At 42.1% G+C, this 72,089-nt stretch overlaps 2 protein-coding genes across 3 annotated transcripts in view; both read right to left on the minus strand.

Moving 5' to 3' along the window:
• Positions 1-11,482: 11,482 nt before the first annotated feature.
• On the minus strand, positions 11,483-56,489 carry mapkapk2a (MAPK activated protein kinase 2a). 2 transcript variants are annotated; one of them, XM_080729155.1, is made up of 10 exons: positions 55,697-56,489; positions 22,973-23,112; positions 16,362-16,426; positions 15,620-15,699; positions 15,044-15,170; positions 14,210-14,285; positions 13,600-13,724; positions 12,990-13,075; positions 12,774-12,854; positions 11,483-12,133 (listed from the first exon to the last, which is right to left on the minus strand). In XM_080729155.1, exons 1-10 carry the CDS (start codon positions 55,985-55,987, stop codon positions 11,984-11,986), a joined length of 1,221 nt encoding a protein of 406 aa, XP_080585281.1. In that variant the 5' UTR covers positions 55,988-56,489; the 3' UTR covers positions 11,483-11,983. The 2 variants fall into 2 exon arrangements, with proteins under 2 accessions (XP_080585281.1, XP_080585282.1); XM_080729156.1 differs by lacking the exon at positions 55,697-56,489 and adding an exon at positions 29,439-29,522.
• Positions 56,490-67,611: 11,122 nt separating this feature from the next.
• LOC308287004 (syntaxin-binding protein 3-like) overlaps positions 67,612-72,089 on the minus strand; it is a gene marked incomplete at both ends in the record, with an annotated part of 12,310 nt that continues 7,832 nt past the window's right edge. The window contains 2 exons of the mRNA XM_080728125.1: positions 67,612-67,721; positions 68,733-69,521. Coding sequence (XP_080584251.1) covers positions 67,612-67,721; positions 68,733-69,521 — 899 coding nt within the window. The remainder of the gene's footprint in view (positions 67,722-68,732; positions 69,522-72,089) is intronic.

Here is a 72,089-nt window from a genome sequence, read left to right on the forward strand (position 1 = left end):
AGATGACCGCAGGTGATATTTCCTGTTTTCCACTTTTGGGCAGGGATGCAGAAAGAAGATGCTCAGCACAGAGGAAGATGAATCCATCAAGTATATGTATAATATAGGGCCAAGACACTTTACATGTAGAGCAGTTCGAGAGTTCAGTCTACAGACACCAAACATGCCCCCATGAGCTCATTGGCGATGAAAAACCCCTCTTTAATGGGAAGAAACAAGGTTATGTGTGTCCATCTGCCTTGCCCAGTTGGGGTGTCCATTTGCTTAAATGTGTACCCTCTCAAAGTTTAAAATGGATTAATTAACACAAAGACTGCCCCCTCACGAGTTTCCCGAGTTATTCCCGTTGTCTGACGCAGTCAAGCCCGAGTTTCCCAAGTTTTTGTCTTTTTTTTGTAAATGTTTTTTTCTTCTATCTACTAGGCATGATCTCGATCGTGAAATTGCATGTTTGACCCCCATACCAACCCCATCTTTCAAACATGGCAGCCATGTTTGTTTACATTTGAAGAAAACATAATGGCTTCTATCTTATACTGAATGGATTTCCAAGCTGATTTCTTTTGTTTAAAAGCTGTGAACGGCGTGCACACACGTGGTGCATGATGTGTGCATGGACATGCATTATTATTATTATTGTTATTATGCGTGAATTCGGCAGTTAAGCCTGAAAGCAGCCATTTTTAAAGTACATTGATATGATGTTATGATATCCTAGAACGATCAGTACATTTTTTATATATTGTTTCATCTCGAGTCCTCGGATTGGGATTTTACGCTAAACCGCTTTTTTTTCCCTAAAATATTCATTTGTTGAGTTATCACAGAGTAGTTACAAATAATACATATATTCTGTTAGTAATTGTCCTAAATAGTATTATATGTTGTGTTGTTTGATAGACCTTTTAGTTAGGCCTATTTCTCTTTCTTTTATTGTTTTGATACATACAAGCAAAAAGACATGTAACATGACCAACAAAAATGTATACACGTATTTGAAAATGGGTCTAGTTTGACAGTGTTGTATCGCACGACAATGCATTTGTCTTGTTTACATAATGTCCTTCATAGTGGCGGAGATGTATTCCCGAGTTTTGTCAATAATGGGCGAACGGCCACTTGATCCCACCGCCTCCAGGCAGAGCTAACATGCGCTAGAAATGTTTTCCCGCCTCTACGACTGGTTAATGGATGGAATAACATCAGATTACAGTAAAAAAAAAGGCAATCTTTCGGAATTTTACTTTAAGGTTGGAGATTTTGTGTATTACATCATTATATTATCATATCATAACAAGTGTTTGCTTGCCATTAACTCATTGTCACTGTCACATCCTGCTTTGCATAAGGGAAGCTTCCAACCGCACTGTGTAATGTTGATGCCAATTCAGCTTAGGCAAGGTCCATGACATGTCTTGTCAAAACAAAATTACAGACTGAATGTCAGTGCACAACCAGGAAACGGCGTAATGCAGAGGTGTATGACGTAGATGTACATAGCCTCAATGCATGGCAAAACACTTCTGCATCATCACCACTCGTCACTTCATTTACATCCCTGCGTGCTACGCCAACGGTGATGGAACACTTGTTCCATCACTGGTGCCAGTACCCTATTTTAGAAATAGTTTGTTACAAGTGCAAGTTCGGTATTCACATTTTACTTGAGTAAAAGTACAAAATTATTGACATCAAAATACTTAACATACCGAATATAAAAGTACTCATTATGCAGAAGGTCCCATTTGACAAGTTCCTAAATCTATAAAATGTATAAAAATCCTTTGAAAATAGCAAGTCTACAAGCTCACAACGTGTTGCAAAGCGACGTGTTGTGAGCTTGTAGATCTGTAAACTGTGAGCTTGTTAAACTTAAGTAGAGGTGTGGTGGTCTCGTTAATGAAAAGAGTTTTAAAAGTGGCCAGTCAGGCAGCCGGTCTAACTAAGGAAGTTTATTCCACAAATGAGGAGCCCTTACACTACAGCAAATCTACTTCTGTTACATGCCTTGACATGGGGACCGTGAGCTGATCTGAATGAATGAATTTGTTTATTTAGAACATTAAAAAAAGATAGAACAAAATACAAAACAGAATAAAAACAACATTAAAGCTATACTGTGTAAGTTGCTAAACTAGTGGTCAGTAGCGGTATTGCTTTTTTCGTCCGTTTTTCGCCCAGAGTCGTCGCGGACCACCGCCGCGAACCACCGGAGCGGCGCTGCAAACCACCGCGACCGATACAAATCCGTGGAGGGGTAGAACGCATGGTAGAACGTAATTTTCTGGCCAGGATTTGGGGATTAAGAGGTTAAGAATCCTTCACCATGGTAAACACTGTAGCTGAGCGAGGCTACTTCCTGAAGACCATGGCAGATAAGCTGTGATTGGCCGGTAGTGTATCATGTGTGTATGATCCGCGATGTGATTGGCCAACGTATACAGATGATGCAGATGACGCTATTTTTCCGCGAAAACCGGACCCCGGCCAGGATCATAGAAAACATATAAAGAGAAGGCTTTAGAAGCTGAAAATAACGGAGTGGGTGTTCTAAAACCTTAGCGACAATTTTAAGATTTGTTTTATAAAAAAAGTTACATGGTATAACTTTAACAATGTCAGAAAAGGAGTAGGATGAAGTGTAAAACGTATTAAGCTCCTACCTACTCCCCTTTTGTCAATGCAAATACTTTCACAGCATATTCAAAGAAAAGAAAAGCCTGTTTAAAATTAAAGAAAAAAATTATAAAAAATAAAACATTGATACTAACTGAAAACAAAACAAGGCTGTGTTGACTCAATAGGTCAACACAGCCCCTCCTCATCCGAATAACTCTTAAATATGATTTTTTTATATACCTTCTTGAAATGATTCATGTTTGGACTTCGCTGCACTGTCATACTTAGTCCATTCCACAAACCCACTCCACGAGTATCTGCCGATACTAAGTTTGCAGGGGGGATGTAAGGGGACAGAACGTCAGAAGAAATATAGGCAGTCTATTTCTATCATTGGAAATAATGTCTGCAAAGTCCAAGGATGTGATGACAAGGACTTTTACTAGAAGGCAAAATCAAAAGTAACCACACTGATTGATGCAATCAGAAATGATGCAACAACAAGTCATATCCTCATCATAACGATATTTGGGATGTGCTGATGTGTGATGTAGGTTTTATCCCTACACTTCTGTGTTGTTAATTCAGAGAGTATTCAGAGGACACTATACTGTATGAACTCTATAGTATTATAATATAATCCTGTACAGTAACTATTGTTATTATTATTGACTTTCCAGGAAGAAAAGAATGTATTTGCCATTGACTTGGAATCCCAGCCGATCATGTCTGCCATTGGCCACATTCCAGAGTCTGGACGAACAACATCTCACTTCTTCACTGAAGTTATTCCTCACAAAAACATAGATAGATTAGGATAAGATTGAAAATGGGTGAAGTGCTTCTTTAATGATCTTATACGTCACAATGCTCACAACAAAGCATTATTGCACTCCGTTGTTGTGTATGAAACGCGGCATACAAATAAATCCGCAATGGAGGAAGTCGAGGAAATCGGGAGGAAATCGAGATAGCATCTTTGTTTTGATGTAGTGTGATATCTCGGTATTACTATGTAGCTGTCTGGGGTCAAGTCTAGGTGGCACCTCTTCCTAGATCTGAGAGGATATGAGGTGTGTGTTTGATGGTAAGTCTGGCATGCCACTTCAAAAGAATCATGCATCAGCATTTGGAGAATCGTACACCCCTACGCGTGCGCACACAGCGCACACGCACGCACGCACACACGCACACACGCACACACACACACACACACACACACACACACACACACACACTATATATTTACATCACTTGTAAGGACATTACATAGACTTCCATTCATTTTTATGCAAGTCCTGTGGCCTTACCCTAACCTCTATCCCTAAACCTAACCCCTAACCCTAAACCTAACCCTAACCCTAAAGCTAACCGTTGTGGGGACCTACTATTTTGTCCCCACACTGTCAGAGGTCCCCTGCAGGTGACTGTGTGAACATGCGTTTAGTCCCCATAAGTATACTGTAGCTAGACAAACTCTCTCACACACACACACACACACACACACACACACACACACACACACACACACACACACACACACACACACACACACACACACACACACACACACCCCTCTGGATCAAGTAATCAGTAATCAACATCAACAGGGACTCCCTGCGGTATCTCCCTTTTCCCCTCCTCTTTCACACATACAAACACACAAAAGACACGGTACGAAGATATGACTATAGGTTTCACCATACTAAGAGCTGGAATGTCTGTGCACCTGTAGAGAAATACTCCCACTCTGCACGTGTAGGAAACAACGGTTTGGGGGAAACCAATATTCACAAATAATTGTGATGACTCAATGCTTTTGTCTGGTAGCGTGTATATGTAGTCCCTAATACATGTAGCCCAATACCCTAATGTCTCAAAGAGAGGATTCCCCTTTGCCTAAGAGGTACATGCTTGTTTTCCCCTGGGGAAGCCACAAATCCTGTACCTCTGACAAGTACTGTACCAGTTAAACCAATTCAAAAGTGCACAGTAGCACCCAGTAATGTACTGTAGCTGTGGTTATTAGTGGCTGTCTGAGGAGACTTCCCAGCATGGTCCGGGGGGGCCAAGGAAATGTTTGGGGGGAAATTATGTTTTATTGTGATTAATCTATTGCGTGTGTATTTGGGGAGAGACCGTGAGTGGTAGGAGTAGTTGTAATAAGGAGCAGAGAGTATGAGAAATCAGAAAATGGCCAGACCAATCAGTGACTGTGTTTCAACTGCTGTCCATACAACAGAAAGCAGCCCCTGATAGGTCCAGCCATTTTCTGAGAAACGTGCGAGTGAATCTACGTCATCAGTCATCTACGTCATCTATTCCCCTCTCTGGTCAAGCTTTGAGTAAGCTGGAGTTTTGCTTGTCCATTGGCACAAGCTAAAGAAAACTATATCATCAGCAGTCGTTGTTCCTTATTCTATTGAGCCCAATGCTGTGTCGTCAATCGATGGAATCACCACCGTCAACCAACCAGTGTCATGAGGAAGGGGCAAAGGGGAAGTCAGACTCTGGATTTTACCCCTGAAGATGTTGGCCTCTCACTGCCTATAGAAGGTGACAGCGCACCGCCATGCGCATCCAAAAGACCGCGATGACTGTTGGAATGTTGGGAATGGGAACCACACGCCTTGACTATTGCTCAATTTCAACAGTTTCTGGCTTTTCCCGAGCCTCGCCTCTCAGCTTCACCGCTGCCAGCCTGGGATCGCTAGCATTTTTATCGGGTTTTCTGATCTGGTCGGGAGCGGAAATAACTTGTGTCATATTGTAGTCATCAGACGGACTACGCTTTGGCTGGAGCTACCAAACCAGAACCAGTTTTAACCCAAAATAATTCCCTGCGTTCAAGGGTCAGCCAGTATGACCTACCTTACATCCAACTGACAGGGCCAACAGGAAGATCCCTGAACATCTGTGCCATGTTTGTTGAGGATTGGAACAAAGATGTGCCTGTGTGGTCCCCGGTGGACCCGGACGTGGTCCCATATTCTGATGGCAGACCCCTGACCAGTGTTGGTGCCAAGTTTGGTGTGGATCGGATCAACCAACGGTGCGCCTCTGCCTCGCAGGTCTGCATGTCTGCACCCTCTAGGCAATAATAAATATAGGATATAATCACAGTTACAGTAGCCCAGAGCAGTATAATCAGAGAGTGGTGTCACCGCGGGGTCAGAAACAGCGCTGGTCACGTGGTTCATTGTCACTTTACACCTCATAGACTTCAATGCATTTTGTAAACTTCCGGTTCGCCGTTTGTCACTATACGCCAATAGATGTGTGCGTAGAAGACCTGGCCCCATGAAGTGAACGGGAGTGACGCAACTCTCCATTCTAGGGCTCTGCAGTAGCCTAATAGCAGGTGTATGGTAAAGCCTAATTGAAACTTCTATTTGCAACTTTGCAAGATTGGTATTGGCCGATTTGACCATGTATACTTGATTATTGGATAGGCTATCACCCAAAATGTCAATAGTGTGCATTAGTGGTATCCCTACTCCTCTATTGAGGAGTGAGTTGCAGTTTTGTTTGTTGATTGCCACAATTAAGAGTTTCTATCGTCAGCAGTTCTTGTTCCTTATTATTGACCCACAGTCTATCCTTGGAGGAGGAAGGAGCTACATGTACTGTATGCAGGAGGTCCACATACATATCCATCTTGCATAAACCAGTGGTTCTCAACCTGTGGGTCGGGACCCTAAATTATTTATTTTTTTTGGGGGGGGGGGGTCCCCAGATGATTAACTTAATGTGCAACAAAGACATATAAAAAATATGGTGAAGCAGCTTTCTGCTTCTACGGACCGGCAGCTTGGAATAAACTCCCACTACACCTAAGACAGGCAGCCTCTGTGGATAGCTTTAAAGCACAGCTCAAGACCTATTTCTTTACTCTTGCTTTTAGCTAAATGTTTAAATCCCTGTGCTGCTATTTTTTATTTTTATTTTACTTTTTCTCTGTTAAGCACTTGTGCTTCATTTTCTGCTCTGTAAAGCGCTTTGAGCTGCATTTCATGTCATGAAAGGTGCTATACAAATAAAGTTTTATTATTATTATTATTATTATTATTATTAACAGTTTTCTCTCTCAACAGTAAACAAACCGACATAAAGTTTAAGTGTATATGAGATAGAGGGTATCTGCACATTTCTAAAGTGACAATTTAAGGACTTTTTAATACCTCTAGATATGCTATTTTCACAATACTAGAACCGTGTTATACAAAATGCAATGCCTCAACTCTTAGTGCTCGTAGGGTGGGGGGGATCCCCAGTTAAAATATGATTATTTTGGGGGTCGCGGCCTGAAAAGGTTGAGAAACAGGAACCACTGGCATAAATGACTAACATCTGACCATTTTAATGTTTTACTTTACTGTAAAACAATTAAGCCTGTGTTGACAGGAATGTGTCTCAGTCCTAATTGTCCACACTCTCAATAAAACACCAACCTGGCAGCTAAACAATATGTATCAAGTGATTTGCAGGGATTAATGGACCCCATTGTAAACACAATGATGCAATATACTACTGTCTCAAAGTAAAACAAATATACAATATGTACCAGTAAGACGCCCAAGGGCTACATGTCTTGGCCATCTGGCCAGTGATGTATACAGTATCGGACCCATTACCCAAATATGGAGACCCCTGGTACCCATATATGGAGATCCATGTGCTGTATATGGAGATATGCTGTGACACCCCAAAAATGCTTACTCAGTTATTCTTTTTGTGAAAGGCCTGACGTCTATAACATCTGACATCAAACATACATTCCCTTTTATGCCCATATATGGAGATCCTGTCTGTAGAACCAGCCCAGATTTTTACACTTGGTCGCATGCTGAAATAGCAGATCTATAAGCTCACGACACGTTGTGAGCATGTAGATCTGCTATTTTCAGAGCAACAAACATAAAATGACTTAGTTCTACTGGATCTCTTCTCCACTAGTCCCTCCCAAACATGTTTGTCTAGTTTTTATTTGTTGACGAAATGTTCAGTATAATTTAGTCATAATTTTACTTTTCATTTTCGTCAGTGAAAAAAAAGGTAGTTGACAAACATTTTTCGTAATAGTTTTAGTGGACGAAATCAACACTGCTACACAATCAGCTTAGGAGCTTCACCAAGTTTAGTATTGCTTCTTCAATGAAAATTACAGTGTACAGAGGAAAAGAAATGGACTCCAACACAAGATGTGTTTTACACGTTGTTTTAATCCAAAGCTGAAGCAGACAAAAAAAGTACAGCTGTTGGACTTCAAACTAATGAAAGAACAGAAAAAATAAAATAAAACATATTCAGCAGAATCTGCAGTGTTAAATGTAACTCTACTCAAGAGTTAAATTAACAGTCCGGATGTTTGCTGTGTAAAGGAGTGAACCGTGCTTCTCCTCTGAATAGGAAACAATATAAAAAATAACATGTGTCACAGAAACATTCCATGAACATTCTCTTTATGGTGAGAGATTTGATGGGGAACATAGGACAAACAAAATGCGTGATTTCTTACAAAACTGTGTGGAATTAAAACTAAAATTCAATGAGAGAGAAAAAAAAAAGAACAAGACAAAGAATCATTTCCTGTGATTTCCCAGGTTGGAGCTGGGCGGGTTTCCCGTTTGCTTGAAGGTGTCGACGGAAAAGGACAAGAACTATAAACATTTACAACCGTTCAGAATGTAATACAGTAGTAGCGTGCTGGTGGTATGTCAGAACTGGCTCCCGAGATTAGAGAGAGCCGTTCTTGAGTACTTGTTTTCGAACGTCCTGTTGCAGTCTCCAGGAAGTGTTGGAGAGCACAGTTCTCGAGTACTCACTACTTCCTAGAAATCCCACCAGTACGTGTGTGGAGCTGCCTACTCACTGCTTCCTATAATAAATCCCCCAGGAGGACATGTGTGGAGTTTGCTATACTCTACAAAAAGGCTGGAGAACAGAAAGTTATCAGAACCACATTGGTTTACAGTCCCTTTGAGCTCTGAGCTTCTTTTTGAGTTGCAGGTTTGTGCTGCCGTGCAACTAAACAGTAACCAGGGTGGGGTCATCGTTAGGGTTGGGATCTGGAAGTGGAGGAATCGGGAGGATCCAGATCCACCATTTTGGGGCCTTTTCCTCCAAAAGAACCTTAGTTCAAGAACCAGTGCCGTTCAACTTTCTTGGAACCTTGGTTCGTTCTTGCAAACCGGCCGTGAACTGGCTTGCGTTTCCACCAGATTGAACCAGAGGAACCAAGGATTTTGTGGTTCCCGACCCTTCCGAACCAACTTTTACGGTTCGGAACTGGCTTTTTGATTGATTGAACGGACCCGTACCGGTCCTTTTGGTTCCATTTGTACACACTCAGAGTTACAGGCCTGTAAGCGTCCATTTGGGTCTAAAAGGGAACCGTTAAGGAATCGGACCGCTGGGAGATAATCGTTAAAACCCTTAAGGATCCCAACCCTAATAATCATGTCACCCAGGTGCTGCTACAGACACACACACACACACACACACACACACACACACACACACACACACACACACACACACACACACACACACACACACACACACACACACACACACACACACACACACACACACACACACACACACACACACACACACACACACACACACACACACACACACAATTGTTTTTGCTACACAGTATCTCTCCCAACACATTTGCTAACAGAAAAGCATAAAAAAGGTTCCCAATAGTAATTGATTGCTGATGAAGGCGATATGCATAGCATTAACCTGAAACACTGTGGAGACGATTCTAAAGCATCAAATTGGTAAAAGCTCGAACCGAAGTAGGAACAGTACAAATCCTCAGTGTTAATGTATCGATATATTGATATAACACTATCAAAGTTAAAGTAAAGGGAAATGTCACCTATTTTTAATTTAATTGTCCTGATGTGAGATCATAATACAGTATAAAGTGTTGGAAAATTTTCCCTAATGTCTTTTATGTGTATATATATAATTTTTTTCTTTGTGAAATTCAGAGAGAAAAATCAGGATTTAGGTTCAAAAAGTTTCCCTTTAAAATCACTTGGAACACTTCTGGCGTCCCTATTCTGGCGCGAACATGCAGAAATACCAGATCTACAAAAATCTACAAGCTCACAATGCGTCGCAGCGCTGTTTTCAATTAAGTACGTATATAGGATTTAAGTGGTTAACACTCAGGATTTTACTGTGTGGAGAAGGTTAAAAGTCCACCGTTGCTTTGCATCACGGCAACAATGAACAAAGGTCTATAATATTGTCGTTTGTCAGGCAGAAACCTTCCATCTCAATATGTTAACTTTTGGTTTTTCATAAATTAAAGCCCTATACTTGATCATACTAAGGCGTCACACAAAAGCATCAAAAGTAGCAGATCCGGAAGATAGAAACGCAGCGAGTTTCGAGCTTGTAGATCTACTACTTTCCTTTTGTTTTAATCCTGAAAAGTATACAGTTTATATGAGGTGTCCACCCGACAAAGACGATATGCTACAATGCTAAAGAAATCTCTCTCTCTCCCCTGCTACCTGCAGGAGGTTTTTGGCCAGGTTCTGTTTTGCTGCATGGCTCCTTTCTCTCTGCTCTTACAACTTGTACTTGGACCACTGAGTGACCATTACGTAGGGCTGGACAATTAAACCAAAATATATCAAAAGTTCGACATTTCCAATCAATGATCAACTTACTCTTGCTCACATAGGTTAATCAAATAATCAAGAAGCATTTATGTATATGTGTGTGTGTATATATACACACACACACAAGTATACATTTTTTCTTATATATCAACGAATCAAAATAGATTTTCCAATCAACTATATTGATTAGTCTGATTAAGCCACTTAATCCTGTATTATACATCATTGTACATTCATTGGTGTGTAACAGAGAAAATAGCCGATCTACATGCTCACGATAAGTCTCAATGCGTTGTGACATTAGATCTGCTATTTCCACCTTTCTTTTTTATGTAGCCTATTTAAACAATCATTCGTTAATTGAATACCTGAGACGAATAACAGTCTAATGCCATATTATTATTTTTTTGAATATATATATTTTTTGATTTACCAGACTGTAAACCACAAACTAGTCATTTTTAATCTGTTAAAATGTTAATGCACTCCCCCCTCATTTTGTTTAATAGTGTTGCTTGTACGGACTTATACTGTTGTTCCACAAACTGCTCGAGATATACTGTTTTTCCACTTTCCATAAGTATTATGTCTTCTAATTCCTAATAGTTAGGCAAAAAAAAAATCTAATTCAACAAAATGAGGGGAGAGTGCATTAAGAATTTAAGAGATTAAAAACTTCCAGTTTGTGGTTTACAATCTGGTAAATCAAAAAAATATCTATACTCAAAATTTTAAAATATGGACTTCTGTTATTCGTCTCAGGTACTCAATTGTAATCGAGGCAAGTTAGAAATAATCATGATGATGATTTTCAAGTCGTTTTGCCCAGCCCTAGTACTACTGCAGAGAGAGAGACGGTGAGACTAAGGCGCTCAGCCAATGAGGCGTGGTCATCGAGAGGCTGCATAACAAGGCCCCGGCTTTACATTCAACCTTTACAGGCCCTCCTGTCCTGACCAGCCCTGGAACAAAGAATGAGCTCAGGAAGTCTCCACCTTCCTGCTCCGGAGCCAGAGACAGAGCGCGCCGCTTACATTCCACTTGTCATTTCAAAAATACTCTGCACTCATAGGTAGAAGAAACATTTTCCCATAGCCTGCTAAACCATCCCGGTCGCGTGAATTCACATTTTTATGTGTCTTAGAAGACGCATGAATGAATCATGTGAATTCACGCGACCGGGATGGTTTAGCAGGCTAATTTTCCCTTGCATTATTCGTGTTTTTCTTTCTTTTTTTTTAGGGGGTGGGCCATCAGATTCCAATAAAACAATCACAGGTTTCCGGGTCTAGAGCTAAAAGTGAGGGGTTGAAAGACAAAAAACTATTTGCGAATGCAAAGGCTTTTTGTTCCATCTCGTCCTCCTACAATGTGAGAGCTGGGAAAAGAGAGGAGAGGAGATCTAATTCTCTCTCTCTCCTCCCCTCCCCTTTTCTGTAATCTCTTCACTGGTTTACGACAAAACACAAATTAGACATCCCCCTCAATCATAGCAGAGTGGTTGGCTTGTTAAAATGGTTCAGTGATAATTATATATATATATATATATATAAAAAATAAAACACTCCTACAAAAACATTAGAACTTGCCAAGGACAATAAAACAATAAGAAAATACATGCAATGTGCCTCCCAATCCCCACGTGTCGACAATATTATTGCTTCTTCCTTTACAACCTGTGTGTTTGTGTGTGCATGCGAGAGAGCGCACATCTTTCAGTGGTCAGGCGACTGTGCATCTGCAATGGCGTTGGTGGCTTTCTTTCTCCTCTTCATTAGCAGTGGATTGGTCGAGTCCTCGATGGTCTTAATCTTGATTTGCTCATAGTCCACCCTCATCGTCGCCAGGGCACTGGTCATTTCCTCCTGCGGGGGGCGCAAAACAGCTGGTTAAGACCTCCTGAAGTAGAAACTACTGAAGTTTCTCTGTGTCAGTCATAATATTTCACTGTGCTCTTCCAGGGTTTTGGGTTAGACAAATCATTAGTGGTTCTTCAACCTTTTCAGGCCGCGACCCCCAAAATAATCGACCCCCACCCTGATGAGCACTAAGACTTGAGGCATTACATTTTGAATAACACGGTTCTATTGTGAAAATAGCTAATTTCTGCCTCTAATCTTTGACAATTTGGCCAATGCTTAATTTGTAATTTTAGAGGTGTTAAAAAGTCCTTCAATTGTCACTTTACAAATGTGCAGATACCCTCTATACACTTAAACCTAAACTTATGTTGGTTGTTTACTGTTGAGTGAGAAAACAATGTTGCACATTAAGTTAATCATTTGGGGACCCCACAACATAATTTGGGGACACCCCTGGGGGTCCCGAGCAACAGGTTGAGAACCACTGGTCTAACCCAAATCTGAACAACAATACAATTTGGACACAATACATTTGGCAGCCTGATCGGTCCAAATGTTTGCAAGATTAGTGGCGGACAGACAGACACTTTTACGGTGTGGCCCCTAGGAGCTACATAGGGAAATAGGGAAAGGGGAATCTAACCTTGACGTCCTCCCAGGCATCCTTCTCTTCTTTCAGCACACGACTGGTGTGGAGCGGAGTCTGAGGAACCTCCATCGACTGCTGTAAGGAAGCATAAATGAACAAAAAACTTGTTTAAATCATGTCAAGCACTACTATAATTCACAATAAATTATCAGAGAGCGAGAGAGAGAGAGATCAGACAGAGAGACAAGAGAGGGAGGGTAATGTTCTCACATTGATCCATGGGTGGTTCATGAACTCTGTAATGGTCATTCTCTGGGTGGGCTCGGTCTTCAGGAGGGTCCTTATTAGCTGCTTCGCTGTAAAGGCACAATCACACGTATTATTACATTATTATTATTGACATCTGCAATAAGAACATCTATATGAGTAACTGCAATGAACCAGCAACAAAACAAAATGTGGAGAAATGGACAATATGAAATCTTTCTATCAATTGCCCAAGATTCAAGGTGGAAATAAACTCTATCAATTGCCCAAGATTCAAGGTGGAAATAAACTCTTCCCTTTGATCGAATAAAGGCCACCAGAGATTAATTTGACTAAGGGTTGCTTAATTGATTGAAGATATGGGAATGTACAGGCGCAAGGTGATGAGTCCCCCGGTTCACTGATTTCTCAGTAAATCAGTTGCATCACTTGAAGCGAATGCTAACAAGGTAACGAGATTGCATTGGCGATGAAACACTTTGGGTGGTTTCATTTCTCGATTAGAAAGTTAAGTAGCTCTTCCTTCAGAGCTGCTGGCCTAAATTTCACTTTGTGAAAACATACGTCACAAAACATTATTGATAGAATACTACAGTATGTAAGTAATCCTTACCCTCCTCTGACACATCGGACCACTCTGGGTTGGGAAACTCATACTGTCCCATCCGAATCCTCTTCTTCATCCCAGGAGAGATGGCGAGACCGTGGTTAGAATAGAATGGAGGGTAGCCACACAACCTGTGGAGGATTAGATAACATTAACATACCACATAACTACAGATTCAAAAGGCCATGTTTACACTGTAACAATCAGAACAGAAAACGACAAAGTGTCATTGCATTCTCACTTTTTATGCTGAGTTTACACGGAGGCACAATAGTGATTTAAAACGCAGTAGTGTGCATGCCATGTGGCTATTTTCTCCCATTCCCATAACTCTACTGCTTATTTCCCGGTTATTGTGCTCCGTAAATGTCCCAACTTTCTACTTTGATTGATTTCCTTAACATTTCTCCTTCAGCTATGATCTGATCTGACAACAAAGGTGTTGCTGTAAGAACAAACTGCTTTGTGGTGACGTAACAAAGAATGTTTTTTTTTGTTTTGTTTGCCTGCACAGTTCATCAACAATAGCCATTCATTTCCCAAATGACTTTCACTTTGTTTCACAGTGATGAACACAGTATGAACATGGCAGAAGCACTAAGTAAGATGGACTTACAGGATATACATGATGACTCCTAATGACCACATGTCACAGGATTTGTCATATTTCTCTGGACCCAGAACCTCTGGAGCTGTAGAGAGGAAGAAGAGAGGAAGGGATTGGGACACAGTAATAAATCACTGTTCTTGTGCTAGTGCAGTGGTTCCCAAACTTTTCAGGTCGAGACCCAAAAGAGAGATTAGGTGTTTGCCCGGGAGTCGGGACGCAACTAGTGAAAAAAGCACATCTATAAGCAGACAACGTGTCGTGTCGCAATCGCGTTGTGAGCTTGTAGATCAGCTATTTTCACTACTTCTTAATTATATATTATTTATATTTATGGAATTTCTTAGATTTGTTTGTTTTTACATTTCTTTTTGTGAGGGAAAAAAAGTCTAAAAGAAAAAAATATTTTAGCCTAGTGTATTACAGGCATTATTACTTTATATGACTATCTATCAATACACTCCATTGCTACTGCTGGCACTATGACTTAAGCATACACTTACAAGTGCGATATCTCTTACTTGTACAAGAGGCTGTGACATTCGTTTTCATAGCATGCACTTCATGTATATCTGATGTGTTTTCTTACTATCCAAAGTTTGTGTAACAAAAAACAAAAAAAAGAAGAAATTACCCACTCCTTTACACCTGTAAACATGTGATAACTAACTTGAAATGTCTTGAAATGGTCTCATATGGCCCTCGGCACACAGGACAGGAGTGCCGAGGGCACAGGAGGGGTTTTATTACGCACAATGTAATAAAAACTCTCCTGCGATAGTGTTTTTCACAGAACGATCAGGCTAGAGAGTGTGTGCGTGTGTGTGTTTTGCAGATCCTTACCAACATAGTAGGGTGTGTAGCATGGAGTAGCTAGGGAGTTGTGTGTGGTGGTCTCCTTAGCAAACCCAAAGTCTGTGAGTTTGAGCACCGCGTTGGGCCTCTTGGAGGTATACAGTAGGTTCTCTGGCTGCAGTGTCGGGGCCACCAGGAAAAGGACCAGAGGAGCATGGTGTCAGTATATTGAAGGCATATCTACAACATCACTTACATTCTACAAGGTTTTCAGTGTACAAATATTGACGCTAATAAAGCGCTGAAGTCTGACGTAATTCATGCATCTTAACTGGGTCAAGTCCCCCCCCCCATCCAGATTTTTTAATAACATTTTCAACAGAAACAGACTGTATCAACTTTGAGTGACTGATTATCGTAAACGATATAGAGCTACAACTCCCTGGTAATATTGCTGGGAGAGTTGTTTTTGGACCGCGATTCTGATATGAGATGATTCTAAGACAACCCGATGTTATTCTCCATAGAGAAAATACTTCCGTGACGCAGCAGGGGATGAGCGGGTGACGTCAGGACTTCGGTGCTCTATGTAAATTGTGTGTGATTCTTTGATGCAACACCAACCTTCACGTCTCTGTGTGCAATGTTGATGGCGTGCAAGAACTGGATGGCTTCTCCTATGTTCTTCATGATATCAGACGCTTCTAAAATAATAAAAAGACAAAATACCAAGTTGATAAATCTGCAGAGCACATGTAGTATGATTAGGAAGGACATTCTTTTACGTTAAAAAAGGTTTAAATATGGAGATAAGAGGTTTATGCTCAACACAGCAACTATACAATAGCAACTAGTATACAGTAGCATACTGCTTCAAAACATCTTGAGGCTGTTGCTTTCAAAGGGTATTGTACATTTGGGACCTGTCTATTTTTGGGATTATGTCTGAGTTTATGTGTTGGGGAAATATAATGAAGTTCAAGTTTCAAGTTTATTTCGCCATTTGCATTAAGATATACATTAAAATGCATTGGAATTCTTGGCTTGGTGCATCAATTGTAAAAAGGTAATAAAAAGTATGCAACAACTTTAAACAAAAATAAGATAAAGTGCATTAGTGCTACTTATTTAAGAATCTAACTGCTTCTGGAAAGACGTTTACCAGAACCTTATGCTTTGATTTCCTGTCAGGACAGCGATTCTCTGCCTGAAGGTAGCAAGGTAATGAGACCAATGCCAGGATGGCTGGGGTCCTGGCAACGGTCTCATTACCTTGCTACATTATCATTACCTTGATGAGCATGTTTGTCTGTGTGCAAATCAATAGAAAGGCGTAGCCTACTGGATAAGAGGCCTGAGTGTTTACCTCTCTCTGTGAAGGCCTGATCGCCTCTGTCCTGGATTCGACTGAACAGCTCTCCTCCGTCCATGCTGGAACACACACACGATATTCAGTAGGGCATTCATCGAATATTCGAATATCAAAAGTCACTATTCGATGTTGTTCACCGAAGTCGAATATTCGCTTATTTTAATTTGTATTGTTTTCTCTTAAAAGAATAAAATAAAATAAAAATTAGGCTGTGACCCCCAAAATAAACATATTTGAACAGGGGACCCCCACCCAGACAAGCACTTAGAATTGTAGGTATTACATTTAATGTGACTCGGTTCCGCAGATAAATATTGTGAAAATAGCAGATCTACATGCTCGAGGCGTTGTGAGCATGTAGATCGGCTATTTTCACAATGTTCGCCTCTTGCTTACTTAATATTTGACAAGTTTGGCCAGTCCTGTCGAATATTCGACTATTCGAATACTTTGAGGTCGAATAATTCGAATACTAAAAATCACTATTCGTGAATGCCCTAATATTCAGGAGTCAGCACTCACTCAGTAACAGAAGAAATTTAAAGCTGTGATCCGTAACTTCTGCATGTTCGAACTACGGCAAAGAGTGTGCACTAAATGTTCACATGTTTCACTTACCGTAGGCCTCTAATCAGAGGTCACTCAGTTTCAGATTTGGTGTGTGGCTTTGAATTATTCAAGGGAGTATATGTTCAAGCGAGTGGTATGCTTTCAACATATTCTATGAAAGGGTTTTAATGTATCTGTCTTTAGAGCCATTACGTTTTTAGTTTTTGTTGCATTCCAGAGCCGATAGTTTGATGACCGGTGGAGTCTATACGGTAGGAGTCTTGACCGATGACCCGGTCATATTATTGGAAAGCGGTGGAAAAAAATTAAGAAAAACTCAAAGAATTCAAGTAATTTTTTGGGTGAACTAACTACTCCTAGTTAAGGCTTGTTTCTCACGGACAAAGGCACAATATGACAGCATGCAGCAGCAACTGAATGCTCTCTGCATATGAAATGATCAGCCATCAGGGTTTTGTAGGGAGGGAGAGTTTATTCTCTGATGCTGGGCGGGAGAAACAGAATCAAGTTAATAAATTGCGGAGGCAGAAAGAGAGAACATAAGAGTACAGTGAATCATAACTGGATTACTATACAAGCTACTGTGTGGTTACTGACTAACACAGACACAAGTCAGCCGTACGACCAAAGAAATTGAACAACGTTGCTGAAAGTGTGTGAACACGGGAGTTTAAGCCCAATAAACCGCTGCTGTACGACAAGCCGAGCTCCGGCTTATAGGAGTGCAGTAACAGTTAGTATCACAACTGAAATGAGTAAGAAAGGCAACCTATTAGAAACGCCAGAGTCTCCTCAGCCATGAATTAGATCAAAACATCTGCCACAGCTGTGTCAGGAGGCAGAGTTCTTTTTTGTTTTTGTTTTTTCTCATGTTCGACATTAGCGTGTTCCTCCAGCCCATAAAGACCTGGAACACATTATCACACATAATTACTTCAACCAACTATTTTATGCTTTAACTATTAAAAAATAGCAGATATACCGGTACGAGCTCACATCGTGGCAACAAGTGCCATGCGGCGAGCTTGTAGATCTGCTTTTTTGACAAATCTTGGTATATATATTTTTTAAATCACAAATTTGTAGCTCAAATATTTGCTTCTGGGGGTCCCTGGTACATAATATTTAGAGATGGGTTCGGCAGCCAAATACATATAATTCTAGGGGTCTTTGACATGAAAACGTTTGAGAACACTGACGTATAATTTCTTTTTTTCTATTTGTCGCATTCCAATAAAGAATTTGATTGTACTAAATTTACCCCATTGATTTCGGATGGGGAACCGAATGCATGGACCTGGATGGGGACCCAAATGCATGGTACTGGATGGGGAAACCATCAGGGTACTTTTTTTTTTTTAAACAAAAAATACTATGGAACTCAAGTCTCTATGGCATGAGTAATCAATAGAAGTCATTTTGGGGGTGAACTACTCCTTTAAAACCCAGCATCTGTATTGTGGAGAATGTTTTGCTGGAAAATAGCAGATTGACATGACCATACATCTGATGATTTTTAATCTGCAAATATGTGCATGCAAGCCAGGGTATGTATTCAAATAAGCACTTAAATAATAATATACTAAATTGACCGGGGTCCTCCAGGGCTCTATACTTCCGCTTTTTCCCCCTTTAAACCAAAACTCTTCGCCGAAAATACTTATGATGCTTCTTCGTGGAAGCATCACTTACATTGTTACGCATACAGTTCTTCGCTTCCATTCTTGAGAACCCATTTCAAATGTCGTGTAGGCCTGGGATACTGCCATCAACTGCAGTACATTTCAGATGACGGAGAGCTTATGTCGAATTCACAGCAGCAGAATTCACAGCAGCAGCAGCGGTATTCTGATTGATATCATGAAGAACATAGTATTCCATTCCGGATGGAGGACGTGGAGGCAGTGAAAAGCGGTGCCAAGAGGTTGAGGAAACGTTTACGTTTCGATGCCCTTGGCTTTCGGGGCGTACATAACACAAGAAGTTTCCGATGTTGTGTAAAGTACATAAGCCATTTAGCGGAAAGTATCACAGACTAGAGAGGAAAACCATCCCTGTTGGTGTGAATTGGGCTTTAGCAGAATATGCACCATATCCTTTATTCAATTACAGAAATGTACCAATTTAGACCGGGAACCCCTAAACGTAACTATTCCTTTGAATCCGGGAACCCCTTTTGGGGTTGTTGTTGCTATGTACAGTTTTGCCTTTCTAATTTGTATGAAGAATGGAGCGTATTTTTGCAGAAAATCGCAAATGGCAAGAAACCACTCCGTTCTCATTGAGAAGCAGAATCCACCTTCATTGGCAGATTTAAACTTTGAAGTCAGAGAAGGTCATAAAAATAGCTGATCTACAAGCTCTATGTTCAGCAAATCCCCTGAAAATCTACTGTCTTGACAATGGCAGGACGTGTGAAGTTTTGATATGGCACATGTGTATATAGCAACATCATTTTTGTGTAGTGGCTTCTGAACTGGCAGTATTATAGCCACGATGCATTCTGTGAACAGTCAGCGTCGAACAGAGCCAACCTTAAAATCAGGTCGTTAAAATTGTTGCTTACTTGCATCACTTTAAGAGATAGTTATGTCAAATATGGGTTTGGTGTTGGGGTGCAACAGTGGGAGTACAATAATCGATTCTCAAAAAAGAATTACACATTTAACTCCAAACATACATTAGGATGGGGCTCTACGTCTTCCCGGTGGGGGCTCCTCACTGGCAGGTGAGCCAGTAGTATAGAATAGCAGTGACACCCAGAAATGTGTTTGAGGAATCTATTAGCATAATTACTAAATTGGGGAGAACAAAGGGTAAACAAATAAATAAACAAAACAAAAAAAACGTGTGGTTATCGTCAGGGAAAGGATACAGGAGCGGTTAACCTCCGTGACCTCAAACTCCCAAGCTCTTTGAGCTTGTAGAAATGATGTATCCGTACGACGGTAGCTTTTCAGAAGACAGCCTTTTCTCAACAATCCATATCCAAAATGGCAATCTGCAAGAGTTCTGATAATCTGATATAGGCGTGTATCTTTCTTGCAGCTAAAGGGGTCAATTTGGCTTTTCTGTTGTTGTTTGAGACAAGCGTGTGATTTCTGCAGCCGTACATGACGCGCTAATGTACAACTGCAGTGTGAAATCTCTGTTACCACCAAACAGAACAAGATAGACGACCTATGATAACACTCGAAACCTCATCTGTCAGCAATAACTTCACCAGGAGAAAGGGTGACAAGCTTAAAATCTATCCGCAATCTCAGAAGATGAGTAAGCTTGCCTTGAACACTAAAGCTAGTATTTCTCCAGGTGTGATATTCTTGGAAATACTCTCATTTCATCTGAATGACTATTTTCTTCTATTTTGTTTTTGCAAGGCAGTCTATCTATATGCAGATTATGCACACAGCTATACGTGCTCAAGACACTCATGGAAATGTGTCATGAGCGGTGGCACCACAAGCAGAAAGTGCAGTGCACGTGTGAAAAGCTGCTGGGGTGGCTTTGGTGGTTTTTTATGTCAAAGAAGAAAGAAAAAGAAAAAGACAAAGTAGAGGAAACACTTCACACCTGATTTAGAAGAAATGGGTCAAGTGTGTACGGTCACGCACACACAAATGATTTACAATAACTAATGAGACTGAATATGTTTACAATAACTGAGAATGCATGATGTTGAGTCGAGACTTATAGAAAGGCGTTGGAAGATAAAACTGAAGAGGGTCTAATCAAGAAAGGTGTGCGTGCGGCAGACCCTTAAGACACGTTTGTTTCTAATTTGTGCTGGTCTCTTAACAGAAGAATGTGGAATGGGAACCATTCCTATATATATATATATAGTATAGCACATTGGTTGGCTATTAAAAAACAGCAGATATACAAGCTCATAGTGTGCAAATCTTAGAATATACATTATACACTATTATATTGTAATGCATACAATGTCCAAACAGAAAGGTGCTGCAACAACTGTGCAGCAATGGCAAAGAAAGGGACCTTGGAATGACACTCTCTGACACACCACATGTCTTTTCCAGTCATTGTGAACATAGAAAAAGAAAGTTGAACGAACAACATAAGTCTATTTTCACAAATTTCGTTGTGCAAATGATCAGCCATTGATCATTTGCACAATGAGGAATTGCTCACAAATCTGCCACTGAAAGGAAAAGGACAGACATGCAAGAGAAGAGCTGAGCACATTTTCAGTTGGTTCATGGCCACACTGTCTGGATCACCAACACTAGACTTCCCCTATTTCGTTTCCTTAACAGACAGACAGCCATGCCCACGAACCTGATGCCCTCCTTGTTTCTCCCCTGTTATATTCACCAGCAAGCACTGTGCAGAAACATACTGAATATTAAAGACTTGACAAGTCTGTTTTCTCACATGAAGGCTTTCATAGAAGTACAGATCACCAGTGACAGATGGCCACCTTGTGGCCTCTTTGAGAATTGCATCCAGCCTGATGAAAAGTTATCTGTGCCCACACTCACACACTCGAGTGAGACACCACAGAAGATAGTTTTGTGTTGTGGTTAGATTAGATGTCCCATGAATTATTGCTTTGTTGTTTGATGTGCGTAACCTTTGATTTTTTCATACTATATAGAGCAGGGGTGCCCAAAAGGTAGATTGTGATCTACCAGTAGATCACCAAGGGTGTGCAGGTAGACCACATGACATGCATCTAAAAATATATAATGAACATATAAAAAGAATGTCAATATGACATCAAGAAGGGCCTGTCAGCTCCCTTCATGGCTTCTAAAGTAGGCAAACTTTGTTCAAGACTCAAGAGTCAGTAGCATTACAAAGAAACCCAAAACCTACCACCTCCATACAGAATGGGATGAAGACATTTCCCCCAGTATTTCCCATTTATTTCCCCCTTACATTAAGTGTGTTTGTCTAAAATGTAACACCAGTGCTGCTATTCCAAAGCCCCCCTCAGGCCCTCAGCTAAAACATTTTGGATGGGTAGATGATGTTGAGCTAGTCATTTTAAAAGTAGATCACACATGAAAAAGGTGTGGGCACCCCTGATATCATTTCATACTATTTATGGCCTTCCTTTATTGTTCATATTGAACTACTGAGTTATTCTACATTAGGTATTTTATTATTGAAGCAAACATGAAAAAAACATTTTCATGGACAAAATCCTACACACTGCTCTTCCTTAGCAGCCTCTGCTTTTATTCAAAATGACAGACGTTTCGAAGTTCCCACTGGACCTTCAAGAGTGATGAAGGTGGTGGTTTTCAATGTCTGGTGATGGTAGACCTCACCAACCTTAGGACTAAGTAGATCTTGTGCCTGAAAAGGTTCCCCACCCCTGTATGCGTGTAGTGCATGTGCACCAGCAGCGAGCATTATAATAGTGCATGTGTACAGTAATGTCCATGTGCACTCAGAAGGGTTCATAGTAGGGCATCTGTATGTATAGTGCATTTGCATGTACAGATCGCTCTCAGAACATTGAATATTGTGTAAAGAAGCATGCAGATGCCATAGCACCCCAAATCATCATCACTGACCATGGAAACTCACTCATCAGAAGGTTGACATTTCTGCATTATAAATCCTCAATTATTTTGGGGGGTCCCCAGATGATTAACTTAATGTGCAACATTGTTTTCTCACTGAACAGTAAACAAACCAACATAAAGTGACAATTTAAGGACTTTTTACTACCTAGAAAAAGACAAATTAAACATTGGCCAAATTGTCAAATATTAGAGGCAGAAATTGTGAAAATAGCCGATCTACATGCTCGTTGCGAGGCGTTGTGAGCATGTAGATCTGCTATTTACACAATATAGAACCATGTTTTACAAAATGTAATGCCTCAACTCATAGTGCTCGTCAGGGTGGAGGGTGGGGGGGTCCCCAGTTAAAATATGATTATTTTGGGGGTCGCGGCCTGAAAAGGGTGTGTGTGTGTGTGTGTGTGTGTGTGTGTGTGTGTGTGTGTGTGTGTGTGTGTGTGTGTGTGTGTGTGTATAAAGTAGCTGTATGGGACTCACCACTCCATGACAATGAGCAGACACTTCCTGCCCTGGTAGAGGTTCTCGTAGACGTCGATGATGCGTACGATGTTGGAGCAGGGCGACGCCCTCCAGTGGAGCTCCACTTCCCTGCGAGCTTTGGCACAGTCCTGAAGCATCTGCAGAGGAGGACACACAGGGGAGGACATGAGATAAAACCCTATGGCCACAGGAGGCTGCCCTTCAGCACTTTGATATGGTGATAATTATCGTTGAGACGATACAAATGAAAAGGGTCCATTTGGTTTCATTTGTATACTGTCAGAGTTACATACTTGTCAAGTTCAATTTAGACCTCCCAAAAGGAACCCAGAGAGTCTAGTTTTTGTCAAGTAACTTGAAAAATAACCATAGAAACCAACATGAAAAATAATCGTGATAAAATCGTGTATCGTGATACAGCTTGGGAAAATATTGTGATATTGTATTTTTCAATATCGCCCACCCCTACTTCAAATGTGTGCAGAGCGGCAGTGGCTCAGGGGTAGAGCGGTCGGTAGAGCGGGCCGGATGGAGAACCGCAAGGTTCTCTCAGTTCGATCCCGGGCTCCCCCAGAGTTAGTGTCGAAGTGTCCTTGAGCAAGACACTGAACCCCTAATTGCTACAACTGTGGCCTCTTTACCTACAATATGCACATTTCACAAAGAAAGGCCATGTTTACTGACTCCAACAACAGTGAGGTTGACATGATCACTAGAAATCATAGCTTGTACAAAACATTCCAAGGTATTTTTTAATTCACAGCACAGTGCAACACACACACACACACACACACACACACACACACACACACACACACACACACACACACACACACACACACACACACACACACACACACACACACACACACACACACACACACACACACACACACACACACACACACACACAGTGTAGAAAGAAGTGCAGTGCTGCCATCAGCAGACAGACTGACAGCATGACAGAATGTAACAATCTTCCCAGTCCAGAATTGTGTGAATGTAGCGCCCTCTGTGTGCAACAATGAGCCATAACACAACAAAGAAAAGTTAACTAAAACACTACTGGAATACACAGTGGCCTGCTGTTGGAATATATAAATTACTTTTTAAGCTGTGTATGCCATGCTGTAGTGTTCAACAACAACTCAACTAATGTCATTTCATATCAGTAATTACTAATTACGTAAAATGTGTTACTTGGGTCAGCAAAAATAGATAGTGTTGGGTGTTGTAAATACGACAGGGACAGGAGCAATAATGTGGAGATAGTCACAGAGCTGGCTAAAGGAATTGAAAGAGCCCCTTCAAAAGCTTGTCCACCACAACATGTAAAACAATCAGGGCAGGTTGGTTCTTGTCAACTCCAAAAACGGGAAAGCTACAACTAGTATTTACATGAACAAGTCTAATGAAAACAACAACACCACTTCCCCGCCCCAAAAGATATACACTATTCTATTATAATTATTATAAACTACCGGTATCATACTTACTGCACTGCTAACAAAGTATTAACTAATGAATTCCAGGAACCAGTAAAACAATAAATAAATATGTGGTAAATGTCAGGCAAATGTCAAATGTAAACAGGATAACTAACTAAACAAACCAACAATGTACAGCATACATGGGCAACTGGCGGCCACATGCGGCCCTCACCTTGACTTAATGCGGCCCGCAGGTTAATAACGGAATACTGATATATTATTTATTTCAGCTGTTACAATTCCAAACATTACCTGCTGTCTATATTAGTAGCTTAATGACTAGTATAGTAGTATTAAAATGTATTTTTTTTATGTCCAATGTATTTGTATTTAGGTTCATAAAGTTAACATGATTATATAACTAAATGCATTTGAAATTAGATAAAAATGTAACATTTCAGGATTCCAATTCAAAAACAAAAAGAAATTATTCAGGATTCCAATTCAAAAGAAGCAAAAATAGCCTATCTACAAGCTCAAAACGCATCGCAGCGCGATGCGTTTTGAGCTTGTAGATCTGCTATTTTTGCTTCTTTTGTATGAGATACTAGAATGACAAAGTAGGACGTAGCAATATGCAATGTGGCCCTCTGGAATGAAGGTGGAAATATAGTGGCCCTCGCCATCATCAAAGTTGCCCACCCCTGATGTACAGAATAATTCTTGTCTGCACGCTGTGCCTTCAAAATGAGCTGGGCTTCGTCTGTCCCATGTTGTTTGTCTGGCATTCCAGTACTGCCCACTGACACTCAGTCAACACTGGGACAGGTTCCAGTGGACACTGAGAGCTGTCAGAGCCAAGAGAATCCAGTCTGTCTGTCTGTCTGTTTCTGTCTGTCTGTCTGTCTGTCTGTCTGTCTGTCTGGGTGGACAGACGGGCAGCAGGTTCTACCCATAGAGTATATATATAATAGAGAGCGGACCAGCCCCGGCGGGGCTGCCCCGCCCCCAGCTATCATTTCAATGCAAGTTGCTCAGTGGCGTTTGAAGCACCCGGAAGACTACAGGAGGAGCATTTTTGGAACCTAAATACGGCACCCTGATTGGTAGGTGCGGATCACGTGCGGTTCTAAGAACCAAATGTTTGACTGGCCGAGGCCTGAGCAGGCGCACTAGGGTAAACAGTAGCCTTAACGTTAACATACGCACGCGCAGTAGCCTTTAACTCGGTCTAACTGCAGTTCCATGTTTGACCACTAGGCTAATGGCTGCTTCAATGCTCTACCGTGGTTCTGGGGGCTTGCTTCTACCCCAGGCAGAGTTCAACCGGGGTATAATGAATGACCTTTCATCCAGTTCCTCTTTAACTCAACTGGCAGTGAAACCAGTCAATGTCCCCTGTAGTCTATCTATATGCAAAGGAAATATTCACACATCCACTTCTTTCAGATGCAGGTGCGTTGGACAGTGACAACTGAAGCCATCATAAAAAATAAAAAATAAAGTCTCACTGCTCTTTGCTCAGCAGCATCAGCTTGTATTCAATGTCCCCTGTAAATGTCCCATATCACGTTGCCGGACTATTAAGTTAAACATACCTGTAACGATATTTACAAAAATAAATCGAAATATTGTATTTGTATTTATCCATTTATTTCCTCAGGTGCATCTTGTTTTTTTTAACTGACATGCTGTTCTTAGCTGCCACTGGTTGTTAGCCCTATTCCTTAGCCAGGCATTGACACTAAGGCTTGCCCACCTGCCCCTGACAGGAAAATAAAACCTTCGGGCAGGTGAAGTTTGCTTTCAGGTTTGCCCGACCGGGCAAGTGCTCATTTGAGAGGGGACGCAACCGTCTATAAAGACAACACGAGATATCTGTCTAAATACCTGAATGTGGCCAGCGCGTCTTCTGGTCTGTGGAATGTAATAGCCTAGCACGACATTATACTGTTTACCTATAATGTGCTGTTTTTACTGTTGCTACACTACACTTAAAAATATAAAATAACAAGTGTGAAACCATATTCAATCATAGCAATGTCGGTATCTGGGATTTGGAGGTATTGATGTATGACATTTTTTATTGCACAACCCCAGTCGGTACCTGGGATTTGGAGGTATTGAGGTATGACATTTTTTTCTCGCACAACCCCAGTGTTAAATTGAGCTGTAATTAAAATCTTATCATTTTATAATGGACGATTTACTTTTCGGGCAAGTGGAAATTACCTTCGGACAAGTAGAATATGACCTGTACTTGCCCGACGGGCAAGTGCCTCTGAGACCTTAGTGTCAACCCCTGCCTTAGCTGACTACCATGATTGGCTTAGTGGACTCTCACAATGACAGCACAAAGGGCCCTGGATGGAGTGAGTCTACACGAGACTGCTAGGAATGGCACTTGGTGTCACATTGACATCCTCTACTACAGGGACCTACCACGGGTCACAGACAAAGTCAGAGAGAGAAGGATGAGGCTGGCAGGGCACTGCGTCAGGCACCCGGAACTAGAGGCAAGCAAACTGACTCTATGGCCAGGAAAGGCAAGATTAGAAGCAACACCTATGTAGATGCACTGTGGTGCGACAGCTTAGCTAACAACACTATAGCACTCAAGACCCTGATGTTTGATAGGAGAGTGTGGAGGGCAGCAATTCAGGAGTACACACAGTCCATGTAAAATCAATAAATGAACATTGAAGCTAGTAACTTATAGTACAGGGTAGGTGATACCTGTAACTTGTATGCAACTTACAGACGTCTTACTCTTATCTCCAAAAACTCTTCTCTCTCTGTGTGCGCACACACCTTGTGAGATAAGATTGCGGTCTTGCAATAATAGTATAGTAAGTTACTCATTTATGGCACATGCTTGCTTGGGTCCTGGATGAATTATATTGATCCCTTTTTCTTCCCAAATTATTTTTGTTTCAACTCCAGTAATGCATTGATTGTATAGTCCCAAGTTTAAGTTGTTAATTGCACAATCAATACTGCTGGCAGCAACACTGCAGACAGCTACAGTATACTATTGTACTCCCAACATTGTCAGCTCTAATTGGACAGCTCTCAATTAGACAGCACTCGTGCACATCCAGAATGGTGCTGGTTATAGCAAGAAAAATGTCAGTCAGACAGGCCTTAAGCAGTTTTTTGGGGTCTTATATAATAGATGCAGCCAGATCCTAAGAAGACCATTTAACCTTAGATTTTACTTTTTTTTCACTACATTAGGACACTAAGGTACAGTATCAGAGGCACTTGCCCGTAGTACAGGCCATGTTCTACTTGCCCAAAGGTGAAGCCCACTTGCCCGAAAAGTAAGTCGTCCAATATAAAAGGATAGGTAAAATTTGAATTACTGTTCAATTTAACACACATTTATTTTACTTTCTAGGGATGTGCGATAAAAAATGACATAAATAAAATGTTTATGCCAAATCGCTAGTCGCAGTACATAGCTATGAATAATAGAATATGGGTTCAGACTTGTTAAGTGTAGCAACAGTGATTGTCAGTGAAAACAGCACATTATAGATAAACTGTGCTCTTCTTTTACATTCCACAGACCAGAAGACAGAGCGCTCTGGCCACAATCAGGTGTTTAGACAGATATCTGGTGTTGTGTTTATAGACGGTTGCGTCCCCTCTCAAACAAGCACTTGCCCTGTCGGGCAACCTAAAAGCAAACTCCACCTGCCTGAATGTTTTATTTACCCTTGGTGTCAACGCCTGCTACTTGATTATCCAACAGTGTGTTACACAAAAGCATCAAAAGTAGCAGGTGTACAAGCTTCAAACGTGCCGCTCAAAAGGTTTTGAGCTTGTAGATCTGTTACTTTTGCCATTTCTTTATTTGAATCCTGAAAAAGGAACAGTTTCGGACACCGACAGACAAAATATTATATTATATAGAGAAAATCTAAAATGACAGAGATGCTTTCCCGTTTTAATGGGTTAAACTGACACAGGGAGGCTTTATTGGGGTGATGTATTAAAGTGCACGGCATGCGCTTCCAGAAGGAGGACGAGTGCTTATTTTGTATTTATTCCTACGTTTATAAACTCAGAAAGAATCGTCCAAGTAGGCTAGTTTCATATTAAACAGTAGGAAGCGAATAATCAGAAAGTAAAAAAAAAAAGAATTACAGCTTTATGGAAAGGCTACTACTGTCATATTCAATATTTTCTTTCTTCACCAACAGCTGGGCTTTTATGTTTTTTGTTTACATAAATACTGTCAAATAACGTATATTCCAGAGGAATGTCAATAAAGTATGAAAGAAGCTGCCTATAAGACTAGCTGAGATTTCAGAGAGCAGTCACATTCTGCTGTTTAAGTCGCACACCCTCCTACATGTTGGGACCTGTTGATTCCCACAATCTTTGAAAGGCATGTTTGAAAACTATAGGCTGATTATCAGTCTGTACACCAAGTCATCTGGCTAATGTCTTGCTCTTGGCAGTGTCCGACAAGATGCAAGTCAAGTAATCTGTGAGAGAGAGAGAGAGAGAGAGAGAGAGAGAGAGAGAGAGAGAGTGTGTGTGTGTGTGTGTGTGTGTGTGTGTGTGTGTGTGTGTGTGTGTGTGTGTGTGTGTGTGTGTGTGTGTGTGTGTGTGTGTGTGTGTGTGTGTGTGTGTGTGTGTGTGTGTGTGTGTGTGTGTGTGTTTGCGCGCACGTGCGTGTGTGTGTTTGTGTGTGTCCATGAACGTAGAGTCAAATATGCCCTATGACTTATTGGACAATCACATCAAAGTAATAAGCAGCAGGTTGCACTGTGCATTATACATGTATCTTGAATGCAGTAACAACAATAATACCCTCATACTAATTCTACTTTCATGCATTGCACAGTACACAAAAACTGCTTTTGGTGAGAAAATGACTTGACCAAAAGTAAGACTAGACCACTAGCAAACGTCCGATCATCACTCTTTATAGTGTGATCAATGTAAATGAGCAGAACAAATCTGAAATTCTACTTGCGATCACACTGGCAAGTTGTAAACTGGGTGAGTGAGTTTGTTACCAGAAGGAGTTGGCATGGGTTGGCACTGCTCTGGCGTCCCTGCTTGGGGCACATCTTTATACGCGAAGGTTTTCACAAATTTCCACACACACACAGATAATAATAATCTAATATAGCGAAAACAGCCAATCTAAATGGTCACATCACATTTTGATCCAACGCAATGCGAGATATTGGCTATTTCCGTTATATATGCCATAGGCATAGAATGATGAGTATGTTGTTACACACTGGAGTTCAAGCACCTCAGAGAACAAACAGGACTGCCTGCGTCAACGCTGACGGATGAGGGAAAAACACACAGCTACAAACGCACACATGAATTTAGATAGGTAGGTAAGACCTTTATTGATCCCTGTGCCATTCAAGCGTCATAGCAGCAACTGCAGCATGCAGAATGAAAAACCGGATAGTTAAGAGAAAGAGATGGGATTTATTGAGCAGATTTATTGAGCGGTGCTAACCGCTCCTACGTCTGGCTTACCTCTATCTATTTGTATGTACGTTGGTACGTCCGTCCCACACTAGGCTCATAGGCCAAGCTTCGCAGGGACGCAAGCACCACTCACTTCACACTAGGTGTAATTATTATTATTTTTTTATGTATACAGGAAAGCCTCACGTCGTATAATAATGATACTTTTGTCCACAATGTGGTACAAACGTATTAAATAACTAAATTCTAGGGCTGGGATATTTGTATAGAAACAAACATTTAGAACCTCTCAAAGGCTACTTAAAGGAGTAGTTCACCCCCAAAATGACTTTTTCTATTGATTACTCACACCATGCAGATTGAATTCATGGATATGTTTAGTTTTTGTTGTATTCCTAAGACATTAATTTGATTACAATAAATGTACCCCAATTGATTCCCATCCAGAATCAATAGGAGTACATTTACTACAATCAATTGTTTGTCTTAGGAATGCAACAAATACAAAAAAATATTATTGAACTCAAGTCTTCATGGTGTGAGTAATCATTAGAAAAAAATGTCATTTTGGGGGTGAACTACTCCTTTAATATTGTTCATGTAGGCTAATTCAGTTCATGATTTTCCCAAATGCGTGCATTCATTAACTGTCCCAACGTGTCAAGAGTTATGTCATTTAATCAAATCACTGGTTAACAGACAAGACATGGAGCATCTAATAAAGTTGTTGAATTCAGTTTATTTGCCTGGCAAGTTAACCAGTTCAATTGAAGTGAACGAGTCGCCGCCACTCGCCATTCTCTCTTTGTGTAAACAGCACTCTGGTACAAAGCCGTGTCGCATGCCAAAATAAAACAGATTTACAAGCTGTCAATGTGTGGCATCATTCTATGTTACAATTAATCGACTTGATGTATTTAGCACAAATTGTAAAATAAAAACAGTACAAAAAACTGTAAGGAAATATACAGTAGATGGGAAAAGTGCCAGGAGGATGCAAGGAGCCCAAAGGGCTAATATACAAGGCCTCTACATATTTATAACAATAAAAAACATTCGTAGAACATGTTATACTACACTGTGCTCACTCACACCAAATGCATTGACAACGCATCAAAACTCACCAGACTCCCTTATGCTGTACGCCAGGGTTCTCCAAATAGTTTTCCCCAAGGTCCGAATTATGTCTAGGGTACCAAACAGAAGGCCACAACATTGCAGAGGGCGACGGTGGCGTTTCCGCTACTCCAGCAACAGGACATACAAGGTTTCCACCCAACAACGACGATATACTAGTGTTGTTGCTGCTCTTATACCACCATTATTACTGGGGTTGGTGGCCAGACAGTAGCCCCCCGCGGGCCGCAAATGGCCCGCGGGCCGCCTATTGGGGAACCCTGCTGTACGCTCTAGCCACAGGGCGGAAATACACCCTGCTAGGAAATAATAAACCCAGTGTAATTTAATAAAATGTTCTGTAAAGTCTAGGGGATGCTATTTGCTTCAATTAAACAAAATAAATAAATGTGTGCTGCCTATTGCTGCACTGAATCACTATTTCGTATACTAGTCTGTACTAATCATCAACCCATTAAAACGGGTATCATTTTCTATAATATATTATTTAGCAACATACGTTTTTCAAAAACTCGTAGGGTTTAGAACAGTGGTTCTCAAAAATAGCAGATCTACAAGCTCACAACACGCCACTTCGTGCCGCGCCGCAAGCTTTTACATCTGCTAGTTGTGAACCTTTTTGAAAAATCTTGAAAGTGTTGAGTAACAAGTGTTGGATAACAAATAATGTCTTTTGGGGGCGTCCGCCTGGCACAAAAAAAGAAAGCAGCCACATACAGTACATATCCTGTATGAGCCATTTCATTTGTAGAATCTGCCTCAGGTCTAGGCCTAGAATTATTGAATGCTTTAACCAGTGAAAAATAGCAGATATACAAGCTCATAGCGCTGCACCGAGTGCCGTGCTGCGAGCTTGTAGATCTGCTATTTTTGAAAAAGTCGTGAAAATGTGTGCAAATCTTTGAATATACTGTATGTATTTTCAAAGCGAACGTTTGTAACTCAAATTTTGCTTCTGGGTGGTCCCTGGAACTAAATATTTTGAGATGCGGGTCCGTGGCCAAATAAATATCATTTTGGGGGTCCTTCACATTAAAAGGTTTGAGAACCACTGACATAGTAGTCTCTCGAGAACAGACTAACTGAGCTCCAGTTAAGTGAAAAGGACCTTTTCTTTGACGATGGCTGGCCAGATTGCTGACATAGAAACATAGGTTTTTCAAAAAACCTCAGAAGGATTCAAAAGACACTTATAGGATCGGGCCAAAATTCTAATTTTCACGATTTTTCAAAAATAGCAGATCTACAAGCTCGCAGTGCGGCACTCGGTGCCGCGCTGTGAGCTTGTATATCTGCTATTTTTCAATAGTTAAAGCATAAAATAATGATACACAATAATGTGTACCCGTTCTAAATGGTTAAAAACAATATCCACATACTGTGCACATATAGGCTAAAGCCAGGACACTCTTGGCCATTCCCGGGGCTGCACTACACTACACTGCCCAGCCTAGAGACCTACTTTCCCTGTCCTGACCTGGATGTTGCATAATGTCAATAAGGGCCTGGCTGAGCCTGTCCTCCTCCTAGGTGTTAACTCCCAGCGGAGCCATAGAACAGCCAAGTGGAAGTGCAAAATAAAGCAATATATAAGCCACAAGAGGCCGTGGTTGACAAAATCTTAGATGGCCAAGTAAGCACAGTTTTTATGATATGATATGTTATGTTATCTATGTTTCCTAAGCAACAACGGGGTCAGCCTGACACTAGGAAGTTCACAAAGCCCGGAACGAACATCCAGGACATCATTTTGTTTGACCGTTTACAGCCTGAGACAGTTACCAAAACCACAAACAAATGAAATATGACACATGGATGGACCTTAACCGTCATATAAATGCCACGCGGCCACGGGGACATCAATCAGACTAGGGCGACCATGTCCAAGTTGGCCAATGGCTGCCCATGAATCCCAAACCCTGAACAACAACAGGCCTCCGCAACACTGACCACAGTGACCCCCGCCGCTGAGCACCAAACACGGACCCGTTGGTTCAGTAGTTACACATTGGGAAGTAGTTTAAATAAAAAAAGGTGAATATTTGACCAGCATTACCCCTGCTTTCCATCTGTCAAAGAGAGGAACTGAGATGGGGAGATGCTCTGAAACTGATAGCAACCCTTCCGAATATAACAACCTGGCTACGCAAACAAAGACACACACACACACACACACATATATACATTCTGTCACCTCTCCGCTAGTGCCGTGTGCGGCGGCATAGGCCAACATCTGCTGTGGTCCCTTTGAGGCTAAGCAGTGAGCCTTGTGGAGGAGGAGTCGTGGGGGGGGGGCAGATGGACATACAATAAACCCCTCCAGCCCGACACAAAAGCCCCCCCTGAGCCCGAGGCGTGAGGACAGAGGGTGGCTTGGGGGGGGTTTGAAGGATCAATCTTCCACCTGCCTCTGTGTGGGACACGCATGGAAGGGGTTAAAGACTGCTTCCGTCACTGCAGGAAGAGGGTTTAAGATAGATAGAGATGGACTGACAAGAGGGTGGCAGGGGATACGGTTCCCTGTAGGGGTTAGAACAACCCATTTTCCTGTGACCCATGGGGGTTAAATCCGCAGTGGGGATGAGGCTTTGTGTGTTATTGAGGGTAGTCATTGTGCTCTGGCTTATACAGTAAGTGAGACATCAAACATGTTTGTGTGTTATTTTTGGCAACGCTGGGTCAAATATCCATATGGGGTGTGAGTCTGACTGTCTCTCTCTCTGTGTGTGTGTGTGTGTGTGTGTGTGTGTGTGTGTGTGTGTGTGTGTGTGTGTGTGTGTGTGTGTGTGTGTGTGTGTGTGTGTGTGTGTGTGTGTGTCTGTCTCATAATGACATGCACAGGCACCTTGATGGGGCTTGTTTTGAGAGGTTGTCCTTGGCAGGGTTTCTGACGTTGCAGTGACGTGTCGTGGAGCTTTTGTGCCCTGACCTCCATTCATCGCGTGTCAAGAGTTCCAGCAATCACGTAACAAGGCATGATTTATGTTTCATCGTACGACGGTGACACACACCAAAACAAAGCAGATCTACAGGCTCACAACAAGCTTGTAGATGGCTGGTTTTGGCACGTGAGACGTGACATCATTGTATGAATCCGACTGAGCAAAAACTTGAGCCCAACATTATCAAAGCAGCCCTGAGCTTAACATAAACAAAGTGGTCAGTGACTGCTTAACCCATTCAGGACTGAGGCCGATTCTAAAAACGCTTTTATGAAAAACTTCAAATATTTAATAAAAAATGTCAAAAGAATTATTGTTGCTATGTACTGTACATAGCATTAGCAACAAGAACCCAAAAATGGGTTCCCGTCTTGAAAGGTAACAAGATATATTCTTCAAATGCCTTCTAAATCAGAGGTTCTCAAACTTTTTCGTGCCAAGGACCCCCAAAATGACATGTATTTGGCAGCGGACCCCATCTGAAAATGTTTTGTGCCGGGGACAAAACATCGAAATTATAAAAGAACAAATTCAAACATTCAAGCCCACAGTGTGGCATGAAGTGACACGCTGTGAGGCCAAGTAATCAGGTGTTTGTTTGTATGTTAGTAGGGCTTGAGGAATGTAAATCAAACCATGAATTAGAAAAACAACGGCTAAAGCTCAGTACAGGTGGGTGGGTGTGAGTCAAGTAGGCGGGCTTGCATCCAACGTAAAGGCAGCCAGACAGACACACGCTCAAGGCATCTTTCTGTCTGGCTAACAGGTGTTCCGTTGCGCAACACAGCCGTCATCATTAAAAGATAGAAATCACATCAGTCAAAAACAGCCAAAATTCAAACGAACGTGGCATTGAGTGACTGCATCTACAGTACAGCACACATAATAGAAAAAAACAGCTGTCTCACTTCCTCACGCAGACGGACGGAGGGGGGTGGAGCGGTGAGGTGGCCGACCGAGGTGGAGGAGGTTCTGATGAGGACGATAAGGATTGGGAAATCAGACGAGGTGAGAGAGAGGAGGGGACGAAGAGACACATACCGTACCTAGATGCTGCTGAGTTGAGTGACTAACTTAAGATGAGAGAGTAGGAGTGGGCGATACATATCACAATATTTTCCCAAGCTGTATCATGATACACGATCTTATCACGATTCTTTTTCATGTTCGTTTTTATGGTTATTTTTCAAGTTATTTAACAGCAAGAAAAAGGGAGTAACAGACCATTTAGAATAGTGGTCCTCCAGGGACTCCTTTTGGGAGGTCTACATTGATCCTTACAAGTATGTAACTCTTGACAATATACAGATGAAACCAAATGGACCATTAAGGGGAGACCATGACAAGTTTGAGAACTACGGATTTAGACAAAAATGCAGGTTTAAATGAATTATGCAACAAATCTCTGTATTAACAATTCAACAGGACTTTTTATAAGGCTACATCATTGTATCACAACATATATGATATCTCTGAAAAGGCATATCGTGGAGACATTGTATCATCTCAATGATATTTATCACCATATGGGCTCTTTTCCACCGGCAGCGATAACGATGACGATAACGATTTAAAAAAGTGGGTTTTCAATTGAAGTGGATTGGCAGCATCCACCCAACACCGATAAAGACAACGATAGCCGACAACTACATCGTTAGGATCAACAACGATGTGGTTAAGATCACAGTGATATGGAACTGGGTCTCTGACAAACAGCTGGATGTGCGCTGTTAATTGGCACCTCTTCACATTGATGTCCGATAACTTTATCGGACATCAATGTGAAGGCATAATTATCGCTTTGATATTTTATGGCTATCGTCATCGTTATCGCTGCCGGTGGAAAAGGGCCCACCCCTATGAGAGAGTTGGGAATTTCAGCTTTTTAATCTTAGTTCCACCTCACCAGAAAGGCTGAAACTCCCCCCCTCTTTATCAGATCATCACGTCTCTACAGAAAAATGCAAAGAATGATGCGTTATTTACCTAATTATTCCACTGTCCTACGGGTTTCTGTAGGATGTGACTCTGTGTGTGTGTGTGTGTGTGTGTGTGTGCGTGTGTGTGTGTGTGTGTGTGTGTGTGTCTGTGTGTGTGTGTGTGTGTGTGTGTGTGTGTGTGTGTGTGTGTGAGCGAGACTGTGTGTGTGTGTGTGTAATGTGGGGGAGATCAGAGCAAGGGAAAGTCCACTGACTAATAGTAATAGTCAATAATAGTATTCTCTGTTCCGTTCTGGGCCGTTCCCACAGAGAAAAGCCTTTTGAGCCGAGGGGTGCTTTGGATCAAGTCCATAGCGCTCACACACAGCGTGATGCACGCACCATCATCTATATAAATGCAATCTGACGCACGTCCACAAAGACTCGTGGACGTGTTTTGGTGTCAAGCCTCGCACGTCCGTGTAAGCTGACCGTGCCTTAAATTAATTCAAAGGTACCAGATGGACTTCGGAGGGCTTATTTTTGTGAGCAGCCTCAATCACCGGGACCCTCAGTGATGTGAACGATGACTTGTCTGTGCAGAGCTGCCAGACATATTTCTTACCCCTGATATAAAATAAATCCGTGTTTGTTCCATTCAGACATACATGAGCAGTGCTGTATGAATCACCTCCTGGCAGTTTGTTTCTGAATGATGCCACAGAAAAAAACACAATCATATTCACTTCCCTTTTCTGATAAGACCATTCAGCAGCACTCAACCACTTCACTTCCTTATTCGGGACGCATCACGAGGCCGACGCAGGCAGAGAGAGAGGAGATGTAGACAAAGACAAAAATAGATCCAGAAAATGTTAGGCTGAGCTGACATACAATAGATCAGACATTAGCATGAGACCAACCCGCAGAAAAGAATACGTTCACACTTTCAGAGGCAAAGAGTATCAGATATAACCACGGCCTCATGTTCAATCATTCATAAAAAAAAATTAAAAAAAGAGTGAGGCTGAAATATATTTCTACCATGTACAGCACTTAGGTCAGCTTTGGGCTGTTGTAAATGTGCCCTTGATTAATCAAATAACCTTAAAGCATGTTTTTAATTTATTTTTTATGTATCAACGAATCAACATGAAAATGTTTTAATGTACTGTATGTTTATATTCATATAGCCATTGCCCGTGGTTGTGTTGTGTACTGAGGTGAAAGTATCAGCTCGTAGAATATTTAAGACGTATCAGTGATTAAATGTTTCTCCAAATTTGGGCACTGTTTCACCCGTTTATGCCCATGGTGTTCCGTGATGTCAGTCAGTGATGTCAGTCATCTCCAAATTTGGTCACTGTTTCAGCATGTGGGTACATCAGATTTGGGCACTGTTTAGTATCAGTGATGTCAGTCATGAAGTCATCTCCAAATGTGGGCACTGTTTAGTGATGTCGGTCATCTTCAAATGTGGGTTGACGGACGTCAGTCAGTGATGTCAGTCATCTCCAAATTTGGGCGGCTGTTACCTTTGTGGCAACACTGTTTAGCATCAGTGATGTCAGCATACAGACAGACGCCAGACGGCGGACAGACAGACATTATGTAAAATAATAGTTAGATTAGATACATCGATTAGTCATTAACCAGCTGCACTAATGTAACTTTTCTCTTCTACCCCGGATTAGAACCCGGGTTTCCAGCGCAAGTGCTGACACTTTTAGCATTGAGCTAATAGAGCCTGCCAGCCCTGCCTGCTATCAGGGGATACATTTAATTTTGGCAATTCAAACCAGAAACAGGTCAGGATCGTGTCAAAGTCATGTCATCGATTAATGGATTTGTTTGATTAACAGTTGAACCACTATAGGAGACCAGCCAGCAGAAAAGAGGCAAAGAGTCAATCATTAGGCTATGATTCTCATTCATTAAGAAAAAGTGTGAGTCCCGTTCCCAACAATCTCAATGTCTCTCCCTGTTTCCGGTCCATCTCCACTGTAAACTATCAATTAAAGGCAGAAAAGCCAAAACAAATATCTAAAAAGGAGATGACAAAAAGAGTGAGACTGAGTGAAATTCTCTCTGTGGGTGGCTGTTAACATTCAACATGGAAAGTAAGTTTCTAGGGAAAAGCGAGTAGGAGGCAGCAATTAAATACTAGTCTCTGCCACAGCCACAATGCCACATCCTCCATAATAACACAGACTAAACTTGGAAGAGGAGGTGACAGAAACAGCATGATAGGGTCTGAAGTGACTGGGCATCATCATCAACAACAGGACTGGGTACAGAACACATCAAAATGGCATCAATGATGTCTCATTTGTAGTCAAAGCAGCTTAGCGACACCAAGCTAAGTATATTTACTAAAAAGAGATTTAGCAACAAGCTGATCTGATTGTTGTCGTGTTAGTGAGCTCAGCTGATACCAGACCATAAACATCACACTGCAACACACCAGACACCACAGATCACATGCAGTGGTGTAAAGTAACTAAGTACCTTTACTCAAGTACTGTGCTTAAATACACTTCATTTGCGGTAGACCTATTTGTACTTTACTTTGAGTATTTCCAATTTCCAATACTTCTACTCCACTACATGTGGATCATATAATTGGTCCACACTAACGTTCATGATAATAGCATAATGTTTTTCTAGTTTGTCTCTCAGAGGAGGGATGTGGGCAAGTTAGAAACCCATCGTCTTATGACATCATCGATGGGGAATCCAAGCTAATAGAAAATGCAGGCTTTCTATTCCTGAAAAACTGCAATGGTAAAGTGGAAGCCATTGTTCTCGCGATAACAAAAATATTGTTTAAAAAAAAATCTGTCAAACGATGATGTCACAAGACCATGGATTTCTGAACTTCCAACAGCTCTCCCAAGAGACTTGGACCGAGTAGATTTTTTCCTTTTGCTATTTTATTATGAAGATTAGTGAGAACCTATTATATGAATATAGGTTGAAAAGAGGCAAAGTCATCCTTTAAGTAAGAAATGTGGGTACTTTTTCCAACACAGATCACATGCCACACTAATCAGAATCATCCTAAAGCCTCATTTAACCACTTGAGCACTATTAGGTATATCATAACTCATAAATCATAAATAGCTGTAGAAAGAAACTAGCTTGTAGATCTGCTTTTTTGTTTTTGCCAATATAGCTTGAGGAACCTTTCAACGGGCAGGTGTCGCCGCCATCTTGAGGTTTTCGCCAATACCTTCAATGGGGTGACGTCACCTTCTCTAGATCAGTGGTTCTCAACCTGTGGGTCGGGACCCCAAATTATTTTGGGGGGGGTCCCCAGATGATTAACTTAACTCATTGCATGCCAGGCCCGATAGTCCCGAGATTATTTTAATGTCTTTCCCTGCCAGGCCCGATAGTCCCGAGAATTTCCGCCATTTTGAAAAAAAAAAAATTCAAAAAAAATTTTTTTTCAAATTTTTTTTTGGACCCCAAAAAATGTAGTAGGCATGATAGAAATCGCGAAATTGCATGTTTAACCCCCATAGCAACCCCATCTATCAAACATGGCAGCCATCTTTGTTTACATTTTAGGAAAACATAATGGCTTGTATCTCATGAATGCCTGAACGGATTTCCATTCGGATTTTTTTGTTTGAAAGCTGTGAGCAATGTGGACACACGTGGTGCATTATCTAGGCATGGGTGTGCATGATCCGTGCACTATGAATTACATGGAAGTCTATGGAGACCAGAGGCACCATAGAGTACGAAGGTATTGTTAAATGGCGGGGAATGTGTTAATGTGCAACATTGTTTTCTCACTCAACAGTAAACAAACCAAAATAAAGTTTAAGTGTATAGAGGGTATATGCACATTTCTAAAGTGACAATTTAAGGACTTTAGAATACCTCTAAAATTACAAAACATTGGCCAAATTGTGAAATATTATTTGCAGAAATTGTGAAAATAGCCAATCTACATGCTCACAACGCCTCGCAACGCGTGGTGTTGTGAGATCTGCTATAGATCTGCTATTTTCACAATAGAACCGTGTTATATAAAATGTAGTGACTCAACTCTTAGTGCTCGTCTGGGTGGGGGGGTTGCCCCAGTTCAAATATGATTATTTTGGGGGTCGCGGCCTGAAAAGGTTGAGAACCACTGATCTAGATAATGACCTTCTTCAATGGGGTGACATCACCTTCTCTAGATGACATGCTCAAAATAGGATGAAAGTGGTTAAGTATGTTTTTAGGACCCCCTCGAAAACGAGATGCTGCATCTCAAGGGGTTATTCCGGATGGATGGATAGACAGACAGAGATAGAGAGAGACAGAGTGTAGTAGTGTAGTAAGTAAAGTATTATTAGCACAGCTCATAACCAGTGCTACATTAGAGCAGAGAAACATATTTGTACGAGAAAAGAAAATAAATGCAGTCAACCATAACGCATTGCAAGCTTGTGCATCTCAAGCCTAATGTATGGCCCGTTGCACACTGGAAAAGACAGACCTACAAGCTCACAGTGCGTCACATGACATCCACGACGAGTTGCGAGTGAGTGGGTCGGCTATTTTCGACAGGCGACACACCGTGAAGTATATAAATCTGACTTTAGTAGCTCACATACTGCCCGCCTGCCTGCCTGGCTGCCAAACCAGTGGTGGCCAAACACTTAAGCCCTTCAGTCCAATGTCACTAGAGATAAGACACACACATTCCTCTGGAACAACACCGAGCATTGCTTTAGTGCATCCCCCCTCCCACACACACACACACACGCACACACAAACAGTCACACACACACCCCTTGCCATGGATCCGTTTTGGAAATTCCCACCTTGTTCCATCTTGAAGTCTTAAGTCCACGCATGGGGTTGACGTGCTGAAAAACTGCAATATTGATCCCTTTAAAATCTGAAATTTCGGGGTGCCCGCTGGCCAACTGTTCCAGGCGCATACCACTTAGGCATTGCAACATAGGCATGGATGCCTGGCGGTGTCGCCGGTTCGATTCCCGATCCGGACAACCTTTGCCGCATGTCACTCCCCATCTCTCCTACAGCCACCAATATTGAGTTAGGAAGAAACAGTTAAAATGAGAGAGGTGAAGCGGCTGAATCAGACTTGAGCCACGAGCAGCACCAACGCCAAGCAAGCGTTTTTGTATTGAAAACTAAGAGAGAAGCTGCCATGGTTAGGGATGGGTACCAAATTTCGGTACCAAGCAGGAACCAATAAGGAAGCAAGCAGGAACCAAGACACACCCACCTACCATTTTTTTTTTTTTTTTTTGCTATTGATATCCTCTGCATAGGTGTTCTATCTGTCTGTCATTCAATGTTAAAATGAGATACATAAAGGTTTCCTGTGTAAATAAGCCGAAAAGCTTACTAGGATCTCCTTTTAGGTGACCTTGTACCAGTGAACTGTACCGTCATGAAAACTGTACCTTTTCCTATGCAAACTTCTAATAAAGTCTTCAATCAATCAAAGCGAGTAGTTCACTCTCTCTGATGAAGCGCACAGCACACAACTCCTGGTGTGTGTGTGGCACTTGTGTGTGTTCTCGCGCTAATTTGGAGACAAAAGCACAGAGCATATCCCAAACGCTGAGGTAAACGTGTTTTGTTTGATTGGACGTGGCATGCCTCCAAAGGGAGCTCCCAACTACTGTCCCTTGCATTGGATGTATATTTTGCAGCGCTGTGTGCAATCGCCTCGTCCATCCAAGTTGATCCAACACACACCTCCCAGACAAGTAAAGCCTGACTTGTACTTCGTCGTAAGATGTGTTGCATGCCGAAAGTGGCTGATCTAGAAAGCACTCTAAAGTGTGGCTTCATTACAACACAGAACCCAATGAAGTCTGGTTTACAGAAACATTTAAGACAGTGTGGCATTGATCTGAAGGCTATGTGTCTGAGGCTGTTTCACTCGCAGCAATAAGACCACCGGTGGCCGATCTCTGGCTTCCAGTGACTTCCAATCTCTTCAGAATAAGAGTATCCCTGAAGCCATTGAAATACAATTTATTTGCACATTATAACTATAAATTAAGCATTTAAACAAGCCTATACAACACAAATTATGTTTCTGTGTGTAAAAAAACACAATAAAAAACTTTTTGGAACCGAAATAGGGAACTGTTAGTTACCGGAACCGATAAGCAGAACCGGAACCAGACTCATAAAGATCCAAAGATACCCATCCCTAGCCACAGCTGAACAGGAACATGCATACATACATATATTCTTTCCACAGAACCTAGTGCACTTTAACCTCTGTGCTTGTGTGCTCAGGCTTACAGGTTAGACTGGTTTCCTTGACTACAGTCATGGAAACCAGTCTACTTCTGTCAGAACTGGATCACACAGCAAACCATGAATCAAGTTGTAGACAAGCTGCAACATAACTAAAATCAATGTGTTTGGAAACCAAATGACGCCAGCCCATGTAAAAAAAGGTAAAAAAAAAATCGGTTCATTTTGTGAATGACAGGACAACAATGGCAGAAGTAGGAGGCTTGTCGACCTGTACACAGTGTTAATAGAAATGCTGTGGCAGTTCATTTTCACTGTGAGGTGGCAGTTCTTGAGCTTAGCTAGTCATCTTGATGCAATTTATCTATCTTTGGTCAAAACCAGAATTATGTTATCCAAGAATAATTGCATCACACTGTAGCACCTATAAAAACACTCCTGTCAAACTCCACCATATGTCCGCCAACATTCCAGATATCTGTACTCAATTACAGTGCTCAATTGAGAAAGGTACCTTATTTCACTGTATGTGGGAGTGTCCTATCCTAAGATGCAAATATTTTGGAATGAAGTCATAAAGTGTCTTTCAGGAATCTTTAAAATCACAGTTCCACTAAGTGCTAAACTCTGTATACTCGGAATCCATCCAAGGAACTTTACACAATCAGCGAAACTAGCTAAAATCTTAGACTTTGGTCTTCTCCAAGCTAGAAGAGTTGTGGCATTATGCTGGAAAGGTGTTGATGCCCCAACGTTGAGGATGTGGCATCGGGAACTCATGAACTCTATTGGGCTGGAGAGGTTAACCTATAAGCCGGTTTTCCATATGCATGGCCCCACTCCACTCCACCCCACACCACACACTTGTGTCGGGTTTTCCACTACAAGGAACTGGGTAGAGTGATGTGAAAGTGGTACAAAACGAGGTACTAAAACAGCTCCACTCTAGAGTGGGTCCGGGCTGTGCCAAGTGAGGCCAAATCAGTGACGTCTACATGCTGCTGATACTGATTGGTCAGAGTCTCACGGCTGAGCTGTGTCTTTCAACACAACAACTTCAGACAGATTTTAGTTACTATGCAGTCACGGCTGCAAATCAAATATAAAAGCAAAGCCTGTTTGTTTTATATATCTGTTTATAAAGAGGTCGATTAGGCAGAATTGTGTTCCCCAGCCCTGCAGTTGAGATACCACGAAGCACGAAGAACATACCAGTAAGACTCCCTAATCGGGAGATAAGCGACCGTAGGTCACTTATCTCCACAAATAGGGCAAAAATGTGTTTTGCCAAAATCTTCCTGATCCATGTTGATGACATGAGTGTAGACATACTGTGTAGTGATTTTCGTGATTTTAGGGCAACATGTGTAGGAGCAGTGTCCAAAAATGTGTTTTTAAAAATCGGCCTGGAGGTGGCGCTATATGGGAGAGATTCATGTTGATGGGATGAGTGTAGACATACTGTGTACCGATTTGCGTGATTTTAGGGCAAAAATTGTAGGAGCAGTGTCCAAAAATGTGTTTTGCAAGAATCGGCCTCATGGTGGCGCTAGAAGAGGGCCATGTGAGAAATGAGGGGTGGGGTCTCCGCGCCGGCAAGGCGGACGAATAGGTACCGGCCCCGGCTGTCCCGGTCGCTCCTAGCCGGAGTTACGGCATTTTATGTGAGCTGCAGTGTAGGGGGTCCTCCACTGGGGGCGCCACCACTTTTGCATCCGTTCTGGAGCACCAGGAGTCGGTGGTCCCCGGGAATTCCCCGTGAGCAGCCCCGTTGGGGTGGTCATTTGGTCAGTTTAGCACATTTGGTCATTTTTTACATCTGGGGGTCCCCCAGGGACCTGGGGGTCCCTGGAGCTCCGGGGGTCCTTGGAGGTTGTAGTTTGGCAGGTAAGGAGTGTGTGTGCAAAATTTGGCATGGATCGGGGCAACGGTTGCGGAGATATGAGCAGGGCAAGAGTGTGACGTGTGAGGTGTGACAGACAGACTGACTGACGGACTGACGGACGGACTTACACTTTGTGCAGGGTTTGATAGTAAATGCGACCTACGGTCGCAATTAACCAACACAAACAGTGGACGTCGCGAGTCGCAATTATCAATGGCCAATGCGTCGGCCATCCGTTATTTTATATAGATCTCAGTGAGATGTCTCCTGTTTGTATTTGTAACTGCATGTGTTGAATGGGGAAAAGAATCTACAGTAGCCTAGCCTACATGTTCTGTACTGTAGCTGCGCTAGCATGTATGCTAGCGCAACTAGCCTCTACATTAGCTTACTTCTTTGTATAGTTTGGCCAATAAAGTTATTATTTGACCATGAACATCCCGACATGAAGAACTGTGTGAGTGTGTGGCATCTAAAACATTGTCCACCACATCTCTAAAAATAATTAGCGCAAGTTAGCGTCTCCGTTGTGTTTGTTTACAGAGAAAGATCCTAGATCCATATGTTGAAGAAAGGGGTGTCGTTTTCTTTCGGGAGCAGAGGGTGGAGGGTAGTGGGAGGGGGGATATTGTACTGTAGTGGAAAACCTACATATGAAAATGCGGTGCAGTGCAGTGTCGTGTCGTGTCGTGTAGTGTCGGGCTAAAAACTGGTATAGAAAACCGGCTTAAGTGGTTAGGGGCAGACAGAGCGATTTTGTCGAGCTCTGGGAGGTGTATATGAACGCCATGAAAACAAGTGCTTGAATGTAATAGTAATATATAGTAAAGAAGGTGGATGGTTACAAATAGATCAGAGCCAACCAGATTTTGGGTTCTGATGCTGATCCCAATTTTTAGAGAGTCCTAGACCATCAAATAACAATGTTTTTGACAAGAAAGTGCAAAATCTTGAAATCAATTTGAAAAACAATTTAAGATGTTCTATTGGGAGCATTTAACTTGAAATTAATTACATTTTTAGAAATGACTTTTTCATAGATAAAACATTTATTTAAATGGAGTATTATTATACATTAAACTTCCATATGAAAAGAAAATGTAACTTGAATTTTACAATGCAATGAAAAGAAAATACATAAAACCACTTCCTATTCAAATCATTTTAAATGTATCAGATCTACACATGACAGTCTAGTAGGAATCTACCTATTGCACTCTGTGTGTGTATTAGAGTTGTGCGGTTTTTCGGTGTTTCGGTTTGATACGGTGTTATAAAATGTTGACGGTCTCGTAAGTCAAAACCGAAAACCGTCACGTGACATGTGCGTCACTGCAGCATTTGCCGTGTTTACGGAAGCAGCAGAAATCACTCCTGAAGGAGGAGAGGAGACACAGAGATAATAGTAGCAGCTGGACTGGAGGGAGACCTGGTCTCTAAAGAAATGCACGAGGCTTAGCTTGAAGCTAAACACGGTGGATCTACAAGCTCACAACACGTTGCACGGTCGACGAGCCACAAGCTTGTAGATCAGCTATTTTTGTATGCCTCTCGTCTCCTCCAAGGCTAAAGGAACGGGGCTAAAGCGCTAGCATGCTAACGATTTAGCCACGTTCCTTCAGGAGGAAAAACAACAACAAACGTAGGCTAAAAGTAACAATTATGTGACGTCAGTGAATCGATGCAGAACGGCACGCGGCTGTATGCAAGCAAATTGTCTTATATTAATCTAAAAACTTTTAAGAAGTCTTCTACTCCATCAGTGTTTACTATGCAGTGTGTGCTGTGCGCTTGCCGCTTGACACAGCACCCAGTACAGCGGCGTCAATTCAGAAAAAGCTAAGGTATGGCAACATGACTGGTGTCTTGCATGCGCGCCCTCGCGCGTGTGCAAGACACCAGTCAGGTTGCCATACCTTAGCAACGGGCACGATTACAGTACATTTTATTATTTCCCCCTGTAGCCAAGGGTATGGCAGCTGCCATAGCTTGCCATACCCAATTGACACCTCTGACGCAGTACTGCAGCCAGGCAAATGCTTCAGCGTTTGTCAATCTGTGGGTCGAGACCCCAGAGAGGTCCCAAAATGATTTTGGGTGGTCCCCAAATGATTAACTTAATGTGCAACATTGTTTTCTCACTCAACTGTAAACAAAACAACAATAATATAATAAAATAATAGTTACCTATATTATCCCGCGGGGGAAATTCAGATATCGCAGCCCAACCCAGCTGCTTTTTTTTTACATACAGTGTCGTGACAAGGACTTTTTTAACCTATGACAAATTAAATTGACTTGGGCTATTTACAATTTATTTTAGTACAGCCCAATAGTATTTACTGCATTTTTGTGGGTAACTTTTGTATCTGCTTTATAAATAAAGCACTTTGATTTTTTTTTTTATCACGTTAAAATCTATACGATTGTAAAACCGTGTAAAACCGTGTACCGGGGTTTTGGGGGGGGCCTAAACCGAGGTTAAGAAAAAATGGAAACCGCACAACCCTAGTGTGTATATATGTCACGGTTTTAAAGAGAACCAGGGCATTCGAGACGCGGAGCACTCGTGGTGCGGCACGGGGCGGAGCAAGCGGTCGCCAATACAACGTACTCCAGGCGGTGCGCCGCTCTATTGTCCACGACACTGCGAGCGGCTACCGAAGCCCCCCTGTATCCACGAAGCCCAAACGAGTTACGAGGCCCCCCTGGGTCCACGAAGCCCCAAGCGGCGCGAAGGCCAGCGGACCTTGGTCCTGCTCTTCGCCCCCGAGCGCCGCAGGCGCGAGTGGCCGCGAAGAGCGGGCCAGGGCCGCGCGGCCGGCGGAGCGCCGCGCGAGTTACGAAGCCGTGGTGAATGCAATCGTTATATTTATGCCCAGGCCGTAAGGCCTGGGCAAGCGCACGTTAAACGCCCTGTCCAAGTGACTACAATGGAGCTAATGGCTAGGCTAGGCTAGGCTAGGCTAGGCTAGGCTAGGCTAGGCTAGGCTAGTAAATAAAGAGTAAACACTTCCGGTCTGCGGCGAGTTCAAAGCGTGACGTAACTCTCTTATCCAGTGGCTGACGTCGCCATCTGGTGGTGATTAGTGTGTGGTGAACTACAAAACGAGCGCTCTTACCGAGGTCTCCCTGAGTTACCCATTTACCCTGTAACATATACATTTATACAGCCGAGCCTACTTGTGGTGCCGATATAGCAATGCAAAAATGAAAAACCTTCAGGTGGCATATAATTGCGAATATTTCTGAAGATGGACTACTGGTGCAAGTGAAATGTTTGTCACTGGTAATCTACCTGCTGTATCGATGAATTTTATGTTTAGATGCGTAGCCGTAGACTGATGGAGTCAAAGAATGTATTAATCTTGGCCTTAACAGGGATCACACAGAGTGATACAAGGTATTTCCTCAGGCTTCTGGAAACACTGGAGGAAATGTTTATGTTTTTAATTGATCTGGGCGTTATGGAGTGAAATCAGTCTGGTACTCAGGCTATCTCTGTGTTGGTTATTGTCTGTTTTGTATCTCTTTTTTATGTGGACATTAATTTTGTGTCTGAAATAAAGTTTATCTATCTACAAGACAGATCGGACAGACAATTTTTTACACACAACATACAGTAAAGCTCATGAATGTGATCTCATGGAAGGGAAGTCTGCCTTATGGCCTACTTTTAGAAGCACTTCCTCTTCACACGGTCTTGTGTCCCATTTCTGCTTCCAGAATATAGCGTTTGTCAAGAATTCATCCACCATTCTGGATCTTTCACTAGGAAACAGGTCAAACTGCTTTTATGTGACTCAGCTATTTTTATTTGTATTCACCTTTTTGGATGCACAGTTGCCACTAGTGAACTGTACTGTACAGAATGCCAGTTACAGATGCACAACAACTGGATTTTGGACACACAGAGACATCTGCATCTAAATTTATCTTGTAGATCTGCTACTTTTGATGCTTTTGTGTGACACTAAACTATGCTCAAGTAGGGCATTAATTTACGAAAAAAACTCAAAGTCTAAATCCTTTCTGAAAAAACTGATAGTGTATATAAATAAAATAAAAATCTAAAATTACACATGCTTTCCCGGTCTTAATGGGTTGAGTGGTTAATTGATTTGTTAAAACGTAAAATATGATAATATTTTTAAAAAGGCTTTAGATTATTCGATTAATCAAAAGTATAATCGCTGCAGAACATAAATGATAGTCAGTCACAGCACTGAGCAATAGACAAATACACAGAGCACTGCAGTTATGATTGCCACTCTGTGGATTCGTCTACACCTCAATAGACAAATCATCTGTTGTCAATGACATTTATTAGACCAGGGGTTCTCAAGCAATTTAATTTCAAGGACCCCCATAACTCTGAGATTGTACAAATGGAACCTAGGGTCCATTTGTACACTCTCAGAGTTATAGACCTGTAAGGTTCCATTTGGAACCCCCACAAGGAACCCTGAGGGTCCCTGGCCCCCACATTGAAACATTGTATTAGATTACATGCCAACTGTCAGCGGGGATTGAACCACTTTATAGAAGGTATGGAGGAGGGCATGGAGTTATGACCTTAACAGAGAAAACTCAGCTTCTTCTATGCGATGGTAGAGTCTGTTCTCCTATATGGCAGTGAATGCTGGACCCTGAAGCCAAATCTCTAGACGGGTGCTACACCAGAATGTTTTAAGTGTAGTGCTCAACATCAGCAAGAGTACTCATGTCACCAACAAAAACCTGTATGCTGGAATATTAAGGGTGAGCGATAAAATAGCAGCCAGGAGAATGAGACTTGCAGAACACTGCCAAACACACCAGGAGCGGCCAGCAAGCAAACTGGTGCTGTGGGAACCAACACATGGTCACCGGTCACGAGGACGTCCCAAACTAACATACAGTATGTGGATGTACTCAAGAAAGACGCAGGAGGGCAAAGCACCAACGAACGAGCTGGCCGGATGAATGGAGAACCGGGATGACTGGAAGCAACGATGGAAGGCTCGTCTGAGGACGACCTAGAGAGAGAGAGAGAGAGAGAGAACCTCTTCCTTCCTCTTTGTGCCTTCCTTCCTCCCTTGGTCACACTGTCTCATGATGACAGGGTTAACATGGCACAGTGCTTCTTCCTCTCCATCCGCTGCAAAAGCCTTTCATCAGTTACGTTGACCTTGGGCTACAACGCGGTGAGCTATCCACCTCACCGCGTTGTAGTTTCCTAACTATCACCTAGGCTTTGTTATGTATTTTTAGGTGATAGCTAGAGCGGTGAAGTGAATAGCTCTTCACCCTGGACTCTGATAGAGGCTCAAACCAGCCAGGCCAGGGTTTGTGAAAATACAGGTGAAATGTGTCACAAGCAGTATGGTTTTGTAAATGGGGTTTGGGGAGACTTATTAATATTATTATTTGTTCTTTTATTTATTTATTTATTTTTTTACCATATGCAATGAGCCCCATCAGAAACTCATTTAGCAAAACAAAAACAAGATTTTTTTCTTTCTTAATTAGCTTAACACAGGCCACAGAGAGAGGCAGAGACAGGAGGAGAGAAAGAGACAGACAGAGAGATGGTTAAGTACAAAAACAACCCGTAAATTAGCAGCCAGATAATTATCCTCATAGCCAAGGGCCTTTTCTTTCACAAAGTGAAACGACACATCACACACGGACCCACAGACACACAATAACTGGGCCTATTAATGTCACTGACAGACCAGACAAAGATTACGCCGAGCTGTAGGTCACAGCAAGGAGATCAGCATGTGACACAGCAGCAGATATGTTGGTATAATCCTAATGAAAGCCAAGTGCACGCACACGCACACGCACACACACACACACACACACACACACACACACACACACACACACACACTTCCACCAGGCACCATACAGGCTACATCGTTTTTTTAAAGCCTCATCTTTAATCAGCTCAAAATTGGAATGAATATCTATAGCCAACCATATGCCTGATCCGTCAGACCAACACATTTTGCATCAACCCGTATGGACACAATGGTCTGTTGCTCTGGGAAGAATATGAAAAGCCCAGCGAGTTTGAGACTGAGACCAAATCAATTACTAATCAATTTTCATTTAGTACATTCATGACTTTCACAGTGCCAAAATACATCAAAGATTAGCCTATCCTTGGAAAATCTATGATTTTGTATCACTTATTTGTATGAATACCATTTACTTTTCTTTATTATTCATTTACTAAATCTACCCTGTATTTTGCTAATGAGCTGAGCTGGAATAAACAATGCTTGTGGTGATGAGAAGCCTAGCTCCTCTCTCTCTGAACAAGAGGCTCCCAGGCTGGGTGATGGGAATGGAATCACAGCTTTGGCAAAAATGTCTAATGTTGAAGCTCTTTCTTGTACTCCCTTTCTCCCCGATTTAGACCAGTAATTCCTCCCCACACACACACACTACTGTGTTGTGACTGCTGTTGCACCCTACTGGCTCACCTGTCAGTCAAACACCCCCCACCGGGAGGACGTAGCACCTCCGTCACACACTCCCTGCTGACAGGTGCCGCCCCCTCCCCTCCCAGCCCGTAGGAGTACGTCCTGTGACAAATATCATCCTCCCCGATCCGGCTTCCCTCCCCCGAACACGGGCCATATGTGTTCCTATACACACTCGTCCAAACCGGATGCACTGCGGTGGATTTTTAACCACTGCACCACTTGAGCACCCCAACGTTGAAGTTCAAGAAAAATGTAAGGCTAGGGCTCCACCAGGAGCGCTGCGTGTTGCCAGCATCAAAAAATGAACAGGGGCAAATTTGGCGTCCGATGTTGACGTCGGCACTGAGCACCCTTCATTGATTAAACAGGACCCTTCATTGATTAAACAGGAACATTCCCAGCGCTGACACGATGCTCGACGTCGGCAGTGTCGGCGTCGGCTAGTACTTATGTGCATGTGTGAGTGTGCGTGTGCGACGCTGTGCGTGTGTGTGTGTGTAGGTGAGTGGGACTCATCTATGCATCTAAACTCCAGTGAGTTTTAGGGCCGATGCATACTCCACTTTTAGAGCCAAATTTATTTCGGTTCGGTTCTGGGAGTCACAAAATCTCAGCAGCACCGAATAGCTTAAATAAATCCTGTCAAGTCACCATTAACATCAAACACTTGTAAACCCAAACCCACGGTGACATCACTAATCCACGTAGCTTGCTCTGCTAGTGTGAGGGGAGGACAACAATAGGCATAGCAGCAGGTGATTGAGAGCCCAGCAGCTGTCACAGTCACACTCTCTCACTCTCAATTCAATTTCCTCTCTCTGTGTCTCATTCAGCTGGATCATTACTGGCACACATCTTGGTTCAGGGGACAAGTGAAGGTTTTGACAGCAGGTGATGATGTCACACCAGATTCCTGGCCTTGACGCACAGTAGGCACTGACTAGGCAGCCTAAAGCATCATGGGATAGAAGGGGGCAGCAGTGTAAAGTAACTAAGTACATTTACTTCAAAAGCGTACTTAAGTACACAGTCAGACAGAGATGATAAGAAAGAAGAGTATAGCCAAGACGAAGTCAACAAATAACAATCCAATTTCCTTCGCACCACTTCCAGCCTAATAAATTAACTCAGACATGAGATTTTTTATTTTACTCGAGTCAGTGAAGTGTTTCCAAATTTCGATACTTTTACTTCAACTCCCTAGACTTTAGTCACTAATTACAGTACTTTGTAGATGTTTATTATTATTAAGGTGACACGTTGTGAGCTTGTAGATGTGCCATTTTCAAAGCGTTTTATACATTTGGAAACTTCTGCGAAATCAGTACTTACAGTATTGATACTTTTGCTTAAGTACAACATTTGACTCTCCTCTTCCACCACTGGGAGGGAGGTAGGCTGACTCAGACATCCAGACATCCAGGACATTAGTGTGAATACAAGTCCCCAGCTCAGGCATCAGCTTAATAGGCTAGTATATTACAGCCTGTCCTTCTACACCAGCACAGAGAGACATCAATATTCAATAAAGCTTCAATCTGCATTTTACTGCAGTGCAGAGGCTGTCAGATGAATCAAAACGTTATAGGTTTATGTGCTGTTCAAATATACATACATGTGTCATATGGATCATAATCTAAATCCCTAATAATCACAAAACACTGGAGTTACTCTGTGTGTGTGTGTGTGTGTGTGTGTGTGTGTGTGTGTGTGTGTGTGTGTGTGTGTGTGTGTGTGTGTGTGTGTGTGTGTGTGTGTGTGACTAATAGTAGAGCTCATAAATGGTACAGTCTATTGTCTCTGTCAAGTGGAAACCCCCTATGTCCAAAACTGATACTTTACAGCAACCTTAATGCCAACTATTACAATGCCAACATTGGGCACAGGGGAGGGTGATCACTGGCAGTCTGGCACACTGGCATATTTGTGAGAGAGAGGTTTTACTTTTTACTTTTAAAATTAGATATAACAAAAAGTGTAGTCAGTTAAATTAAGTCCACTCAAATCTATCCACAAGTTTCCAACATCCCATCGTGCATTGCGCAGAAGTTGGACGGAGCTTCCGGCGCCGCAGCCGAGTGTGATCTACAAGCTCACAACGGTTGCATCTGCGACGCAACGTGAGCTTGTATGTCTGCTGTTAACCGGAAGTGTCCTGCAAATAATGCTACAGTAATTTCCCTCGGAAACAGGTGGATACCCTAAACAAATCTATCTACAAATGAAATTCTGTACATTATTCTACATTCATTCAAACTGACAACTCTGACTGGGGAGGGAGTCTGGGAGATCTGACACAAAAGTTAGCAGATCTACAAGCTCAAAACGCATCGCTTCATACCACTTTCTGGACCGGTCTTACAGATCTGCTACTTTTGTGTGACGCTGAAGTATGATCAAGTAGGGTGGTTACTTTAGGGGAAAAGACTATAAGTTAGAATATGGAGATAAGAGGTTTCTGCCCGACAGCAACCATATCAGCTACAACAACATGTGTGTACAATCACTGCAGCAGAGTCTCAGACTCCTGATACACAGTCAGACAGAAATGATAAGAAAGAAGAGTATAGCCAAGTCAACAAATAACAATCCAATTTCCTTCGCACTACTTCCAGCCTAATAAATGAACTCAGACATGAGTGTCTCATCCTGCATGACGTCTTTCATTGTCTCTTCTATTTAGCTTTCCTACTGTTTGTGGTCTATAGGGGAGCACACACCGGCTGCGCAGCATAGCGTAGCAGTATTGACACTCGCTAAGTGCTAAGAAATAGAACAGCGGCATATCGAAGCGGCAGGCAAGGCGTAAGACACGTGCCTGCGTGCGTCTGTCACCGCCGGTGTGGGTGTGTTCATTGAAAATAATGGGAGCGGCAGCGGCTGTTTTTGATGCGTGCCGTCCGCGGCCGGTGTGTATTCCCCTTTTGACCACAGACAGACAAACAACTTTTGGTGTTGTCTCTCTTCACTGACCAGTGACTAGTACTCAACAGGTCAACTCAACTCGAACATACCACGTGATTTCACCTCACACACCTCCAACAACAAGTGTTTCAAATCGTACTCAATTCATATTCAAATTGCAGCCATTTGAATAATCCAACCAGGATTTGATCTAGCCTGCATCGAGGACCTATGCAAAGAGACACAATGTGACTAGTCTATATGCAAAAAAGGACATAAAACGAAACGTACGAAAACAAAGACAAGAGACCCCTTTTAGGCTTTTGACTCGAGTCCTGTCCATCATAATACATATCACATAGCTGTCCAAGGGGAGAACTACTCACTGTACCACTCTGGTCACTGACAAATATAACATATCTTTCAAAGATACATCCAAATGCAGTAGGCTACTGCGGAAACTTGTGTGAATATATTTAATCCACATTTTAAAATGTTGTTTTGCTATCTCTCGCGCTCCATGTCCTGCCTCCCACACCTAACAAATTGGCTGGCAAAGTGCATCTAGCACCTCATAGTATCTTTGAAATTTTGAATGCAAAACTTTAGAGACGTTATATTTGTCAGAGACCGGACAGTGGTACCAGTTTGTACCAGGGAGAGTGGATCGACTTTCAAGGGACCCTGGATACCGCCTTACCTACAAAAAAAGGTAAACAGGGTCCCGAAAGGGGTTAAGTGTCCACCCTGAGACTGGGAGGTTGGGGCAACATACCAAAGACTATAAAAATGGTACCGAATTGGCTCCCCCAGCACGAAGACCCTGCGACATTATACCAACGTCATGTCCAGGGAATGTACCTGTACATCAAGCTGCCTCACTCACGCTACAGAAACAGGAGGAGATGGGCTCCTCCTGCCCTATGGGCCACATGGCTCAGCAAGGCTAAGAACCTCAAAGTAATAAGTAGACCCAGTTACACCGGCAGCGTGGAGTTTAATGTAGAATTATAAAGATGATCGTTAATAATCTTAATGCCTGACCATTATCCAATGTTTCCACATGACACGCTGCAACAACACAGGATTACACCAGACATTTGGGGAGAGGATGAGTGTGTGACACACACACACACACACACACACACACACACACACACACACACACACACACACACACACTTATGAACGTAGGTCATCTACCATCAACAGGATGTTCCCTCGCTCTGATTCATTAGATTGTGATATTGTGTAATAAGAGTGAGAGGAATATTTACAGCACTCCAGTAGCATAACATTTCCAATCAGTGTCACAAACTCATATGTTTCTTTCTCTTCTAGGCAGGAAAATGAATGAATACTGAAGTAGTGGACTATTTAGGTTCGAGGCAGACCGATTCATTCATTTGTAGTACATTGCCTGGGAAAAGGTTAATCAATGATGTCTTCCATTGATTAATCATTGACCACACAACGAGATAAAGCGATCCCTACTGACTGACTGCCCACTACAGTACACACTGTCAGTGTGATTTCACTTTTCAACAACACCACAGGCCATGTTGTTTTCAACTATAATATTATAACTCTGCGTTTTCTGTACATATACTTTTACTACTCCTAGCGTTGACAAGTTTGTGTATTATATGTCTTTAAATGTCTCGATGAATTGTATACAAAACAGTTTGTCCATAAATTCCATGCTGTACTGATGTGGTACCAATAGGAAAGATAAAACAGGCAAAATGTTGATCAAAATAACAATTCTTTTACATTCTCTAATTGTGTAGACTTCTTGTAAGTAAAGCTGTTGTTTTAACGACACTTTAACTCTTGAGAGCGTAAAATTAAACCAAGTGGACCCGTTTACGCTCTCAAGAGTTAAAGATCTATGAGGGTCCATTTGGTTATCAACGCTCCGTCATTTAGCTGGGGACCACCTGGAACCCCCTCAAGGACCACTGGTTGAAAACCACTGGACTGGTTTACATTTAGGGCGATAGCTCTGATTCTGGTAATATGTGTATGTCCATTGTCCACAACAAGAATGGTGATGAACCCTGGCCCTGGGGTCATGTTTGTTTGGTTGATTGATTGAAGAATTTATTAGAAGGTTGCATAGCAAAAAGTACAGTTTCATGACAGTACAAATCACTGACACAAGGTCAACTAAAGGAGATCCTAGTAAGCTTTTCGGCTTATTTACACAGGAACCACTTTTGATTGAGGTTTATTAGACGTATTGCATGGGAAAAGGTACAGTTTCATGACAGTTCAGTACTTCATTCACAAACAAACAAGCACACATACCTTCAAGGCGTACTTGTCCCCGCTCTTCTTCTGGAAGATCTCCAGCACCTTGCCGTTGATGCCCAGCCCCAGCACCTGGCTGGTCACCTTGTACTCGTCCGTGATGGCGTTCTTCCTGATCTGGAGCCCACCCTGGTGGGCTTTGACGTGGAACTGTAGGAACTGACCCACGGTGGCGGGGTTCGGGTTCTGCTGCTGCTGGCCCGACGAGGGGTTCTGCTGCTGCTGCTGCTGGTTCCCCTGCGTGTTGTTGGAGGGGAACAGGGGCTGGTTCTGCGCGTTGGACAGCATCGTTATTGTTGTTGTTGACCCAGAGGATACTGCCTGTCTCTCTCAACAGTGAGTCCTCTCCTCCTCCACTTGTTCTTCAACACTGATTGATTCTTCTTCCTTCCTGGGTTCAGTTTGTTAGCCTCTCTGTCTGTCTGATAAGTTATTGGGTCGTTCAAACAAGCAGCCGGGCTAAATATGCTGGTAGAGATTTTTAAAAAAAAACTATAAAATAAACACTTCGTTCGCGGTCTCTTGGTTAATAAAAACGTGCTGCTGCTGAGCTGAGTGTGCCGCTAAGCTGCTTAGCATCATGCTAGCATCATGGTCCTCCTATTCCTGACCTGTGATCTTCGGCTAGCGGTGGTGGTTAGCGCCGACGGCGGGGGTCCGTCTGCCGGTCCCTGAAAGAGCATTTCCACCCGGTTTGAGTCTATAATAGCGATACTAATACAAACATGGCCGTAAATCAAAGCTTTTAGAGCTCCGACATGAAACACTTAATTGTGCCAAAAAACTTGGCGACCAGTGTAAAAGAAAAAGATTAGAAATCCCGGAAAGAAAAGACAACAAGACGAACAACTCTGTCTGACGTCGAAAAGCCTTTTTTACTTTCCTTCAGACAGCCCCGCCCCCAGTTAGTCTACTGATGACATCACGGCACGACGGACGGATGGACGGGGCCCCTGCAGTGTTGCCAGATCTAACGAGAGAAATAAGCAACCATTTTTTTCCAAGAAGAATGCCTATGGCTTGTTTGTTTCCATTTGGGTTCTGTCTGTCTGTGTACTCAATTCATCGAAGAACGATGGGGAGCAAGGCACATGGGGGTGGAGTTGGGGAGGAGTCTTGTCCCGGCCACAATTTTAAGGTTTCGCTTGGTTTCGTTACTGTGGCGAGATAAATAAGGAAGCCCAGATTTGGCTCTAAAAAAGGATCAAATTCCTTCTCGTTCTGTACCACTATGTGGAACGCCCTACCGAAAGCCTTAAGTGTAAATCCCCAATTTCCTTTAAAAACGGTCTGAAAAGTCACTTACAGGCGGCTCGAAACCGGTACCCTTTCCACTGTAAATATCTCTTATTTATTTTCTTCTATTTTATTTTTCTGTTTTACACTGTTTTTTTTTTCTTTTTGCAATTGATGATATCCTCTGCATAGTAGCCTACTGTGTTATATCTGTCTGTCATTCAAAATTATATGAGATAGGCCTACAGAAAGGTTTCCTATGTAAATAAGCCGAAAGGCTTTCTTGGATCTCTTCTTGGACATTGTATCCTACCAGTGAACTATACTGTCATACAACTTTTCCTTTTCCTATGCAAAGTCTTCAATCAATCAATCATGACACAACAACATTGACAGTTCTATACTTGTGACGTAAACTGAACATTATTGCGATTATACAACAGTTACCATCAAAATATAAAACATCAAAATGTATTCATATTGCGGGACATTTCTCTCTGAAAATAACCTTTCTGACAGTGTTATCTCTGTCTGACTGAGAGACAGACAGACAGACAGACAGACAGACAGACAGACAGACAGACAGACAGACAGACAGACAGACAGACAGACAGACCCTGTTCTGTTCCTAGCCACGTAGACAACTTTTCTCACACTGCTAGAGACTGGACACATAGAGAAACAAAACTTGACCGTTAGCTCAATCTCTTTGTGACTAATTGGCCATGAGCACTTTAAACCTATGCATTGGTTAATATAGCCCATCTACAAGCTCACATGCTCACAACGTTATAAGCTTGTAGATCGGCTAAAAAACTTGACGTATGTTGAATATTTTAAAAACACAAATCAGGTCCCTGGCACAAAATAGGCCTAGATATTCAGTCCGCAGTCAAATACATATAGTTCTACAATTTGTGGTTCATTGACATGACAATGTTTGGGAACCACTGGTCTAAACAACATTAAGCCCAAATAAGCAGCTACACTTTAGAAGCAGGCCCAAAAAAACATGAACAACACCATTATTATTTTACAAGCAACTTTTTACAAGCAACTTTACAGAAAAACAAGCCCAAAGTCGCTTATAATAAGCAGACATGGCAACAGGGTTGTGCGGTCGTATGATGCCTAGTCGTACGGCAGTGTGGCGCGCCGAAACTAGCAGATCTACAAGCTCACAAAGCGTCGCACAAGCTACGTGTTGCGAGCTTGTAGATCTGTTATGTTTGGTATCAGAGATCGGGCTTAAAGGAACAGTATCATCATGTGTAGTAGATTGACTAGTAGCCTAACTCTTTTATAGAACAACCATATGAATCAACTTTTTGAAAAGTTATATTACATATGGGCCCAGGGGCGGTGACGTTTCAATATTCAAATGGGTGCTCGTTTTTGACCCCGCCCCCCCCCTCCCCCCCCGCCCTCCCCCCCCGCCCCCGCCCCCGCCCGCCTGCCTGCCTGCTCGGCCAGCCGCTTAGACAAAATGATAATGACCATTGCTATGTTTGGCCACTAGAGGGCACTGAAAACCCACAACGCTAATATGTTCCCCATTTTCAGCAGTTTTGTGACACTTTGGTATCATGCCAATAAAGCTCCTTTGAATTTAATTGAAAACCAATGAAACAGAGCAGCCTGAATTAAAAATGCAGACAGGCCTATACTTGAGTAACTGTAAATGTACAAACGTATTGGTATCAAAATATCCCATTTCATGTCAGCAAAAGAAAAGGCATTTTTTTTTCCATCATTGAGTACTTTATTTACAGTTTGCCAATAGTACAGTGGTACGATAACGATGTCATAAAATGAATGCACTGTAGGAATTTTTTATGACACACGAGCAATCATGACTTTTCAGCAATCAGTGTGTTTCAACATCTTAACACAGTAATTAATGCATGATATTGCACCTACATTAACATGCTACAAGCAGAAACAGACCTTTTTTTCCCAAGATCTTTGTCTATTTTAATTGTGGAGGAACATGTTTTTTTTTTTTATGTAATATTTTCTGTGTAAAAAGAAAAAGAGAAAAAAAAACCTAATAAATATTGTCAAAAAAAATGTGGATGAAACATCTCTCCCTCCCTGATCGCGGTCTGTCACCTTCACTGTGCCTGCTGCAGTGCTGCTTGGCCATCATGGATCTCTATAAATGAAAAGGGGGAGAGGGGAATAAAAAAAAAAGTATTACAACCATGACATTGACAACAATATTGCTACAGTAAATTACAATTAGCCTATTATAGTAAACCTTGCATCATGCAGTACAGTATTTTTTAGTTTTTTAGTACCTACCATTTATTTATCAGGAACGTGTTTCTCCTCTGGGCTCCTCTTGAGATGAAGTCATTGGCTATGACATCCAGGTCAATCTTCCTTGCCAAATCACTGTAACAGTCTAACAGAGCAAGGTGATTGAGTCTTCCTTGCCCCATTGTGGATCGCAGATAGGTTTTCAGTCTCCGTAGGCCAGAAAATGACCTTTCTGAGCTGCATGATGTCACAGGGATAGTCAGTGCTTGTTTCACCAGTCTTGTGAGTTCTTCACAAACACCTCTCCTGGTGCCTCCCTGGTCACCCTTCAAAAAGTTGACGACATCATTGAAGGTAGACAGGCGATGTCCTTGGGTCTTTGCCATCTCCAGGCAAACGTCACGATGCAGTGTCAGCCTACTGATTGTTTAGACTTACTGTTTTCTCTTTTATTATATATTTTTTCTCTCTCATTTTCTTTTCTTTACATATCTACTGCATAGTACTGTGTTCTATTCGTCTGTGTCATTCAATGTTATATGATATACTTTAATGGTTTCCTGTTGAAATAAGCTTAGTCTTTTCAGGATCTCATTTTAGTAGACCTTGTACCAGTGAACTGTACCGTCATGAAACTGTACATTTTCCTATGCAAACTTCTAATAAAGCCTTCAATCAATCAAATAGGCTTTAGGCTACATCAATTATATGTAATTCAAAGGAGCTTTACTGGCATGATAAAATACTATAATGCCTCATTCACATAGGGAGCAGCAAAGCTAAAGTTTAGCTTGCTTGGTCAATGTTATCTCAATGGAAACCAGCTTTAAAGCTTTCAAAGCTTTGTTCTGTGTATCTCCTGTATCTTTAAAGCTGGTTTCCATTGAGATAACATTGACCAAGCAAGCAAAACTTTAGCTTTGCTGCTCCCTATGTGAATGAGGCATAAGAACAGTTCAGTTGAGATTTTTTTTTTATTATTTTGGAGGTGGGGGTAGAATACTGTAGAGCTACATGGCTACATCACACAGAGTAGACATACAGCCAGGATGTGGAGGCGGGCTATGACGCTGGGTGACGCCCTCGAAAGGGACAAAGCCGACGTGTGATATCGGCCGAGTGCCAGGAATGCAGTTTGGCCAGTTTGGGGCGAACGACTGAGAATCAATGGGCTCTCATAACAGTACGCTCAAGCACTCACGCGCCCCCTATGTTCCCGCCGCTGTATGGGCCCGACGACCGCCCAGAAGCTTGTCATGTGCCTTAATTCTGAAAATCTTATTTGAGAGACCTTGATTTAACTCATCAAAATAAATACATAGGCTACATAAATGATTGTCAATGTCAAACACCATTTCAACATCATTGATAGCCATATTCTTTTTCTCACCCTTTTTAATTTACATCATTCCATTCAGCACAATAACAATAACAAATGGAGAACCAGGTGATTTCCCTATAGACTTAAAAAATCAAACCTCGGTTCGAAGTGGGGCTGTGTGTGTGTGTGTGTGTGTGTGTGTGTGTGTGTGTGTGCAGAGCCGTTTCTGGGCCCATGGGGGCCCGCTCGCGCCCGTGAAAAAATAATAGGCCTAATATTTTTTATCATTTTTTAATCCATTTTATAATGGAAATATATATATATATAAAATATATATATATATATAAATGAATAAATAAAAAACGACAACAACAGGCAACGTATTTTTGCTATGTTTGAAAAATAATAGGCCTAATATTTTTTATAATTTTTTAATCCATTTTATAATGGAAATATATATATAAATACAAATATATATATAAATGAATAAATAAAAAACGACAACAACAGGCAACGTATTTTTGCTATGTTTGATTTGTTCTTTTCTTATTTAAAGTTATACCATGTAACTTTTTTTATAAAACAAATCTTTAAATTGTCCTAACTGTTAAATCGCTAAAGTTTTAGAACCCCCACTCTGTTATTTTCAGCTTCTGAAGCCTTCTCTTTATATGTTTTCTATGAGTTGTGAGGGGGGGAGAATTTCCCGGCAAAATGATGTCATCTCCCACATGATACACTACCGGCCAATCACAGCGCCGATCATACACCACCGGCCAATCACAGCGAGTCTTGCTGTCTCTAAAGGAAGTAGCTTCCCTCAGCAACTGTGTTTACATTGGTGAAGGAATCTTGCTTGCTACTCCCTCAATCCTGGTCTAAAAATTATGGGAGACGGCTCTACGGAATCGTATCGGCGAGGCGGAGGTGCTCGCGACGGCCGCGGTGGTCCGCGGACCCCCGTTCCGGTGGTCCGCGGCGACTCCGGCCGAAAAAAGCAATACAGCTACTGACCACTAGTTGAGCAGCTTCCACAGTACAGCTTTAAATAAAAAAATGAAAACTTCCCCATGGGGTGCTGGAACACCTGCAGCACCCCTAGTTCCCACGCACTGGCAGAGTCCTGCACAGTGGCCACTGTGCCAAATTCACTTTCACTTTCAGCGGTGTGGATGCTCGGAAGCAAAGAAAGTCACCACCGTTTGATTTGATCATTCCTTAGTCAATTATGAAGGGATTTCAAAAATTAAAACGTCTCCATATTGCTTGGGAAGTCTACTTCGCAGAGAAACCGGCCTTTGCGATTCGCTAATCGCGGGATTTCGCATCGTACCGAAATGTTGTGTAACTGCTGTGCGCACGTCATTCTCCATGCATCCGGGCGGAGGGGAACTCAATTCGATAGGTACCGAAATGTTGTGTAACTGCTGCGCATGCGCAGATCCTGTTCAAACTCAACGGGACAGTTCTCACTTGACGGTGAGGACACACATTGCTGCCTATAGCGGAGCTGCTGTGTTTCACACACAGCCCCAAAAGTGGTGGGCCACAAACAATCTCCCTGTATTCACAAATACAGACTTACTAAACAAACCAGAAGAGCAAAATGACATCCATCCATGATGTTTTGTTCCTTTCCTTTCAAGATTGTTTGAGAACGATGTTTGTGATGGAACTGAGTGGACCCAAGTTACACAATTATAATATGCCTATACCCAGCCTCAGTGGTGATGTCCTACAAGGCAACCAATGTCACAACATCCGTTTATCTACGGGACAACATGATCCACTCCTACACCCATTCCATTCCTGCCAGTGTTGCCAGATTTTGGGAGCAACCTAATCTGAGTTCCCAGAAGTTCTTTTTTTCGCAGGAGCAACACGGTCTATATGAAAACAAGCTCAAACAAAGCGATATATAGGCCAAATATTTCCTCCAAGGTGAAAAGTCTGGTGTTGTGAGGTTAATTTAACTTCTTCGTTCAGCATCAGCAAGGCCTCTTTCACTGAGCCATCTTCAGCCTTGTATTTGTAGATGTTAGGTGATAGGAATGAGGTCATACCAGCGGTCATCCCCATGTTGGCTTGTGGTGGACACTTCCCACAGACGATGAGTAGACAATAATATTACCAGAAACACCAGTAAAACTCCCTAATCGGGAGATAAGTGCCGTCACGTCGCATACACAAATTTAGAAGGCAAATAGCCAATCAGTTGGGAATATGGGAAAAGGGACAGATCCATGTTGATGACATGACTTTAGAGATACTGTGTACCGCTTTGCGTGATTTTAGGCCAAAATCTTTAGGAGTAGTGTCCAAAATTGGGTCTTATGATCAAAATAAGAACATTATAATGGTGTGTTTAAAAGAAAGATAAAAAAAAAATCCACAGACAAGACCAAGTCTTTATCACAGACATTTGTCTGTGTACGGACATATTGATGACCTCTGGGTCATAGGCCATGGCCTGGTAGGTCAGCTCATGTAGGAGGGGCTGTTGGGGTCAAAGCCTCTTTCCACAATCAGAAGCTGAGATTGGGTCTTTCTTTCCCTTCTTGTGGCTATCATTTAACCCAAAGTGTCTGGTCAGCTTCTTGTCCACCAGCTCTGGCAGTTCTTTGGCATTTTCCATGCTGCTGTTCTTGTATCTGACCCCTGGGTGCTCGCCCAGTGCAGCACAGAGGGGAAAAAAAATATGGAAAACCTGTGCTTCCTACGGCAGAAAGGAGATGTTTATTTCCTTACACACTCATATAAACTTTGTACAGTACAGCTTCATGTGATTGAACAGGTTTTCAGGGCAGAAGTTATGAAATAAACTGCTTTGAATTTGGGTTTGACTTTTCAGTTGTCAATGAGGGCTCTCACAGACCTGTCATATAGCCTCCAATCCTGCAGCAAATCCTGTTTTTTAATTCTTATGGAAAATCATACTCTGGGAGCATGGAACTACCTTTCCTTTTTGGATACAATTTCGGGAAAAGGGTGATCTACCTCAGCGTAGAGGCATTCTACTGCAGCCCGGTGATATCACTGTAGGTCAAGGGAGAAGGCTCCATGCAAGTGAATACTGTAGGTGGGTCCGGTTACCTCTCTACAGTAGATATTATAACTCTATGATCACACTCCATCCAGTCCTTGCTAGTGCGTGCGCAGACTTTGAACTCGATCCAATATATGCATGTGACTGTCCGGCATAGCAGTCGGATCTGTGGCTCAAGACAACCGGATCTCCATATGCCTACTGTATATACGGAAATATCAGGTAACCCAAACAATATGAACATGTTGAACCCCATTTGGGTTTGCTTATGGTTATGTCTGAGTCATAGTGATATGCCTATATTTGGGCATATCAGGTTTATGGTTATGCCACGGTTCGCCGGCCGGCCGGCCCTCCCATTAACTAATTTTAATATAGGATTATTTCATCAAAGGCTTGAACAGGAATAGCCTATTTCAGTCAGTCAGTGCAGGAAGGCAAATTAGTGGAGCCGTTGGGCACATGAGAGAGAGTACCCATTTATCAGCTTCAATAGTGTTCCAGTTCCAAATTTGCATGCTAATTTCTTTGTGTCACAAACACTCTATACAGAAATGATTGCTACGAGAAAAAGAAGATAAAAAATTGTACAAAGACAAGACCAAGTCTTTATCACGGACACATATGTCCGTGTACAGACAGAATTTAGAGCTATTAAACACATATTTTAACGAATGGAAATCACTTACTGCACTTCTTTTTCTTCTTTTTTTAAAGACATTTATTTGATACAATTACAAGAGTAGTGGACTTCATAATACCTACCAACTCAAAGCATAACTAGAAGAAGTGCTCTTCCGAGCACAGGTCTCCACCAGGCCACGCGTCCTGGTGGTGCTACTGTATAATAGGCAAATGTAAAAAGGGTGGCATGTGTTCTTCACCAATCTTAAACCTTTCATGGCGCCACCATGAGGCTGATTTGAACATTTTGCAGGGTAATTTCTTCCTTGGCCTTTTGCGAATGTGCGTGCACAATTTCATTACAATAAACCCTTTTGCAAATCCCGCCCCATTCTGCCCTGTTACTATGATGGGACATTAACCCTGGGCAGATTGTTTTTATAGTGGAAGTGGATGGGATTTTTTTCCCCTTCATAGCCTCATTACAGCTATATAAAGTACCAAAGGAAAAACACCTAGGTGATATTAATAAAAAGGGAAGACAAAGGTACAGTAGTTACATTGCAAAACAGGGGATTTACCCGAAAATATATGTTTTAATTTGTTTAATCCCAGTGGGACAGAATCCTCTTTGCAGATTCTTTTATAGTGGTAGTGGATGCGATTTTTTTTCCCTTCATAGCCTCATTACAGCTATATAAAGTACCACAAAAAACACATCTACGTGATATTAATAAAAAGGGAAGAAAAAGGTACAGTAATTACATAGCAAAACAGTAGTTTTCCCCCGAAAAATAAATGTTTTAATTAGTTTAATCCTCTGGACCAGAGATAGAAAGAGAAGCGCATTGCATCTTGGGTACTAGGAAGAGGACAGAGAGAATGTTTCTCCTCACATAATAGGCTGGCTTTTCGTAATTCTGCCCATTTAAATTATATGTACCCAATCGTGACTCTTAGACCATTGATAAGGTACATGTGAACTAGTTTGTTGAAGCTTATTCGTTATGATGAGCGAGATCGCTTGACGCTTGCCGTCGCTATCACCGTACCGGCCGATCTCCGTGTCGCGCAGTGCGGACAGTTTTTGAAAGCCTGAAGCAACATTCTCCACTGCACAAACTCCACCCCCGATAGCAAAAAGTGAATGATTTTTTCTGGTTGGCCAGTCAGGGAGTCTCAGGGACCAATCAGAAGGCTGACAAACGGTCTATTGCACGCTGTGTTTGATTCGAAACGGATCTATCCTGCAAAGTTTGGAGGCCAATCTTAGCCAATCAGGATGGAATATTTAATATGGGACAGATCTGTCTTGATCATATGACTGTAGAGATACTGTGTACTGATTTGTGTTCATTGTGGGTAAAATCCGAATGAGTAATATCCAAAAATGTGTCTTACATAAGTCAGCCTCCTGGTGGCGCTATAAAAGGCTGATGTGAAAAATGCAAGGAAAGGGTTTTTCCTTGGCCTATAGGGAGTGCGCTTACAAAGTTTGAAACTGATCGGTGGAGTTATAGGTAAAACCACAAATTAGTCTATTAAAGCGCCACCATGAGGCTGATTTAAAAATTTTGAAGTGGCATTTCTTCCTCGGCCTAGTGGAAACGTGTGTGCGCGGTTTCATGTTAATTGCACTCTGCGTTTGTGATTTGAGGCATTTTGTGATTTGAGGCAAAACGGACCAATCTTACAAACTTTGAAAGCCAATCTCAGCCAATCAGGATGGAATATGGATGGACAATCAGACAGATCCATGTCGATCACATGACTGTAGAGATACTGTCTACCGATTTGCGTGATTTTTGGACAAAATCTGTAGGAGTAGTGTACAGAAATGTGTTTTGCAAACATCGGCCTCATGGTGGCGCTAGAACAGGGCCATTTGAAAAATGTGGGGCAGAGGTTCTGAATTGGCATCCAAGGAGTGTGTGTGCTCATTTTGGCAGCGACCGGGCCAACGGTGCCGGAGATTAGCTGGTAACAAACTTGGCGAAAACATACTATCCCCCTGCCTTCGGCTGGTGGAGACAATGAACATTTCTGCTCATTTTAATAGAGCTACATTTCGGTGAAAGTCAAAGCATGTATACAGCACATCACTACCTTGTTGTGAATTTTATGTAACATAAAGATGATATCATGGACACTAAAGGGATCAATGGACTGCACCTGTGAAACATTTCACCAACAGAAATTATTAGAAAGTAAACTTGTGTTTTCTCCATGGCAGCATGACCCTTTTTTCTTATATGGTTGCATCATTATGTTGAAATTGTAATGCAAAGGTGACAAACACCTGTCATCAGAGACCTAATTAACCCCGGTAAGCAAGTGAATGGTTTAATTACTCATGAATGTTTTAGCTCAAGGGACTGGTTTGGAACACAGTGAACTGAAAGCACTTGTTGTATGATTTGGTCAACTCTTTGTTTTGATATCAACTTCGGTACCTCGGTTTTACACTTTAAAATGGAATGTCTGAACTACTAGTATATAAGCTATATCTATTTTGCATGTCATACTTTTGTCAGATTAGGTGTGTAGGCCTACAGGAGCTTTCCGTAGGCTATACCACCAAAATGTGGAACACCTTACCGAAGGCCTTAAAGGAGTGTAAATCCCTAACATCCTTTAAAATCAGGGCCCATTTGGTTTCATTTTACACTCAAGAGTTACGCTCTATATAATAAGTGTCCAGTTGGTTTCATGCTCTATATAATAAGTGTCCAGTTGGTTTCATTTTACACTCACAAGAGTTAAGATCTAATAAGGGTCCATATGGTTTCAATTTACACTCACGAGTTGAGATCTATTTGGTTACTAACTCTCCATCACTTATAGCTGGGGTCCTGGAACCTCCTCAAGGACAGAGGCTGGACTCACACATATGCGTGAAATATCTTCTCCGTATCGTCTGAGAATGGCCACTGGGGGCGCCGTACTAATGCATTGTCAATGGAATGTTGTTTGGTTTTTTGTCGTTGCCGTGTCTCTAGCTCAACCACAGCCTGTCTTTTGGCCAAGAGACACGGCAACGACAAAACACCAAACAACCTTCCATTGACAATGTATTAGTACGGCGTTCCCAGTGGCCATTCTCAGACGAAACAGAGAAGATGTTTCACGCAAATGTCTGTACGGCGCCTTAAACCTCCTGTGAGCTTAGTAAAAACACCCAAGTTGCTCTGCTTATCAACACCAGGCTTTGCTCTGGTGGAGAGAAAGAACCCTGCATGGGACACTAGGTTTACCAACAAAACCAACCATTGGGAGATAAGATTTAAAAATATATACAAAAGTACTTTTATTCATGAAAACACATTCAGATCAGAATCACCACCAGTGTTGGCCCCTGTAGTGGAACAGAGGCTGTGGGAGCTTTGCAGCATCGTGTTCTACTCCAGTTTCCACAGGCTCCTCCTATTTATCTTCCTCCTCCTCTTCCTCCTCCTCTTCCTCCTCATCTTCTTCTACCCTGCTCGAGGCGGGGCGAGCGGGCAATCGGGAGATACCCAGGATGTCGACGTGTACTGTGGAGAGTAGAGACAGTGGGGTTAGGGTTGTGTCACCGCCACCATTTTCGATCACACACAGAATTCAAATTAACAATTTAGAAAGAATATCAAAAAAATTGCTCAATCACACCCCCCATGAAGCCTTGAATTCATGGAGATTTGTTTTGTGTCGTATTCCTGAGACAAAGTGAAGGCCTATACGGAGTCTCTTATTGATGACCTGGTCATCAAATTATTGGCTAACAAAACATCGATGAAGTGATAAATGTATATGACTGGTGTATTTAATAATTTGTGGGCGTTGTAAGCTTGTAGAGCAGCCATTTCAGCTTTTTTACATTCTAAAAATGTAATAACATCTTTGACATGGAAATGGGGCATAGCAGTAGCAGGTAGCAGCCTTGGTTGTAGTGCCACACCAAGCACAGTCATTACATGTTTCCCTCATAGACTTATTTGTATCAATTATTTTAATCCTGGAAGCCAAGCCATAACCATAAAACATTTAATTCTGTCTCAAAAATGTAATATTTAATTACAATACCTTTTTATTTGTCATGGTTTTGTTTTGAAAACAGAATGGTCATGATTCCCCAACATCCTGGATTGGCTCGGTTCCAGGCTTTTAGGCCTAGAATTATTTTATGCTTTAACTATTGAAAAATAGCAGATAATAGATATACAGTACTACAGTGCTGTGAGCTTGTAGATCTGCTATTTTTGATAAATCTAGATTTTTTTGCAAGTCTTTGAATATATATTTTTAAAAGCGAACATTTGTAACTCAAATATTTGCTTGGAACAACATATTTTGAGAACGGTGGTCTGCGGCCAAATACATGTCATTTTGGGGGTCCTTGACATGAAAAGGTTTGAGAACCACTGATTTAGAAGGATTTAAGAAACATTTATAGAATCAGGTCAAAAATATTCAAAGACATGCACAAATGTTTGCGATATTCCAATAATAGCAGATCTACAAGCTCGCAGCGCAGCACTCTGTGCCGCACACAGCAGAGATGATACCTGGGTCTGAAGTTCCAGGACGGTGGTAGTAGTGGAGGGTGGCTGCGAACCCAGATGGTTCCGCACCGACCAGGGAGTCGGTATTATGGATGTAATCTGAAGGTCTTGGAAGAGCCGAGGAGAAGTCTGGGACGTCAAGAGGAGCATGTTCTTCTACAGGGGTGGTGGGCAAAGAGGAGAAGTCTGGGATCTGAGTAACATGTTCTTCAGAGCTACTGGGACGGTTTAGCCGGATATTAGCTAGTACCCGGTATCTAGCAGGTCGTTTAGCTGGATAGAAGCTAGCGGGTGCAGGTTGTTTAGCTGGATAGAAGCTAGCAGGGGCAGGTTGTTTAGCTGGATAGAAGCTAGCGGGTGCAGGTTGTCTAGGTGGATAGAAGCTAGCGGGTGCAGGTTGTCTAGGTGGATAGAAGCTAGCGGGTGCAGGTTGTTTAGCTGGATAGAAGCTAGCGGGTGCAGGTTGTCTAGCTGGATAGAAGCTAGCAGGTGCAGGTTGCCTAGCTGGATAGAAGCTAGCGGGTGCAGGGTGTTCATAGTACCAGCGAGGGGACTCGACGACAGGGGGGTAGACACTGTGGGTTACTGGACCGCGGGACAGTATGGAGGGGGGTCTGGGGATGTGGCGACGTGGAGGATGGGGGGCTGCTACAAAGGGGGGTCCGGGGATGCGGTGGTCTGCCACAGAATAATGTGGCCGTTCGTAGACGCTCCTGGACCCATGAGGAGGGGTCTTGAAGGCCCTGGGGGTCTGAGGAGGAGACCACCTGGAGTCTGCTCCAGTTGGAGAACCTGTGAACGCAGATGAAAGGTTTCAGCCCTGCTGTGTAGGACATGTGGGGTCTCAACCTTTTCAGGCTGTGAATAGCCGATCTACATGCTCACAACACCTCACGTTGCAAGGCGTTGTGAGCATGTAGATCTGCCATTTTCACAATTTCTGCCTCTAATATTTTGACAATTTGGCAAATGTTTAATTTGTAATTTTAGAGGTATTAAAAAGTCATTTAAATGTCACTTTAGAAATGTGCAGATACCCTCTATACACTTAAACTTTATGTTGGTTTGTTTACAGTTGAGAGATAAAACAATGTTGGACAAAGTTAATCATCTGGGGAGTGGGGACGTGTGTGTGTGTGTGTGTGTGTGTGTGTGTGTGTGTGTGTGTGTGTGTGTGTGTGTGTGTGTGTGTGTGTGTGTGTGTACCATTAGATGGTAGATAGCAGAGTCCAACGCTGACCAGCAGAAAGAACACCCAGGACACTCTGAAAACAGACAACATATTCAATGAAACGTCCAAAGATTTGAGGATGTGGGGTGGAAAACAAGTTGTAAGCTTGTAGATCAGCTGTTTTTAACACAGTTTTAGAACAGTGGTTCTCAATAAGAGCAGATGTAGCCTATAAGTTCACAGCTTACACACTTGCTTGGACATCTGCCATTTTTGATAATGTTTTGAAAAATCTTGAATATAATTGAAACATTTAAACATAAGTCTTGGCACAAAACATTTTCAGATGGGGTCCGCAGCCAGTCATAAAAAAAAACGAAAGAAAAAGAACGTTTTATTTTTATTTTTTAGAACCACTGATTTAGTATTGTGTTGATCGTGTCCCAAACAACAATAAAATAAGATCTGGTTGACTGCCTTTAAAGTCTGCCCATAGTCTCTCCGAAACCGAACTTTGTTGGAAAGGTCTGGTTCCGACTATAAAATGACGTCACCCGAGACTTCTGAAAAGCCAAATAAAGGCCTGTCCATACTTTGACCGAAACTGAACTTTTCAGTCAAAAGGTCCAGTTCGACTACAAAATGATGTCACTCGCGACTTCTGAAACGCATTAGACCGAATTAGAGTTATTAGAAGTAATTAGACCGGAAATTTGCACGTCCGAAAGTCCAACTCACAGAACATTTCGGAGATACTATCGACAGGCCTTTAGAGTTCCGAAAATCTGCACGTCAGGAAGTCGGAACTTGACATGAAAAGGTTTTGAGCACCACTGATCACAGAAACATAGTTTTCTCAGAACACCGTTAGGATTGAGAAGACATGTTGTTAGAGTCTGCCTCTGGTCTTGACTTGAAACAGGGACTCATTAGTCTGAATTTAGTTTAGGTTTTAGGGTTAGGTTTAGGCATAGTTTTACTACGGTTAGGGTTAGGTTTAGGCATAGTTTTACTGAGGTTAGGGTTAGGGTTAAGTTTAGGTTTAGGCATAGTGTTTTTCACCAGGATAACATCACCAGATTCTGAGATTTCAGACCAATGCCATGGCACCGACGTGAAACAACAACATTACCTCATAGTCAGTCCCAGAGCCATCATCTCCTCCTCTGCTCACTGAAGCCTAGAGATCTGATCTGCTGAACCTGAACTGAACCTGAGTGATCTGATCTGATCTGTTGATTCTGTTCTGTCTGCTGTTTGTTAGAACTGCATCGTTAACCTGATGACACACACCTGCACAGGGTTGTGTGCATGCATGCTCTGGGGTTGCCATGTATGCCTATTGTAAGCCACGTTGGGCTTGTTTCCTTTTTCTGTAAAGTCACTGGTTGAGATTGTCAGAGGTGGTGGACTAGACTGGGAAGATCTGGCATACCGGGTATACTGTATGCCCGGTGGGCAGACCCAGTGCCCCTCCCCCCACCCCCCAAACAATAAAAATTAAAGTTAAGAGAAATTTAGGGCATTTTTTTAACACAATGCCTCAAATCATGCATGCAGCATCCGAGGTCTAAGATTGGCGAAGAACACATGCCACCCTTTTTACATTGGCCTATTGATGCCTGCCCTGGTGGAGACCTGTGCTCAGAAGAGCACTGCTTCTAGTTAAGTAGTATTACTATGTGATAGAAGACAATGAGTTTCATCCTGGCATTTATGATTTGCCAAGGCACCAAGGCAGAACTGCCAGTCAAAGCGAAGACTGGCCAATCAATCACAGTGCGTCCTCACCAGACATGCTTGCAGAGAGAAGTCAAAAACTGCCATGTTATTTGTGTCCAAAGTGGCCACTGATACCCCAAACTACTTTCCACGCACAATCAGGCACATGAGCGAACTGTCAAGAACAAGTAGGATCCAAGGCAAAATGAATCGCTAGTCCCCATCCCTTCCTTGCACTACTACTGTATGCTTGAGCTGCTGCACCTACTGTACATAAATATATACTGTTTGATTGATTGAAGACTTTATTAGAAGTTAGCATAGGAAAAGGTACAGTTTCATGACGGTACAGTTCACTGGTACAAGGTCTACTAAAAGGAGATCCATGAAAAGACTAAGCTTATTTCCACTGGAAACCATTGAAGTATCTCATATAACATTGAATGACAGACAAATAGAACACAGTA

Source organism: Nannobrachium achirus, assembly GCF_963921795.1.
Source record: "Nannobrachium achirus genome assembly, chromosome: 6".
NCBI classification, from domain to species: Eukaryota; Metazoa; Chordata; class Actinopteri; order Myctophiformes; family Myctophidae; genus Nannobrachium; species Nannobrachium achirus.

What these genes read in the sequence shown, in the direction of transcription:
- mapkapk2a (XM_080729155.1), bottom strand. Translation starts at nt 55,987, where the DNA reads ATGCTGTCCAACGCGCAGAACCAGCCCCTGTTCCCCTCCAACAACACG. An exon ending in GGGACAAGTACGCCTTGAAG is followed by an intron (nt 23,113 to 55,696) that starts GTATGTGTGCTT and finishes CCTCCTCTGCAG; the next exon opens with ATGCTTCAGGACTGTGCCAA. An exon ending in TGAACCACCCATGGATCAAT is followed by an intron (nt 12,855 to 12,989) that starts GTGAGAACATTA and finishes GCTTCCTTACAG; the next exon opens with CAGTCGATGGAGGTTCCTCA.